The sequence below is a fragment of the Triticum urartu genome, chromosome 6A (assembly GCF_056163025.1).
Source record: "Triticum urartu cultivar PI428250 chromosome 6A, HENAU_Tu73, whole genome shotgun sequence".
NCBI lineage: Eukaryota > Viridiplantae > Streptophyta > Magnoliopsida > Poales > Poaceae > Triticum > Triticum urartu.
In genome coordinates this window covers 397,607,405-397,678,784 of record NC_141878.1, presented here as the reverse complement: position 1 = coordinate 397,678,784, position 71,380 = coordinate 397,607,405, and the positions used below count along the sequence as shown (strand labels likewise).

The following is a 71,380-nucleotide window of genomic DNA, read 5'->3' as shown; positions in this document are numbered from 1 at the left end:
TATGTCTCGACCATTTTGAGACTCCTCGTCATGTACGTGATCATATCTGGGACTCCTAACTACCTTCAGTACATCAAAACACATAAACACATATTACCGATCGTCATCGAACATTAAGCGTGCGGACCCTATGGGTTCGAGAACTATGTAGACCTGACCGAGACTCATCTCCGGTCAATAACCAATAGCGGAACCTGGATTCTCATATTGGCTCCTACATATTCTACGAAGATCTTTATTGGTCAAACCGCATAACAATATACGTTGTTCCCTTTGTCATCGGTATGTTACTTGCCCGAGATTCGATCGTCAGTATCTCAATACCTAGTTCAATCTCGTTACCGGCAAGTCTCTTTACTCGTTTTTTAATGCATCATCCCACAACTAACTCATTAGTTACATTGCTTGCAAGGCTTATAGTGATGTGCATTACCGAGAGGGCCCAAAGATACCTCTCCGATACACAGAGTGACAAATCCTAATCTCGATCTATGCCAACTCAACAAACACCATCGGAGACACCTGTAGAGCATCTTTATAGTCACCCAGATACGTTGTGACGTTTGGTAGCACACAAAGTGTTCCTTCGGTACTTGGGAGTTGCATAATCTCATAGTCATAGGAACATGTATAAGTCATGAAGAAAGCATTAGCAACAAACTAAACGATCATCGTGCTAAGCTAACGGATGAGTCAAGTCAATCACAGCATTCTCTAATGATGTGATCCCGTTAATCAAATGACAACTCATGTCTATGGTTAGGAAACATAACCATTATTGATTCAACGAGCTAGTTAAGTAGAGGCAAACTAGTGACACTCTGTTTGTCTATGTATTCACACATGTACTAAGTTTCCGGTTAATACAATTCTAGCATGAATAATAAACATTTATCATGATATAAGGAAATATAAATAACAACTTTATTATTGCCTCTAGGGCATATCTCCTTTAGTTTGTCACCTAGCGGTGCTTCCAGGACGTAATTCTTCAGCACAGCAATGAGGATAATCCTCAAGTTACGGACCCAGTCCGTGTAATTGCTACCATCATCTTTCAACTGAGCTTTCTCTAGGAACGCATTAAAATTCAACGGACCAACAGCACGGGCCATCCATCTGTAACAACATAGGCATGCAAAATACTACCAAGTACTAAGTTCATGATAAATTAAAGTCCAATTAATCATATTACTTAAGAACTCCCACTTAGATAGACATCCCTCTAATCATCTAAGTGATCACGTGATCCACATCAACTAAACCATGTCCGATCATCATGTGAGATGGAGTAGTTTTCAATGGTGAACATCACTATGTTGATTATATCTACTATATAATTCACGCTCGACCTTTCGGTCTTAGTGTTCCGAGGCCATATCTGCATATTCTAGGCTCATCAAGTTTAACCCGAGTATTCTGTGTGTGCAAAACTGGCTTGCACCCGTTGTATGTGAACGTAGAGCTTATCACACCCGATCATCACGTGGTGTCTCGGCACGATGAACTGTAGCAACGGTGCATACTCAGGGAGAACACTTGTACCTTGAAATTTAGTGAGAGATCATCTTATAATGCTATCGCCGAACTAAGCAAAATAAGATGCATAAAGGATAAACATCACATGCAATCAAATATAAGTGATATGATATGGCCATCATCATCTTGTGCCTTTGATCTCTATCTCCAAAGCACCATCATGATCACCATCAGCACCGGCTTGACATCTTGATCTCCATCGAAGCATCGTTGTCGTCTCGCCAACTATTGCTTCTACGACTATCGCTACTGCTTACTGATAAAGTAAAGCAATTACATGGCGATTGCACTTCATACAATAAAGCGACAACCATGTGGCTCCTGCCAGTTGCCGATAACTCTATTACAAAAATGATCATCTACTACGATAAAATTTAGCATCATGTCTTGACCATATCACATCACAACATGCCCTGCAAAAACAAGTTAGACATCCTCTACTTTGTTGTTGCAAGTTTTACGTGGCTGCTACGGGATGAGCAAGAACCGTTCTTACCTACGCATCAAAAACCACAACGCGGTATAGTGATTGCTTTTTGATCTTCAGAAAGAACCTTGTTCATTGAATCCGATTCAACTAAAGTTGGAGAAACTGACACCCACTAGCCACCTATGTGCGAATCACGTCGGTAGAACCAGTCTCGCGTAAGCGTACACGTAATGTCGGTCTGAGCCGCTTCAACCAACAATACCGCTGAATCAAGAATCAACTAGTGATGGCAACCAATATGTATATACCCACGCCCACAACTCCTTTGTGTTTTACTCGTGCATATAACATCGACGCATAAACCTGGCTCGGATGCCAATGTTTGGGGAATGCAGCAATTTCAAAAAAATTCCTACGCACATGCAAGATCCATCTAGGTGATGCATAGCAACAAGAGGGGATAGAGTTTTCTGCGTACCCTTGTAGATCGTAAGCGGAAGCGTTATGACAATGCAGTTGATGTAGTCATACGTCTTCACGATCCAACCGATCCTAGCACCGAAGGTACGGCACCTCCGCGATCTGCACACATTCAGCTCGGTGATGTCCCATGAACTCTAGATCCAGTTGAGGTCGAGGGAGAGTTTCATCAACACGATGGTGTGATGACGGTGATGATGAAGTTACCGACGTAGGGCTTCACCTAAGCTCTACAATGATATGACCGAGGTGGAAATCTGTGGAGGGGGCACCGCACATGGCTAAACAATCAACTTGTGTGTCTATGGGGTGCCCCCTCCCCGTATATAAAGGAGTGGAGGAGGGGAGGGTCGGACCTCACATGGCATGCCCAAGGGGGGAGTCCTACTCCCGGTGGGAGTAGGATTCCCCCTTCCCTAGTTGGAGTAGGAGAGGAAGGAAGGGGGAGAGGGAGAAGGAAAGGGGGGCCGGCCCCCCACCCCGATTCGGATTGGGCTTGGGGGGCACGCCCCCACCTATGTCGCCTCCTCCTCTCTCCCATTAAGGCCCATACACTCCCCGGGGGGTTCCGGTAACCCCCCAGTACTCCGGTAAATGCCCGAACTCATCCGGAACCATTCCGATGTCCAAACATAGCCTTCCAATATATCAATCTTTATGTCTCAACCATTTCGAGACTCCTCATCATGTCCGTGATCATATCCGGGACTCCGAACTACCTTCGGTACATCAAAACACGTAAACTCATAATACTGATCGTTACTGAACATTAAGCATGCGGACCCTATGGGTTCGAGAATTATGTAGACATGACCGAGACTCGTGTCCGGTCAATAACTAATGGCGGAACCTGGATGCTCATATTGGTTCCTACATATTCTACGAAGATCTTTATCGGTCAAACCGCATAACAACATGCGTTGTTCCCTTTGTCATCGGTATGTTACTTGCCCGAGATTCGATCGTTGGTATCTCAATACCTAGTTCAATCTCGTTACCGGCAAGTCTCTTTACTCATTCCATAATGCAACATCCCATAACTAACGCATTAGTCACATTGCTTGCAAGGCTTACAGTGATGTGCATTATCGAGAGGGCCTAGAGATACCTCTCCGATACACAGAGTGACAAATCCTAATCTCGATCTATGCCAAATCAACAAACACCATCGGAGACACCTGTAGAGCATCTTTATAGTCACCCAGTTATATTGTGACGTTTGATATCACACTAAGTGTTCCTCCGGTATTTGGGAGTTGCATAATCTCATAGTCATAGGAACATGTATAAGTTATGAAGAAAGCAATAGCAGTAAACTAAATGATCAAAGTGCTAAGCTAACGAATGAGTCAAGTCAATCACATCATTCTCTAATGATGTGATTCCGTTCATCAAATGACTACTCTTTGTCCATGGCTAGGAAACTTAACCATCTTTAATTAACGAGCTAGTCAAGTAGAGGCATACTAGCACTACAAGAAATATGTCAACTTGCGACCATCACTATTGGTCACTGAAAGGTCATTGTTTTTCATTTGCGACCTTTTTGTGACCAAAAACAGAAAGTCAAAAGCTGGCGGTCGTAAACTGAAATTAACGACCTTTTCTGTGAGAAGGTCGTGGAATTCCACGACCAAAACGAAAGGTCGCTGAACCCATGACCTTCTGTTTTGGTCGCTAGCTCTCTGCCCAGGCCACGTCGAATCCGACGTGGCAATCTGACGTGAAAAAATTGCGACCAATTGAAAATGTCGTTGATAAAATTCAACCCGGTCCAATTGGGGGTTTTACATGGGCCAAGCCCATTTATTATTATTTTCCTGTCAATTTATGTCAACTACATGGGCCGAGCCCAAGAATTCAGCTTTTTATTTTCTAGGACATGGCCTTCTATAGTCCATTTCGTTTTTGGGCCTCAGCCATTTCATAGTCCATTTCAATTTTGGGCCTCCATAACAAACTTTAAGAAACTTGCTCGTAGGACACAAGCTTATTCCTGCGATAGTGAAACAGAGAGGAAATTCGAACAAGTATTGAGAGCATTTTATTTCTTTCAACATGGAAGGACTTTTGAAACAGCCACGAGCACACAGTAGGTACATTCAACGGAGACTAAATTGACATCAAAATGAAGCAACAAAGGGCAGTCTGAGAACATGAACTGCATGGGACACAGTAGCTACCATTTCTACCAGCTACAGCCGCTTGAAAGAGGGACTACCAAGGAGCTAAACTAACAATGACCATCCATCATAAATTGGTGACTTCAGCAATAAGCGGCAACAGCGACATTCCAGAGACCCCCTTCCCCCATTTCTGCTTGGTGTGCCGCATCATTAGCCACCCTGCACACAGCAAGTTTTCATATATTTAGAGCAGATCAACATGTTGAGCAGTTAGGGAATCACATGGAGGAAGTGGGCGGGTGGATCAGGATGGTCTCACCTCGTTGACGTCGTCCTTGTCGCTCACCTCAGACTTGGACTTGTCAGATTTGCTCGACGCCTCTCCTGCCTGAAACGGGGATAGGCTCAAAAGAGCATGGATCAGTACCACAAATGTTGTGTTAATCTCGCGGGGCTACGATTCTGATGGAGGTGTTTGGCATGAATGTTATACCTATGGGTAGTTGTAAGCATCGATCTTCTTGGTGTACTCGGCCTTGAGCATCTCAACCTTCGCAACATAGGGAGACTTCTCCTTCTATTCATTCAAATAGAGGGAAAAACAGCAGACATGTTAGTGTGGTTCAAGGCAATAGATTCCTGGATAACAATTAACATAAGAATAGTTGAATAAATCATGCGAAATGGCATGGTGAATTTGGAAACTAAAATTTGAGCAGTAGTTTGAATCGATGAGTAGAGACTGTATAAATTCTAACTAGGCTACAAGCATTTGAACACTACAGACCATAAATTTAAACAACCAAATTGAGAATAGGCAGTAGATCAACAATTGAATAGCAACCGAATTCTAAATATAATTGACCATCTGGGTCGAACAATACCCAAATGACACGGTGCAGTGAGACAGAAACATGTAAACCAATACACGGACGGCCAAAATTCCATCGCATCACCGAGCAAACACTGAGATCAAGCGGAAGAGACCAACACTGAATAGATCACTAATAAAGAGGGTATGGGGGAGCGGGTAACTTACAGCATCACTCAAGACACTTCCACTTCTCACCACCGGCCTTGCCAACCTGTGATTTGAACACAAATCAGGAAACATGATTCCCAAGGAGAATTATCACAACACCAGTTTGGATGAGAGCAAGGAGACAGGGGAGGGAGCAAAGGGAACCAAGATGCTTACCATGGAGACCTGCTTGATGTTGGAGTCCTTCCTGAAGCTGTCCCTGCGAAAACAGAACCAAAACGGGCCCATGTGAGGACACATCACCACACCACGGAAACAATGTGAATCGAACCACAACAGGGAATCAAATCCGGGGCTCACATGAAGACTAAGAAGGCACTCAGGGGCACCTAAGCTTGTTGGAGTCCTTCTCGGCTTTCTCTTCTTCACCGCGAGTCTGCATCGCACAAAAACAATAGAAACAAAGCGAATTAGAACCCGATGCGAAACAACAATAGGAAAACCTAGATAGAATGTAGTAAACATAGATAGAAAGTAATAAATGTGTACCCCTGATACAGACCAGGAATCAGCCCAAACAATCAGTTTGTAGACAAATAAGTACACCAGGTTGGAGGAAATGGAAATGTAACCTTACACAAACACATACGCATCGACATTTTCAAACGAAACCGATCGACCTCTTCTTGAAATATACCACTATACCAGCACCACCAGTTACTACTCTTAATAATGATAAACTTACGTAAGTAGACAGTAGACCAAAGTTACTCGTCACATCCCCCCCCCCCCCCCCCCCAAACTGATTGATTAACAAAAGGAAAACACAAATAATAATTGAGAAGAAAACCACACAACGCTAGACTGAGTTGAGCTACACTATTGTTGTCGTCATGCATGTAACAGTCGGTCGGCCGTAGTTGTTAAGGTCGATCATGGGAAGGTGCCATTGAGAGTGGGCAAGTCCGGCCATGCCATCATCGAGGCCGGATCACGGTCTGACAGAGTTATCACAAGCAAACTTACACGTACGCACGCAGTTTTAATTAATTAAATGAGTAGGCAGCGAAGGCAATTGGAAATCTAGGAGTTGACTGAAGTGATCTAGTACTGAATATGCCTAGTGATTCAAGTTAACCTGTTGAAATTCTTCAGTTCCTATCACAATCGGCATGTACACCCAGCCCATTGAATGTTCAGAAAACTGAAGTGATCTACTACTCTTTGCTCATGCTATCAATCATAACAGGAAGACTGCACCGAACTATTACTGACAAAGCTGCAATCTCATGTCCCCCGGCCCTGAAGTTTATGCGAAGGCGAAATGTTTCATCATAAGATAAAAGCCGTCCCATTCAAAATGGTTCTAATCAACATACTTGTCACTCGATTGCCTCTGCGCTGAGCTGCAGCGTGGGCAGAAAAAGCCATGGCCTCGCCATCAATGGCGAAAGTCTCCTCATCGTCCGTCAAGCACTTGGTGGCGAACTTGACGTTGCCCAACAGATATAGCATTACTATTAGTTCTCAGCAGGCACAATGCTAGAAAGAAGAGGAGATAAAAAATGGCGCTATGTAGTAGTGGTAGTAGTACATGTGCCTTGCGCCGGTTGCCTTGATGTGCAGCGCCTGCACCTGCGCGACCACCTCGTCTCTGACGTGCACGGGCGCCGCGAACTTGAGGGACTGGCTCGCGTACATGGCAACAGGCTGCACGAAGACGAGAAGCAGCCGTCAGATCATGGTGGGATCCCATCGATCGGGCGCCATGCCTGCCAGCCGTTCGGCGGAATGGCAGAGAGGAGGAGGAAAGGAGCGTACGGCGTGGGAGGTGATGAGGGCGGGGAAGAGGGAGGCGACGAGCATGCCGTGCACCACGCGGCCGCGCTGGAACCCACCCGTCCCGCGCGCGAAGGCGTCGTTCGGATCACCGGAACAGCGCCGGAGCAACACACCCATCAGATCCCGTCGACGTCGTTGTGTCCTGGTTGCCGGAGAGACGTGGCGAGCGTGGGGCAAAGCCACCGCAAACCCTAGCGGCGAAGATGAGTCCCAGGGGAGAGAGAGGGGTCGCTGGAGAGAGATGGATAGGTGGGGGGCTCCGCCTGAGGTGGGGGAGAGGAGAGGAGGGGGAGAGGCCGCCGGCGGCAAGGTTTGGGAGGGAGACAAGGGGAGGGGTGGGATCGGCGTGGGTGGCGGCGGCGATGTGGGAGACGAGGGTGAGAGCGGCGGGGTGCGGATCTGGAGCGCTAGGGTTCGTGGGGTGAGAGGGTGACGGAGTTTTCTTTTTATTTTCTTTTTTTTAAGACAAAGAGGGGGGTTTGAGGGAGAAAGGGCTACCGTCGGATCTGGAAGCATCCGACGGCGTTTGAGGGATGATCCGTGTGACATGTCCATGGACCAATCAGAACTGAGTACACGTTATGACTTTCTAAATTGGTCGTAATCGACTAAAAATAAGGTGTTGAATCATATTGTTTTAAAAAAAGGTGTTGAATCATATAAACAGTTTTATGTTTTATGATATGAGAAATTCAAAAAAAAACATTCTCATTGTGTCACCAAATGTGACATAGTTTTTAGGAAAACTAACAAACTTGGAATTCGAATAAGACAAATATCTCCTAAAAATTGTTATGAGAAATGAGTTTTTAGGGGGAAAAACATTCGCTATTTTCGAAGTGCCAAAAATGTGTACAGCACCACTCCATTTTCCCAAACTATAAGACAACATTTTATGTACAGTTGACCAAATCTTTAGATGTAAAATGCTTTCGATCCATCTCTCATCAAAAAGACAAATTATGTTTCAAAAAAGAATCTACCTCACCATTCCTTTGTTTTTTTTCTACTTTTTCACATGAAAAATTCAAAGAAATAATCTCATATTGTGCACAAGGGTGCATATTGGAATGGCAAACAATATTGCCTAAGAAAGTTTTCATTTTCTTTGGACGAAAAAATCATTTTCCATTTTCCGAGTGCCCGAAATGAGGTTTTTTGTGAATGGTCTATCAAATAATTGTTGCAAAATTGGCCCAGAACATTTTTCTAAAACAATAGAACATATTTAATTCACAATTGACCAAATGGTTAGGTGTCAAAGCTTTGATCCACCTCTCGTGAAAAAGACAAATTTTCGCCGATTCAGTTGGAAGTGGGTCAAATTTGAACTGCAGCTGCCTCATAGTTTGCTCTTTATTTTTCCAAAAATCATTTCTAGGTACATAAGTATCTATTTAATCAGAGAAACATCAAAAGTTTTCTAATATTCAACCACTAGCTAGGAACGGTCAAGCCCGCCGTTTTGACCACATTTTGAAATGGGCATAAAAAATTTCAAAAAAATCAAAAAATTGGAAAACCTTCACATTGTGTCATTATATGTGACCAAATTTCCAGGAAAAATAATAAACTTGTAATACGACAATTATTTTAAAAAAATGTTCTCAGAAATGAGCTATTATGCGTGAAGATTCATGACTTTCAAGCCAAATGATCAATCTTATGGCCACATTTATGGCATGTTTGTTTAAATGATCTCATATTGTGCACAAGGGTGCATATTGGAATGACAAACAATGTTTCCTAAGAAAGTTTTCATTTTCTTTGCATGAAAAAATCATTTTTCATTTTTTGAGTGCCCGAAATGAGCTTTTTGTGAAGAACCTACCAAATGATTGTTGCAAAAATGGACCAAATCAATTTTATAAAATATTAGGCCATGTTTAATGCACAATTGACAAAAATGATTGGGTGTAAAAAGTTTTTATCCACCTCTGGTGAAAAAGACAAATTTTCGCCAATTTAGTAGGAAGCGGGTCAAATTTGAACTGCAGCTGCCTCATAGTTTGCTCTTTATTTTTTCCAAAAATCATTTCTAGGTACATAAGTATCTATTTAATTAGAGAAACATCAAAAAAATTCCTAGATTAAACCACTAGCTAGGAACGGTCAAGCCCGCCGTTTTGACCGCATTTTGAAACGGGCATAAAAATTCAAAAAAAAATTAAAACATTGGAAAACCTTCGCATTGTGTCATCATATGTGACCAAGTTTTCAGGAAAAATAATAAACTTGTAATACGGAAATTATTTAAAAAAAGAGTTCTCACAAATGAGCTATCATGCGTGAAGATTCATGGCTTTCAAGCCAAATGATCAATCTTATGTCCACATCCATGGCATAGTTTGTTCAAATGATCTCATATTGTGCACAAGGATGCATCTTGGAATTCCAAACAATGTTTCCTAAGAGAGTTTTCATTTTCTTTGCACAAAAAAATCATTTTCCATTTTTCGAGTTCCCGAAATGAAATTTTTTTGTGAAGGAACTACCAAATAATTATTGCAAAAATGGACCAAATCAATTTTATAAAATATTAGGCCATGTTTAATGCACAATTGACAAAATGGTTGGGTGTAAAAAGTTTTTATCCACCTCTGGTGAAAAAGACAAATTTCCGTCGATTTAGGAGGAAGCGGGTCAAATTTGAACTGCAGTTGCCTTATAGTTTGCTCTTTATTTTTTCCAAAAATCATTTCTAGGTGCATAAGTATATATTTAAGCATAAGTATATGGTTTGGTGGTGATACGTTGAGGTTTGGACGGTGGCCCAGGGCCCCAACTCCAAAGTGCGTAGACTCGCATGCCCGCCGCGTGGTCACCGCGTGACCGTGGCGTTGCTGTGCGTTCTGGGAAGCCTAGGCATGTCTAGTAGGTTTGGCACTCCCCAGGTAGATGCTTGGAAGAAAATAACAACAGAAGAATCTCACGAGGAGACCGAACTATGCTCAAACATGAATTAGCAGCCAAGTGTTTGATTAACGGTACGGGAAATTCACAAGGCCAATGGGCCTGAGTTTTGGCTGAGGATGATCATATACTAGGGAGACTGCCTTGGCAAATTTTCAGCTCAAATGGAGGAGTTTGGATGGCACTTGCTTTGCAAAGTACCACATTGGGCAGAAATATGGATGTTGAAGCTGGGCTCAAATGGATAAGTCGATTGAGATCAAATTTTGTGGAGTATGGTAATTTTGGCATAGTAAATCACTGTAAAAAGTTTATACCATTTGGATAATCCTAGCTTGTACTTCCTTCACAAAGCTTCTCTCTAGATAGAAACTTTAGAATTTTTTTGAGGAAGATTTAATAGGCAAATGGAGCTGAATATTGGAATGTGGCAATGATTTGTATATGTAAGATGGCACAAAAAGTTTGAGGAAAATAGGAGGTGTCTAGATAGCACTTTCTTTGCAATGTGCCAATTTGGACAGAAAAAGGAAATTGAAGTTGGGCTTACATAGATGATTGGATTATGCTGAAATTTGGTGTAGGGGGTTTCTATAGTCAGGGTAGTGTCCTGGTAAATTTTCAGCAATTATAAAGCAACATAAAATGTAGTTGCTTCACAAACTGAAAATATTACCAGAAACAAAGATTCGATGGTGAGCTCACATGTATTGTTAGATAGTGCTAAACTTTTGTGTAGAGCTATGACTTCGGCATATAGAACATGTGGCAAAAATTTAACTCATTACGATATTCCTATCTTGTATTTCCTTCACAAAGCTTCTGGGTGAATAGAAACTTTGGAAATTTGCCGAGGAAGATTTACTAGGAAAATAGAGCTGAATATTGGCATGTGGAAATGATTTGGGTATGGAAGATTGACCAAAAAGTTTTAGGGCAATAGGAGTGGTACAGATAGCACTTGATTTGCATTGTGCCAATCTGGACAGAAAATGAAAATTGAAGCTGGGCTCACATAGATGATTTGATTGAGCTGCAATTTGGAGGAGGGTGATAATTTGGTAATATGAAGACACGGTATAAATTTCATGCCATTTGGATGTGCATAGATAGTACTTCCTTCACAATGCTTCTAGGTGGACAAAAACTTTAAAAATTTGCCGAGGAAGATTTACTAGGCAAACGGAGCTGAATTTTGTCATGAGGAAATGGTTTGGATAGGAAAGAGTGCCCAAATTTTTCGAGGGCAATCAAGAATATAAAAATAGCACTTCCTTCACAAAGTGCTGTTCTGAACAGAATAGGAAAATGAATATTGTTGAATTATATTTTAACTAGGAGAGGAAGGTTTTTGACATGTTTGACGAAGATATGATCCAAAGAATTTATGAGATTTTTTTTCGGAATTTCGGGACTAACAGAAATATAGGTTGCTTCACAACGTAGGGCAAAAATTGACACATGGACATGACACGTAGGCAAAACTGATGAGGTGGCGCCTAGTCATAGCAATCAACCACAATTTACAAGGTTATGACCATCTATATTGGTCATGACCAGTTAGAAATAAGGCAACGGATCAGTGCTATCTGCTTTGTGACCATTTTGTGTAAGGAAATTACGACCTTTCTAACCAAAATGGTCGATATAGTTTAGTGTTTGGAGCCCCCCGAACAGTTTTTGACCAATTGGTCTCAAATGGTCATAGATCTATGACCAATTCTTCCAGGGTCACTGACAGAAGGTCACTAGTTGACACATTTCTTGTAGTGTAGTGACATTCAGTTTGCCTATGTATTCACACATGTACTAAGTTTCCGGTTAATACAATTCTAGCATGAATAATAAACATTTATCATGATATAAGGAAATATAAATAACAACTTTATTATTGCCTCTAGGGCATATTTCCTTCAATCCCATTGTTCAAGAAGAAGAAGTGGTTGTACCAGACCCTCCAGTCCATGAAGCCATTGAAGCTGAGGCGAATGCGGCTGTCACCACCACCACTACTGAAGCTAATGACGTTGTCATGGCTGAAGACAATGTGCAGCCCGAGGTCAATGATGCCACGGAAGACAATGCACAGCCATCCACCTCGGATGTGGCCATTCCTTCCCCTGTGCCTCACACCTTGGAACGTGTGTACAATCAGGGCGAGCTCATTACTGTCTGTTGGCCTATCTTGATACCACCTACTGCTCCTGGTCCCCAATATGACTATCACATGGAGCAAAGTTCTCACGCGCAGAAGCCAAAGCCCAGGCTGCCAAGGCTTCGAACTGCTGCCACTACAAGAGGCTCCTTCAGTGTGCTAAGCTTCAGAGAGCACATCACTTTCTTCGACAAGGCCAAGAACCCCTTCCGGAAGCCCAAGATTTCCTCGGATAGGTTCTGGAGCCATCAGCAACACAGCTACTACTCATGCATACTATACAATCAAGACATGATTTTCCTCACAAGTCTTGACTGTGATGCCATTGCTGGGCTGCCATGTCTTGAAGAGGTTCTTGATTGCTTCCATGAAGTTGGGCTCCTCCAATTTGTAACTGACAAGGAGCATTGGAATGAAGAGCTTCTGTTGCAGTTCTACGCCACACTACACATATCAGGCTACAATAGGGATCCGAAGACATGGGTCCTTGAGTGGATGACAGGAGATGCCCATCATGAAGCCAAAGCTTAGGATATCATCGAGCTAACTTCCCTGCCCACTCCTGGTGATCTATATGAACCAGGTTGTCAACGCCATGTGCAAGAGCTGCAGAGTGTCTTCTAGAAGCCTGAGCCCAATATGAGTCAGATGCTCGGTATGATGAAGCCATTGCCCATTGATGTTGAATATCCCAAGGAGTTCTACATCAAAGACCTTGAGTACCTGCCCGCACCGTCTATCACATTCTGAGGCGTACTCTGTGGCCTATCAAAGGGAATTATCTTGATGCCAAGCTTGAAGGCACCATGAAGACATTAGTCTTCTACATCATCAATGGCGTCAGGTTCAACACTCAAGATTTCTTCATTTGTCAGTTGGAGAAACTGACACCCACTAGCCACCTGTGTGCGAATCATGTCGGTAGAACCAGTCTCGCGTAAGCGTACACGTAATGTCGGTCTGAGCCGCTTCATCCAACAATACCGCTGAATCAAGAATCAACTAGTGATGGCAACCAATATGTATATACCCACGCCCACAACTCCTTTGTGTTCTACTCGTGCATATAACATCCACGCATAAACCTGGCTCAGATGCCACTGTTTGGGGAACGCAGTAATTTCAAAAAAAATCTACGTACACGAAAGATCCATCTAGGTGATGCATAGCAACGAGAGGGAATAGAGTTGTCTACGTACCCTCGTAGACCGTAAGCGGAAGCGTTATGACAACGTGGTTGATGTAGTCGTACGTCTTCATGACCCGACCGATCCTAGCACCGAAGGTACGGCACCTCTACGATCTGCACACGTTCAGCTCGGTGATGTCCCACGAACTCTAGATCCAGCTGAGGTCAAGGGAGAGTTTCATCAGCACGATGGCGTGATGACGGTGATGATGAAGTTACCGACGCAGAGCTTCGCCTAAGCTCTACAACGATATGACTGAGGTGGAAATCTGTGGAGGGGGGCACCGCACACGGCTAAACAATCAACTTGTGTGTCTATGGGGTGCCCCCTCCCCCGTATATAAAGGAGTGGAGGAGGGGGAGGGTCGGCCCTCACATGGCGCGCCCACGGGGGGAGTCCTACTCCCGGTGGGAGTGGGATTCCCCCTTCCCTAGTTGGAGTAGGAGAGGAAGGAAGGGGGGAGAGGGAGAAGGAAAGGGGGGCCGGCCCCCACCCCAATTCGGATTGGGCTTGGGGGGCACGCCCCCACCTTGGCCGCCTCCTCCTCTCTCCCACTAAGGCCCATTAAGGCCCATACACTCCTCGGGGGGTTTCGGTAACCCCCCCCCCGGTACTCCGATAAATGCCCGAACTCATCAGGAACCATTCCGATGTCCAAACATAGCCTTCCAATATATTGATCTTTATGTCTCAACCATTTCGAGACTCCTCGTCATGTCTGTGATCATATTCGGGACTCCATACTGCCTTCGGTACATCAAAAGACATAAACTCATAATACCGAACGTTAAGCGTGCGGACCCTACGGGTTCGAGAACTATGTAGACATGACCGAGACTCGTCTCCGGTCAATAACCAATATCGGAACCTGGATGCTCATATTGGTTCCTACATATTCTACGAAGATCTTTATCGGTCAAACCGCATAACAACATACGTTGTTCCCTTTGTCATCGGTATGTTACTTGCCCGCGATTCGATCATCGGTATCTCAATACCTAGTTCAATCTCGTTACCGGCAAGTCTCTTTACTCATTCCGTAATGCAACATCCCATAACTAACTCATTAGTCACATTGCTTGCAAGGCTTACAGTGATGTGCATTACCGAGAGGGCCCAGAGATACCTCTTCGATACACAGAGTGAGAAATCCTAATCTCGATCCATGCCAATTCAACAAACACCATCGGAGATACCTGTAGAGCATCTTTATAGTCACCCAGTTACGTTGTGACATTTGATATCACACTAAGTGTTCCTCCGGCATTCGGGAGTTACATAATCTCCTAGTCATAGGAACATGTATAAGTCAAAGAAAGCATTAGCAACAAACTAAACGATCATCGTGCTAAGCTACCAGATGGGTTAAGTCAATCACATCATTCTCTAATGATGTGATCCCGTTCATCAAATGACAACTCTTTGTCCATGGTTAGGAAACTTAACCATCTTTGGTTAACGAGCTAGTCAAGTAGAGGCATACTAGTGACACTCAGTTTGTCTATGTATTCACACATGTACTAAGTTTCCGGTTAATACAATTCTAGCATGAATAATAAACATTTATAATGATATAAGGAAATATAAATAACAACTCTATTATTGCCTCTAGGGCATATTTCCTTCAACCCCATTGTTCAAGAAGAAGAAGTGGTTGTCCCAGACCCTCCAGTCCATGAAGCCATTGAAGCTAAGGCGAATGCGGCTGTCACCACCACTGAAGCTAATGACGTTGTCATGCCTGGAGACAATGTGCAACCCGAGGTCAATGATGCCACAGAAGACAATGCACAGCCATCCACCTCGGTTGTGACAGTTCCTTCCCCTGCGCCTCACACCATGGAACGTGCGTACAATCGGGGCGAGCTCATTACTATCTGTTGGCCTATCTTGATACCACCTACCGCTCCTGGTCCCCAATATGACTATCACGTGGAGCAAAGTTCTCAGGCGCAGAAGCCAAAGCCCAGGCTGCCAAGGCTTCCAACTGCTGCCACTACAAGAGGCTCCTTTAGTGTGCTAAGCTTCAGAGAGCACATCACTTTCTTCGACAAGGCCAAGAACCCCTTCCGGAAGCCCAAGATTTCCTCGGATAGGTTCTGGAGCCATCAGCAACACAACTACTACTCATGCATACTATACAATCAAGACATGATTTTTCATCACAAGTCTTGACTGTGATGCCATTGCTGGGCTGCCATGCCTTGAAGAGGTTCTTGATTGCTTCCGTGAAGTTGGGCTGCTCTAATTTGTAACTGACAAGGAGCATTGGAATGAAGAGCTTCTGTTGCAGTTCTACGCCACACTACACATATCAGGCTACAACAGGGATCCGAAGACAAGGGTCCTTGAGTGGATGACAGGAGATGTCCATCATGAAGCCAAAACTTAGGATATCATCGAGCTAACTTCCCTGCCCACTCCTGGTGATCTGTATGCACCAGGTTGTCAACGCCATGTGCAAGAGCTGCAGAGTGTCTTTCAGAAGCCTAAGCCCAATATGAGTCAGATGCTCGGTATGATGAAGCCATTGCCCATTGATGTTGAATATCCAAAGGAGTTATACATCAAAGACCTTGAGTACCTGCCCGCACCGTCGATCACATATGAGGCGTACTCTGTGGCCTATCAAAGAGAATTCTCTTGATGCCAAGCTTGAAGGCACCATGAAGACATTAGTCTTCTACATCATCAATGGCATTGGGTTCAACACTCAAGATTTGTCATTTGTCAGTTGGAGAAACAGACACCCACTAGCCACCTGTGTGCGAAGCACGTCGGTAGAACTAGTCTCGCGTAAGCGTACACGTAATGTCGGTCTGGCCCACTTCATCCAACAATGCCGTTGAATCAAGAATCAACTAGTGACGACAAGCAATATGTATATACCCACGCCCACAACTCCTTTGTGTTCTACTCGTGCATATAACATCTACGCATAAACCTGGCTCAGATGCCACTGTTTGGGGAACACAGTAATTTCAAAAAAAATCTACGCACACGCAAGATCCATCTAGGTGATGCATAGCAACGAGAGGGGATAGAGTTGTCTACGTACCCTCATAGACCGTAACCGAAAGCGTTATGACAACGCGGTTGATGTAGTCGTATGTCTTCACGATCCGACCGATCCTAGCACCGAAGGTACGGCACCTCCGCGATCTGCACACGTTCAGCTCGGTGATGTCCCACGAACTCTAGATCCAGCTGAGGTCGAGGGAGAGTTTCGTTTGCACGATGGCGTGATGACGGTGGTGATGAAGTTACCGATGCAGGGCTTCGCCTAAGCTCTACAACGATATGACCGAGGTGGAAATCTGTAGAGGGAGGCACCACACACGGCTAAACAATCAACTTATGTGTCTATGGGGTGCCCCCCTCCCCCGTATATAAAGGAGTGGAGGAGGGGGAGGGCCGGCCCTCGCATGGCGCGCCCGAGGGGGGAGTCCTACCCCCGGTGGGTGTAGGATTCCCCCTTCCCTAGTTGGAGTAGGAGAGGAAGGAAGGGGAGAGAGGGAGAAGGAAAGGGGGGGCCACCCTAATTCGGATTGGGCTTGGGGGGCACGCCCCCACCTATGCCTCCTCCTCCTCTCTCCCACTAAGGCCCATTAAGGCCCATACACTCCCCGGGGGGTTCCGGTAACCCCTGGTACTCTGATAAATGCCCGAGCTCACCCGGAACCATTCCGATGTCCAAACATGGCCTTCCAATATATCGATCTTTATGTCTCCACCATTTCAAGACTCCTCGTCATGTCCGTGATCATATCCGGGACTCCGAACTACCTTCGGTACATCACAACACATAAACTCATAATATTGATCGTTACCGAACATTAAGCGTGCGGACCCTATGGGTTCGAGAACTATGTAGACATGACCGAGACTCGTCTCTGGTCAATAACCAATAGCGGAACCTGGATGCTCATATTGGTTCATACATATTCTACGAAGATCTTTATCGGTCAAACCGCATAACAACATACATTGTTCCCTTTGTCATCGGTATGTTACTTGCCCGAGATTCGATCGTCGGTATCTCAATACCTAGTTCAATCTCGTTATCGGCAAGTCTCTTTACTCATTCCGTAATGCAACATCCCATAACTAACTCATTAGTCACATTGCTTGCAAGTCTTAAAGTGATGTGCATTATCGAGAGGGCCCAGACATACCTCTCCGATACACGGAGTGGCAAATCCTAATCTCGATCTATGCCAACTCAACAAACACCATCGGAGACACCTGTAGAGCATCTTTATGGTCACCCAGTTATGTTGTGACGTTTGATAGCACACTAAGTGTTCCTTCGATATTCGGGAGTTGCATAATCTCATAGTCATAGGAACATGTATAAGTTATGGAGAAAGCAATAACAGTAAACTAAATGATCAAAGTGATAAGCTAACGGATGGGTCAAGTCAATCACATCATTATCTAATGATGTGACCCCGTTCACTAAATGACAACTATTTGTCCATGGCTAGGAAACTTATCCATCTTTGATTAACGAGCTAGTCAAGTAGAGGCATACTAGTGACACTCAGTTTGTCTATGTATTCACACATGTACTAAGTTTCCGGTTAATACAATTCTAGCATGAATAATAAACATTTATCGTGATATAAGGAAATATAAATAACAACTTTATTATTGCCTCTAGGGCATATTTCCTTCAATCCCATTGTTCAAGAAGAAGAAGTGATTGTCCTAGACCCTCCAGTCCATGAAGCCACTGAAGCTGAGACGAATGCGGCTGTCACCACCACCACTACTGAAGCTAATGACGTTGTCATGGCTGAAGACAATGTGCAGCTCGAGGTCAATGATGCCACGGAAGACAATGCATAGCCATCCACCTCGGATGTGGCCGTTCCTTCCCCTGCGCCTCACACCATGGAACGTGCGTACAATCAGGGCGAGCTCATTACTGTCTGTTGGCCTATCTTGATACCACCTACTGCTCCTGGTCCCCAATATGACTATCACATGGAGCAAAGTTCTCACGCGCAGAAGCCAAAGCCCAGGCTGCCAAGGCTTCGAACTGCTGCCACTACAAGAGGCTCCTTCAGTGTGCTAAGATTCAGAGAGTACATCACTTTCTTCGACAAGGCAAAGAACCCCTTCCGGAAGCCCAAGATTTCCTCGGATAGGTTCTGGAGACATCAGCAACATAGCTACTACTCATGCATACTATACAACCAAGACATGATTTTTCCTCACAAGTCTTGACTATGATGCCATTGCTGGGCTGCCATGCCTTGAAGAGGTTCTTGATTGCTTTCGTGAAGTTGGGCTGCTCCAATTTGTAACTGACAAGGAGCATTGGAATGAAGAGCTTCTGTTGCAGTTCTACGCCACACTACACATATCAGGCTACAACAGGGATCCGAAGACATGGGTTCTTGAGTGGATGACAGGAGATGTCCATCATGAAGCCAAAGCTCAGGATATCATCGAGCTAACTTCCCTGCCCACTCCTGGTGATCTGTATGAACCAGGTTGTCAACGCCATGTGCAAGAGCTGCAGAGTGTCTTTCAGAAGCATGAGCCCAATATGAGTCAGATGCTCAGTATGATGAAGCCATTGCCCATTGATGCTGAATATCCAAAGGAGTTCTACATCAAAGACCTTGAGTACCTGCCCACACCGTCTATCACATTCCGAGGCGTACTCTGTGGCCTATCAAAGGGAATTCTCTTAATGCCAAGCTTGAAGGCACCATGAAGACATTAGTCTTCTACATCATCAATGGCATCAGGGTCAACACTCAAGATTTCTTCATTTGTTAGTTGGCCTCTTCTGAAATTGATCTATTTGGCCTCAAGTTCTACGCTCCATGGGTCATGCGGCTCATTAAGCTTCACTCCTCCATCGACTATCAAGCTTCAGCACGCAACCATGTTGTGTTTTTGCCTGATGTTGATACGTCATATGAAGCCATCTACCCTGAGCCTGCCAAGAAGCCACTCCATGAATACAATGTTGCATTTCAAAGCTTCACTCGACCAATTGAAGGTGTTCATGTGCCAAATCCTTCTGCTCCTGCTGGTCCCCTTGCTGGTCAACTTCGTCTGCCGCATCGTGCCAACACTGATGCCACAGCCAGCATGGTAGCTCAAAGGCCTCGAAGCATGCTCGTGTCCTGAATGACAGAGAGCTTCTTGTATCACTTCACCAGAAGCAGGATAGGCATCATGATTGGCTGAAGCGTCAAATGCAGAGTCTTCTTGTTGATGTCAATCATATACGCAACTTAGCAACCAAGAACTCATTTGTTGTGCATGAAGCCTATCGGCGGTCCTAGAAGAGCCTCACACTACTCTGTTGTGAAGACGATCTTCGAGAAGATGTCTTCACTGAACATTTCAAGTTTGACTCCAGGCCTCCACAATCTGCAAGCTGGCGTCCAAATCCTTCCATTGGAAGATTCAGAGTATTCATCTTTGCTCCAACTGTTGTTGCGAGAGTCGTTGATGAAGAGGACGACGCCACTTCACCAGCGATGGCTTCACTGCATCACGGTTCTGCGTCAGGACCCTCTGCACTTCCCAACTCCAATGTCGACCCTGCTGCCCCAACATCTTCACTGACTGGGAACGAGTAGTTACTCTATGTCTTCAAACCTTTTTGGTCCTTACTGACAAAAGGGGGAGACGCATATGAGTTGATAGTCTTTAAACGGCTCCATATGGTTTGGGTGCTTATTTTTTCTAAGTTCTTACAACGCTCGTTCTTGAAAATGTTGGTTTTTGAGTTGTAACACTTAAAATTGATGGTCGTCTGCCACTTTTGCTACTACCTTATGATGCGGTGATAAATCCCGCATGAAGTCATTCTGCAAACACCCATTTCTCATTATGCATTTCATTATCTTCATTACTCTTATGTATGCATGATGAATTGTCTTCATGTGTTGAAGAAGATCTCCACAAAGCAAAACCTGCCATGTGCATTTGCATTCAAAGGCAAACTACTTATATGCACATCTTCAGGGGGAGCCTCTCACAACCTATGAAGACAATGCCTATGAACTTTAACTTTCACATACTTTTATCCCTGTTGAAAACTTCAACCAGTTTGTCATCAATCACCAAAAAGGGGGAGATTGTAAGTGCATCTAGTGCCACCCCTGGTTGGTTTTGGAGTATTGACGACAAACATGGTTGAGGGACTAATGTGTTTGTGAGAATTGCAGGACAATACAGGTAGTAGTCCCTCATTGATTCGGTTTACCTACCAGAGATGACCCCTAAAAATGTATGAAGATATTGAAGACAATGGTGGTTTGTGAAGACATTCACGTTGAAGATAATGACATGTGAATACATTCACTTGAAGACTATGGAGTGCGAAGACATTGTTTCTTCCGTAGTTTACTTTTCTTCTTTATTGAGTCATAGGAACCACCGTACTGTTAAGTGGGGTCCAAGTGAACAAAGTCAGATGACTGAAGTGATACTCAACAAAAATCATATGTCTTCGAGCGAAGACAATGAAAGCAAATCTTATCCAGAGTTGGATAAGTCAGCTTGGCTTGTAGCCCAAGCCAAGCTGTCGCGTGTGTTTGAAATCCGACCGTTGGACGCGTGTTGGTTCCTTAGTGACCGAGGGGCATTGTAGACATATCATGTCAGGTTGCCTCCTGGCTATAAATAGCCCACCCCCTACACCATAAATTGGTGGCTGCTCAGAGTTAGTGTACGACTTTTGTCGTTTGAGAGCAACCCACCTCCGAAGCCTTTGAGAGAGAGATCCTTGCGAGGATAAAGCCCCAAACACCCAAAGACAAAGAGTGTTAGGCATCCTTTCTGTCCGCGTGACATGAAGACTTGTTACACTTGAGGATTGTGCATCCTCCAGCCGGTTAGGCGTCACGTTCTGAGCATCCAAGAGTCATTGTGGATCGCCAGTGAATGGAGTCTATGAAGGTTGGGAAGTCTACCTTGAAGACTTATGTAAACGCCCTCGATGCGGCTATATCTCCTACGTGTCGAAGCACAACTTAGAGGCATAACTGCATTGAAAGCAATGTCGCAAACGAGGTAATCTTCACACAACCCAAGTAATACATAAGGGAAAGAGATACATAGTTGGCTTACAATCGCCACTTCACACAATTACATGACTAAAGCATTACATCAACCAAATACAATCAAGGTCCGACTACGGAACCAAAATAAAAGAAGAACCCCAAATGCGACAAGGGCCCCGATCGACCCCAACTGGGCTCCACTACTGATCAATTAGAACGAAACAACACAAAGGACAAGATCTTCAACGAGCTCCTCCTGAGCTGGGTTGCGTCATCTGCACGGACTCATCAGCACCTGCAAGCTGGTTTGGAAGTATCTGTGAGCCACGGGGACTCAACAATCTCACACCCTCGCGATCAAGACTATTTAAGCTTATGGGTAAGGTAAAGGTATGAGGTGGAGCTGCGGCAAGCGACTAGCATATATGGTGGCTAACATACGCAAATGAGAGCGAGAAGAGAAGGCAAAGCACGGTCGATAAACGTATGATCAAGAAGTGATCCTATAGCAACCTACGTCAAGCATAACTCCAACACCGTGTTCACTTCCCGGACTCCGTCGGAAAGAGACCATCATGGTTACACACGCGGTTGATGTATTTTAATTAAGGTCAACTTCAGGTTTTCTACAACCGGACATTAACAAATTCCCATCTGCTTCTAATCGCAGGCACGGCTTTCGAAAGTTCAAATCCCTGCAGGGGGTGTCCCAACTTAGCCCATGACAAGCTCTCACGGTCAACGAAGGAATAGACCTCCTCCCGAGACGTTCCGATCAGACTCGGTATCCCGGTTCTACAAGACATCCTCAACAATGGTAAAACAAGTCCAGCAAGACCACCCGATGCGCCGACATCCCGATAGGAGCTGCACATATCTCGTTCTCAGGGCACACCGGATAAGCTAAGCGTATGGGAGCCAACATAACCCAAGTTGCCAAGGGACGGCCCCGCACGGTGCTCTGGGTTGGACCAACACTTAGACAAGCACTGGCCCGGGGGGGTTAAAATAAGATGACCCTCGGGATGCGCGACTCCCAAGGGAAAAAGGCTAGGTGGCGAATGGTAAAACCAAGGTTGGGCCTTGCTGGAGGAGTTTTATTCAAGGCGAACTGTCAAGGGGTTCCCATTATAACCCAACCGCATAAGGAACGCAAAATCCGGAAACATAACGCCGATATGACGGAAACTAGGGCGGCAAGAGTGGAACAAAACACCAGGCATAAGGCCGAGCCTTCCACCCTATACCAAGTATATAGATGCATTAATTAAATAAGATATATTGTGATATCCCAACAAGTAAACATGTTCCAACAAGGAACAACATCTCCATGTTCCAACAAGGAACAAACTTCAATCTTCACCTGCAACTAACAACGCTATAAGAAGGGCTGAGCAAAGCGGTAACATAGCCAAACAACGGTTTGCTAGGACAAGGTGGGTTAGAGGCTTGGTTCAACAATATGGGAGGCATGATAAGCAAGTGGTAGGTATCGCAGCATAGGCATAGCAAAAGAGCAAGCAACTAGCAAGCAAAGATAGAAGTGATTTCGAGGGTATGGTCATCTTGCCTGAAATCCCGCAAGGAAGAAGAACGAGTCCATGAAGAAGACAAACGGACGTAGTTGAACGAATCCTCACAACACGATGTTAACGGAACCAACCCGAAGAAGCAACACCGGAAAAGAAACACACAACATAGTAAACAACCAACACATGAACATGGTATGATATGCGGGATGCAGTATGCGATGCATATGCATGATTTGCAAAGTAATGAATGAACCTGGCCTCAACTTGGAAATCCAAGTGTTTCACTGGAAATATGAGATGAAATCGCTTGAAAACGATATAAAGAACGCCGGAATCGGAGTTACGGTTTGGAAATGGCAAGCAATTCAAATATGACCACGATCTGCGATTTACAGCAAGTAGCCATCTAAACGCAACAAAGTGAACATGCTACAGCACTCAAACATGACAACAAAATACATGGCAGGGATCCATTCATGATGCTTAACAAAAGACTAGCACTGAGCTACGGCCAATTCATCCATTAACAGGTTCAAACAAGCATGGCAAAAATGCATTTGGTAAACAGATCTCAGACTTAGTGAAATTAACACTTGTCTGGAATTTCAGATCAGATAGCACTCTTTGGATCAACAAAACTACATGCTACAGGACCTGAACATGGCAAAGTAAAGCATGGCATGGAGCTACTCAAAGATCTTAACAAAAGTCCCTTAGTGACCTTGAGCCAAAAGGGATCAGAAAATACATTTGCAAGCATGTGACACATGGCAAAAACATAATCAGATCACAGACTTAGTGAAAACTGGAGCATGCTGAAAACATATATCAAGTAGGAATGTTTACGAGCTCGATGCACTCACTACAGAGCATGTCATGACAAGCGAAGCATACACCCATCAAGAATACACAAAATACAAGCTAGACATGGCAAGAACAATAACATAGTATGCACGGATCAACTACAACATCCTCGGCAAAATCGCTAACAAGTAGACAATCTGCCCAGATTCACGAAATAGCAAAAGTAGAGCTCGATTGACTCAAGCTAGGGGGCTCCATAATTGCAAACAAAGACATGGATGGATAGAGCACTACAAGATTAACAAAACATCCTTACTGATCGTCCTCAAAAGAGGCACGGATCACTAGGAAACAACATGAACATATGGCATAATGAGATAAACAGGTCAAGGACTTAGTGGGAATGCTAAGTCCCTGAAATCAGCATTACCAAGTGCCTCACTTTGCAAGCTTGTGCTAGTCACCACACACATCACAAAAATACATGGGTTGCACCTCTGGATAGATGGAAAAACATATAACAAAACACATGTAGGGCTCATGGGCATATCATGCACACAATAATCATGGCAAAAATGACAAATATCTAAATGGAGCAGCAGATCTGACAGTTATCCCAAATAGCACTCTTCTAACAGCATTTCGGGCATCAAGATGAACTCAAATGAAAATGATGCAATGAGATGAAATGTTGTGCTCTCTGAGACAAACATTTTGATATGCTATATGCCCAAAACGGAGCTACGGATGCAAAGTTACGGCACGATGAATATGGGCATATGAATCTGGGAATTTCGGGGACTTAGTGGAAAAAAAACATGGGCGCAGGATAGCTATCGTGCGCACGAGCGGGGAATAGTGGTGGCTCACCATGGGCTTCGACCCAGACGTGGAGAGGAGGCAAGCGGGCCGACGGAGATGGGCCTCAGCGAGATCGCGGCCTGCGAGGCCCACACGGAGGGTCAACGGGGGCGCGCTCGTCTCCCTCGATCCCGATTGGATCCCAGGAGGAAAGGGCGGCGGTGCCCGATGGCGATGCCGACGAGGGACGGCGGAGACCTGCCAGATCCGGGCACGGGGAGCGGAGGCCGAGGCTGCGGGACCCGTTCTCGAGGTCAGCGGGGCTCGGTGACGCCGGCGTCGAAGATCGGGAGCTCGGCTCCATGGATTTTCATGGCGGCGAGGGTTGGTGCAGCAGAAGCGAAGGCGCGAGGAACGGAGGCCGGCGAGGGGGACGGACTCCGACGAGGCACGGGTAGCCGGCGGGAGCTTGAGCGGCGGCGGCGGAGCGCTCGGGCTCCTAGTGCGCGGCGGCGAACCCGGTTCGGCCCGGTGAGGGCCGGATCTGGGCATGGCGGGCCCGCGCGGTGGGGAAGTGGGCGCGGGGACGCGTGGCGGCGCCCGGTTGGGCGAGGGCGGTGGCCGGCTGATTGGTCCGGGCGACGTGGCGGCGGCGGCGGACACGTCCAGCGGCGGGACGGACAAGTCCGGCGGCGCGGGGAGGAGTGGATCTAGGGTTCATCCGCGAAATGATCTGAAATTTTGGGGAGGGGTGCTCTTTTATAGATAGAGGGAGCTAGGAGAGTCCAAATGAGGTGTGATTTTCGGCTACGCGATCGTGATCGAACGACCAAGATGATGGAGGAGGTTTAGGTGGGTTTTGGGCCACTTTGGAGGGGTGTTGGGCTGCAACACACACGAGGCCTTTACGGTCCCTCGGTTAACCGTTGGAGCATCAAACGAAGTCCAAATGGCACGAAACTTGACAGGCGGTCTACTAGTAGTAAACCAAGGCCGCTTGGCAAGTCTCGGTCCAATCCGGAAATGTTTAACACCCGCACACGAAAGAAAGGTAGAAATGACCACCAGAGGAGAATGGAGCGCCGCAATGCAAAACAGACAACGGGGAAAAAGCTCGGATGCATGAGACCAACACGTATGCAAATGAAATGCACATGATGACATGATATGCAATGCATGACACACAAGCAATGACAAGGCAACAACAACGAATAACAGGAAGACACGTGGCACATCGGTCTCGGGGCGTTACAACTTACCAGAGTGATTGGGCGAGGACTGGGTTTCCTTAGCTCAAGGGGAATAAGGTGAAGACACAGTCTTCTGAGTTCAATCTCAGCCTCCCTAACCAGACATACAGTTGTCACAGCAACTAGACTAGTCTACCAAATCCTTATCTTCACCAAGCCACTGGTTCTATCCCCTACCTTTTTTACATTTCAGTTTGTCTTCATGAAGTCATTGCCTGCTTGCCTGATCTGTTTGACTTTACTGTGCGAAGACTATTGCATGTTTGGCTTCATACTTTCTTCCATTCCGATCCATACTACCTAGTTGCTGTTAGTCTTCGTGCTTTCACTATATTGCTTACTTGACTATGGCTTGTCTAGTGTAGTTCATCTTCCGCTGGATATCATATAGGCTCATACTAACAGTTTGTCTTCAAAACCTCGTGTTTTGAAGACTTCCATAAAAGTCGCCTATTCACCCCCTCTAGTCGACAATAAGCACTTTCAGGTACGGTCGTGATGGGTTGTACCATGCACCATCTTTCGCCATAGATGCCTGAATTGAATTTTTCTTCGGGGTTTCTCTTCTTAAGCCTGAGAGGTTAGTTCCAACATATTCAAAAGGCAAAAATTCCAGACTTTTTAATATAAGCACATTACCTGGTAATTTTTAAATGTCAGTAACAACCATCTTCTTCTATAAACTAAACTTCAGCACCCTTTAAACAAACAAAATAAAATCAAAACAAACTTACTCACTCTACCTTATTTGCATGGGTGCCATGAAGCGCTTTGTTTTTGGTTGGTTAGCTTGACCGAAGTGACAATTACTTCTCTTTGAGTGCAAGAACGTCTAGCCCGTTGCTCCTAGCGTTCGGGGTGATACCGTCTCATGTGTACATCTTCACCTTCTTTTTCCTAGGGAAATACTTCATAAATGGATTCTTTGATGGAAGGTCAAATCTCACATTTTTGTCAAAAATGTTAATGGTAGCTTTGATGGTCTTAAGAACGGTGTACCTAGTATAATTGGTGCCTGGTGCAGCAAAGTAAATCGGATCGCCCCGAAATATCAAATCACCCTCGGGTCTCTCGACTGGGCGACACTGGCGGCCCCCATCCAATCTCCAGCGCCCCCTCCTCCAGTATTCCTCTCTGCCACCGTCACGACAGCGGCGGCCGCGACGACGGCAGGCCTTGCACCTTTCTGCTTCTTCTCCTTCTTTGACTCTGCCTGGCGGTGACATCTCTGTCCAAGCGGCTAGTCATATCACCATATGTTGACATTAGATGGCCGCGACGCGCTTGTTGCGTCCTCTCCCCGTTGTCTCCCATTGGAGCCAGCCATGGGGCGTTCACCATCTCCAAGTGGTGTAAGGTGAGGCGGACATGATGTCTTCAATTCCAGCATGAGACGCCATCATCCAACGGCGCATCGGTCTGATCTATGGCTTCCTTGTAGAGGATTCCTGTGATGGCTTGCGTGTGATGCTGTCATCGGGGTCCATGATTTAGCCTACTGGCTTTGTGTTCCCTGATAGCACGACTTTGATGGTGTGCTGGACTATTCGGCTAATCCGGTGGTGGTAGTGGTGCAGTGATTAATGGCAGATCTAGCGACTTCATCATCTACGCCACTCCGGCTAGCGGTGGCGGACTTGCCGCGAATTGCGATGACCACCGAGAGGTCTTCACGAGGGATGCTCTCTCCAGACCCGGTGGTTGTGTTCAGCAGGGAGATGCAAACTATGACGACGATTTGACTCAGAGGGATGGTTGTGCAACGGTGGCGGTCTGGCATGTAGCTGCTGGGATCGCGGGAAAGTGGCAGCGACAACACATAAGTGACGTCGATGGTGGTGCTACTCGAGCATCTGGTCTCGAGCTCCGAGGTGAAAGCCAATGTTTGACATGTGTCAGTTATACCTGGCAATGGCGATGTTTTTCCATCGTTACCTTGTTGAAGGCATTGCTCGGATATGTTCGGACTGATTTTTCAGGGTGAAAACTTAGATTCTGACCTTGGCTGGTTGTATCCGGTGACGGCGGCGATTGAGCGTCGCTCCCTTCCTGAAGGTGTTGTTGTTGAAGAACTTCGATGTCTGTATGATGTCATAAGATGGTTGGTGGAATATGGTCATTGTTGTAGTTTGCGGATCGCGGATCCAAGCTAGGGTTTCATCTTCTTTTTTTCCTTATTTATATATAACTTTGGTCTTACATGACTTTGTTATTTGTCAGCGTGTTTTTGTGTGTGTTGATCTTGGCTATACAGAAGATTATATATTTGTATAATTGGTGCAATGAGATCTTCAGGCATATATCAACCATAAACAAAATCAATCATAACAGAGCAATCATCAATTTGAAGGACTACAAGTTGTTTTAAGACTCGGTTGAACTTGTAAACACACTTTATGTTTTTGAAAACAAAAAAGTATCGAGCTGAGAACCGAAAGTATATTTACCACAGCTGACACCGCTACAGTTCGTTGGAGGGGGTGAGATCTTCACTCAATTTGCCGCGTAACGAATTTCGGACGAGTCTCTCCGACCGCCACACAGCAACTTTTCCCAGTCACAGAAATCACACCAACTTCTTCCCCAGTTCAGCTCACATCTCCTTCAGTCCATTCTGAGGGGCGTCTCTACCCAACTCCAATGCCTTCCAAACCCTAGCCCTCACCCCTCGGCCCCTCGCTGCCATGCCAGATCTGAGCACCGTCTGCCCCGAACTGTCTGCCGACGCCGCCGTGGACCTACTGGGCGGGGATGCGGCCGCTGACCCCGCGACGGCAGCGGCGGCGGCGGCGGCGACGGAATCCTCCTCCGGCGGCGATGGCGCTCCCATTATCCCTGTGGAGTGCCGTTGGAGCGGCCGCGTGCGCGCCTTTGACGTCCAAGGCGCGGTCCCTGTGACCGCCTGCCCCGAGGCGCGCCGCGGCGGCGAGAGGAAGTCGTCCTTTGTTCCGCCCCCTTCGTCCGCGGCGGCCTCACTTGCCCCGGTATCGGGTCGGGTGCTCGAGGACTATGTGAACGAGGGCGTGATCGCTGTCACTGCCGGCGCAGTGGCGCGCAGAGGAGGCGGCCGGAAGAACTCGTTCTCTGCCCCGCTGCCTCCGTCCGCAGCGGCACCAGCGCCGGCATCGGGTCGGGCGCTCGAGGGGTATGTGGACGCCGACTTGGCCTCTCTCACCGCCTCTCCTGAAGCGCAGCACGGCGGCGGTAAGGAGTCCTCTGCCCCGTTGCATTCTGCCGCCACGGCGGCACATGCGCCGGCACCTGGTGTGAAGCTTGAAGATTATGTGAACGAGTGTGCGGTCTCTGTCACTGCATACCCCGAGGCGCGCCGCGGTGGCGGAAAGAAGCCGTCCTCTGCCCTGCTACCTTCGGCCGTGGCGCTGCTGCCAGCACCAGCGCCGGCACCGGATCTGATGCTAGAGGACTATGTGAGCAAGGGCGTGGTTTCTGTCACCGCCCACCCTGAGGTGCGCCGCGGCAGCGGGAAGAGGTCGTCTTCGGCTCGTTCGCCTTTATCCCCGGCAGCAACGGTGCTGGCGCTGGCATCGGGTCGGTCACTCAAGGACTATGTGAAGGAGTGGGTGGCGAGGAAGGTGGCGTCAGGTGCCTCCCCGCAGCATTGTGTGCTGCCATTCCTCAATGGTGCGCCCAAGGCGGTAAGGGTTTCTGCTCCTAATGACCGAATCACCAGTGGCTGATTCAGCATTACCTAGAATTGCTGTTCGACCGAAATTTATGTTTAAGGTGATTTACTCTGTGCATCATCAAACTTAACTATAAAATATCTCCACAACTGCATATTGTACCAAAATGCAACACATACATCTCAATTGGTAATACACCGTCGCAGCTAAGATCAACCAATGCTCGAGCAGTTTGTCAACAGATGTAAAGAAGCAAAGCCTTGATTATAAAACCATCACATTTGTCCTTGTGATACACAGATTTACTTTCTCTATCCACAGCTCACATATTTTCAACAGCATGCTGTCATAATTCCTAGTAGAGAACTTAGATTGATCACAGGTAGGCAGAGACATATATAAAGTTTACAATCGGCTGGCCAGCAAGCCGTCCGATCTGTTCTCAGGATCAGCCGACTGATGCTGTAACGCCCCGGTCAAACCCACAGGTTCCTCGCTGTTGCGCCTGGCTACCACCTAGGATCTAGACTGGCCCCACAGACCGACACTTCTTTTTTGTGCACATTATCCTCACTCGTGCGCACCCGGGATCAACTTCCTAGTCTCTCATCCTCAAATTGCTCCAAGCCAAGCATTCTTAACTTTGTAGTTCTGGGAGCCGGAAAAGAAGGTGCACCTTGTTGATATGAATAGTTTATCATTTGACGTCGGCCCAGCAGGAACTTTCCCTCCTGGCACACGTCTGTGCGTCCAGCCCGGCACATGTGCCATGCCTTGTGCCATGACAGGCCACACGCGCCATGCGCCACATGCCCGCACACCTGACCCACACACACTAACCGCAAGGGTTGCCTCTGATACCAATTGTAACGCCCCGGCCAAAATCCACCAGTTCCTGGCCGTTGCACCTGGCTACCACCTAGGATCTAGACTGGTCTTTCCTGCGCACTTTGTCCTCACTCGTGCGCACCCGGGGTCAACTTCCTAGTCGGTTACCCATCCTCAAATTGCTCCAAGCCAAGCACACTTAACTTTGAGGTTCCTTTTGGATGGGCTCCTGGAAAAGAAGGTGCACCTTGTTGATACGAGTAGTATATCATTCCAATTAAGCCAGGATGTCACTGATGCCTAACGTGCCTCAACATTGTTTGGGGTCAAAGTTACAACCCATCTTCCAGTTGCGTGACTCAAGGCGCCATCTCGTCTTGGCACCTAGGTGGCGGCCTAGGTGGTCATTAGATTATCACAGATATTAGTCAAATCATAACAAACGACACTCATACAACAGAGAGAAAAATCAGAATAAACGACACTCATACGACACACATCCCACAACATCTCTCAAGCAAAAACACATTAAATCATCCAGTCCTTTCTCCCAGTGTTCTAATACCACCAGGCTGTCAGGTCCACTGCTTGCCAACTCAATCCTTGTCCTCCTATTTCTAACTCTTATACTTGTACAATTCTATGTGAGTAGAGGAGAGCAAGCAGAATCCAGCACCGCTAGCCGCAGAGCTGACAGCTGAGAGGCAAGCAGCGGGGCAGAGGATGGATATGGGCAACAAGCTGCAAAGTAGAGTGGGGAGGGGGAGGAACAAAGAAGAAAGGGAATGAAAAAAGAGTGCCTGTGAGACGACGACGGAAGACAGGGAGGCGACAACATGCTCTGGACGGTGGCAACAGATGTCGGCTGGAGACGGTCAACAACTGGCATCAGCGGCTATGGTTCCTTCCCAGTTCCGAACCCTCTCTCCTAGCAAGCTGAAGACAAGATCTGAGCTCCCCTTTCCCTCCTAGATATCAGTCAGTTTAAGCGAGCAGCCACACTAGCCAACTGGTCAACATGTTAATATGTTACCGACTACACTGCACAGTGGTGAGCTGGCATGAACAATGTGTTTTTTCTTTGATCAATGTGGGCTCTGAGAAAAGTTGTTTTATGCAGTATTAGTTCCAGTGCCGCCTTTGACCCCCTCTCCACTTTCACTCTATGAGTAGACCAAAGACCAGATCTGATCCTCCCTTCCGTCCTAGATGTCTGCCAGTTCAGGCGAGCAGCCACACTGTTTGTTGCTTGCCAAGAGGAGATCATGTTATTGACTACACATCACAGTGGCGAGCTGCCATGAACAATGTAAGGTTGTTCTTTGATTAACGTGAGAACTGAGAGATTTTTGTTTCCTTAGTTCCACTGCCACCTTTCGAATTGCTTGATGCTTAATTACATATTTCCAGTGGCGGAGCCACCTCCCAGCGACCCCGTGCAGCTGCCCGGGTTAGTCCAGAAAATCACGCCTAAGCAATGGGATTATGTATGGGTCAGAAGCAATATTTCCACGGGCAAATGGCAGCTCACAGTGCGTCACAGGTAGTCTTGCCCAGGCTCCACTCACGGGCTGGCTCCGCCACTGCATACACCTCATCAAACTTCATATACGCCTCTGCCTACCTGTTGAAAGTTAAAACTGCAGCTCATACATGATAACGTGACAAGTTTTCATAATTAAATCAACATTCGGACCAAGTTTCAGTTTTGATCAATTTTTATTGGCTTTGTATCTGATGATTCTTCGGATGTGCACAGGTTGAATGTCGTGTGTGCTATAAGATTATCCATCCCTTGGAAGAAATAAAATGTTCAGTTAGCCGTTGTGAACAAATGTTCCATCTGACCTGTGTGGTGGAATATATTGCAAATTTCACTCCTGAAAGCTTCAGGTGCCCTCAGCATGTAAGTTTAAATGTTATGAAATGGGATATGTTTAATATTGCATGTGCTGGACATTGGCAAAAACATAAGATTTTCCTAAAAATGCAAGTTATTTAGCTTAAAGAACTTTTGTTGTGAAGTTGTTGGACTTGTCTAGTTGTCATACTTGAGTATGCCAACCCTGTTTTGATATGCAGTATTCTGTCCACATGGATAATTGTTGCATTCAACATACAATTATGCTATACTAGATGGTTTGGAAACTAGGATGCAGTGTGCACTATAAATAGACACACTTATGGGTTATGTTAATACAATGTATTTGCAAATGACTCAAATATATTTTGTCTTTGACAGGCTGATAATTCATAGTTATGGTTGTCGATGTATGTCCTATTCACGACCACCACATGGCTTACTATTTGTGAAGGAATAAGTAAATGAAATAACACAGTAGTCCCTCCATATCATCCTTTTGGACATGTCTTAAATTTTGACTACGAATATTGTTCTAAATATTTAGATTGAAAACTTGTAAATCATTTGTTTAGATTTGTGTCGAAAAGTATATTCATAATATTATAATTTTGTATTTTTTTGTGTATACTGCCGTAAGAATTAATGGTCAAAGGTAAATCGTGAAGACTGGGTCAGTATCCAAAACGACATGTATTTATGATATGAAGTACATTTTTTTTTTGCATTTTGTACAGAGAATATTTTTTTAAAGGTATTTAAAAGGCCAATTCCTGTAGTTCCGATTTTTTTTGTAAGGTCATACTTAATTTTGATACACATTAATTGGACTTTCTTTCTCCATAATTAGGGTTGCATGGTTTGTAAGCAAAAAATGTTTTTTTGGCGCTGTGGACGTTGTACAGTTGCAGCACATACAAAATGTGCACCATGGCCTCTAATTCATCTAAAAGATGACCAAGGAAGTGCTATTTGCTGGAGGCACCCTTCCAATTGGCTCCTTCAAAATGAGGTCTATCCTTTATCCCTTACAATTCCTCAATTCATATTGTTATGCATGAACAGGGTAACTACTTTGCCCTCTAATTTACTAGTCCCTCTTTCATGAATAGATGAGGTTTTGGACATGAACACTCTCACGCAACTTTGACCATTACTTTTCATATGAACATGTTAGTAAAAAATGTTACAATCATAATATTTTCATGAAAATCTGGTGATACTAATCTCACTTGACCGATCTAAATGTTCTTTCATGTTTCTGGTAAAAGTTAGAGGTGTTTGAATGCAAACTTTCTAGGGCGTCATTTATTTACAGCCGGAGGTTGAATCGTTAAGTATTTCCAGAAGAAGAAAAACCCAGCACAAGTATTTTTAAGCATTTTTTCTAGGAATATGGTTTTCGGTTCCCTTGCGTCTGACTTGCATCTTTGTATTCTATTTGTGCAACTATGCTGAAAGCTGCAAATCTTCTAATGCATTTCATTTAAATTAAGCCACTTCTTCCTTGAATATCAAATCGGTGTTATAGTCTTTTGTTCTCAGTTTGGCCATAGCAAACAGGATACCTACTTTTTCAAGTTTCTTTTTTGAGCTTCCGTCCCTTTTAAGTTTTAGCCCAGTTTTTCCCTCTAATATAAGTTTCTTTGATCATACCAGAAGTTCATCACTGGAAAAATTGTTTTTGTTTTTCATATATGTTCACAGAAGAGTCTTTGTTCCAGATCTTGCTTCATAATTGCTCTATTCGGATGCATGAACAATACCAATCTCTATGCCATACCTTGCATACATGGTACTCCCTCCATAAAGAAATATAAGAGCGTTTAGATAACTAAAGTAGTGATCTAAATGCTCTTATATTTCTTTACGGAGGGAGTAGTTGATACAAGTATCCATGAATGCGTAAACATAACAAATATTATCAATGCACCTCCAGAATTTGCCCATACTCCATGTGGTCTTAAGAGTTCTCTTAATGTTTCACCGTTTGTATGTCTGTAAAATGACCATTGCTCTGTGATTCTTCTTTTATCTGTTAATAACAGATCACAAACTCATGTTTTCCAAGTCCCAATGAAAAATGATTAATTTTATGGAGTTCATTCTTTATAAAACCAGAACTCTCTGCCACGAGGAGCATTTAGTTTTCTGCTGGTTCTGTTCCAACTATAGATAAGCTTGATTCATGGTTTTGTGCACTGCTGATCCTTACATTACTTTCTTTTACCTCTAGATTATTAATTTATAGGGTTTTTATCACTTATGCTATTTTATATTACCAGAAAAAGTTGACTGCATTCCATACCTTTTTGTTAATATTTGTAATGCTTGAGGTGTCTGACAGGAGTACTTTGTTTGATGGTGACAGAATGCTGACCTGACAAACAACATAGAGGTTAGTGCTGGCATAATATAACTGTATGTTGCTACCTCCCTTTTTATATTTGCTTCTTTTAGGTTGTGTTGCGCTATTTTCTTAAATAGTTCATTTTCAAGGATTTCTTACTTGTTCTTGGAGTGTTAATGCTCTGTAGGCTTTAGGATGCTTTTATCCGGTACTCCAGTCTTTAAGCAGACCAATATTGTCGTCTTGTGCTCCCTCTGCATGATAAAATAGCTGATGTTTTGGGATGTGTTTGATCAGTTGTTTTAGAATCGCCACATGCAAACATTATTTTCATATACTTTTTTTGGTTTAATTATACATACTACTATGGCTGAAAATGTACAATGGAGACTGAAAATAAGTGAAAATCATCACTTAAGAATGGGAGGGTTACAGTCTTTGGAATACATGAAGATTTGGGAGGAACCTATTTAGTTTATTAATGCTGGAATGCTGCAGAAACAAGTTAAATGATTGTCTTGTTCCAAAAAAATAATATTTTTTCAAGAAGATTATCTGTCTTGCCTACCAGGCTTTTGTGCATAACTAATGATAACAATGCTTGTTTGACAGGAAGTCTTCTGCCGACTACCTCTTCCATATGTCAATGAAGAATTCAATATTGATTCAACCATTAGGAATTTCACGGCGATTGTTTGTAAACCGCCCTCGTACACACATATCAGGCGCAGTATCCTAAAGTAATACTTGCTGTAGTTATTCAATCAAGATATCTGGAGCTATTTACTTCCATTTGACTTCTTTATTGTGGAATGAGTTTCGTGTTCGTCTGCCTTACACCTCTACATGTCATCATTGTTTTCTTAATCTTGTAAAAGATGTATATTTAGTCAAGAAGAAACGCGCCGATTCAAGTGCCGAGACTGGGTGCACAAATTGCAAATCTGATTCTGTTTGCAAAGATGATTGCGAATGCAGGTATTCTTTCTAACTCTACTAATACATTTTAGATGCATACATTAATAATGAAATTTTGGCAAAACTATCTCTAGTTTGATATATGTGAAATGTTACCGTGTTCTTAAGATGGAACCTCTGACATGGCATTCTGGCAAAAGAGCAAGCATATGCATTTGTGGGTACTTATAAAATTGTTTCGATACCCAACTATTGTACTGAACATTCTAAGTTTCTAACCGAGATTGCGGGTCAGGAACGATACAATGAGATAGCGCAGGGAGAAGAGAGGAGATTTGGACTGCCAGATGGGCCTGACTATACATTGTAATTTGTTTCTGTTTAGTAAATGTACTGCTAACTGGATACCGCATCATCCATGTTAGTTCACATTTGCTGATTAGGAGTCCATGTCGCTTACCAGGCAAAACCACCACGATCACCAGCATCAAGATTGATTTGATCTGGTTTAGATAGGAAAATAAATTGATGTTGGAGTTGTGAAAATTACTTGGACTAAAATAGAACTTCACCATCAGTTTAAACAATTGATTATTTAGTTTTTGTATATTACTGTTTTGCATCATGTATAGCTAGCTCGGGAAAGTATAAAATAATTATTTTGACAATATTGACAAAAGATCAATGTGTTTCAAATCCAGATTTGATCAATACAAAGAGAAACAAAAAAGAGGTGAATTCTGTCTATTGTCAATCCAGATTTGATCAATACAAAGATGAACAACAGCTTTATGTTAAAATAGAGAAAAGTAAAATATGAGCTCCTATTCACAATCACCACAGAATATGGATTTGAATGCGCACTATAGATTCATCTATTGTCAAATCCTGTCAACTATGGGAGTACGGTAGCACCAAAATGCGCAGTAGTATTGGATTCTTTCTTTCTACTATAGCAAATGGAGTAATGTATTTTCTTGTTATTTGAACATTAATGCTAGATTACTGTCACGCGTGCATATTACTAATCGCCGAATAAGTTAGCTTGATTGTACAGGTTTTGTACATGTGTACGATGTAGATATTTACCTAGCAACCATACTTGTATTTATTTGACATACTGAAATTTGGCTGTCTTTTATCAGGGGTCTTTCTATGAGTTGTTCCAAGAGTTGCCACTGCTCAGATCTGTGTAGCAACAAACCATTCCGCAAGGATAAGAAAATTAAAATTGTCAAGGTAGTCCTGTCTTTCAAATGATGTGCTTGTATATATTTGGACTTTGCTTGCCAATTTATTCACAAACCTGTGTAGCAACAAGCCAGTCCACAAGGATATGTTTAAACTACTCTTCTAATTTTTCAAGGTCCACTCTTTTCCCCTTCGAGAGTTTTTGTGTGCCATGAGTTGTACTGCTGGGAAACAGCTAAATGAAGGGGCATATTGTTTATACATGGACCACTTGCATAAGCACTTCACCTAATTGCTAGACAATGCAAATGAATACACTAGTTCTGTTTTCCTCGGTGGCTGCCAAAGTGCCCACTGCAGTACTTCCTTCACAAATCCCCTCTCTTGTACTATTGGATGCAAAATGACATGTGGAAATGATAGGGGTGCGTTTTTGAGAATCGGTTGTGGTGTTATGCTTAATGAAAGATGTTTATTCTACTTCTTTGACTACAATAAACAACAGCCTTTTCCCTTTACAGTCAGAAGGCTGTGGATGGGGTGCTGTTGCATTGGAGCCATTGGAGAAAGGTGATTTCATAATTGAGTATGTGGGTGAAGGTACAAATTATTCTGCTACATTAAATATTTGTCTAATAGAAATAGCAAATAGTTTCTAGATGACTGCACGTATGCAATGGGGGAAATGACATTTTGCTTGTGCCCTCATTTTCACTGGCTTTAATTCATCTAATTTCATTTTAAACCTTATTTCAGTCATCAATGACGCAACATGTGAACAACGGCTTTGGGACATGAAGCGGCGCGGGGACAAAAATTTCTACATGTGTGAAATCAGCAAAGATTTTACAATAGATGCAACTTTTAAAGGAAACACTTCACGTTTTCTAAACCATAGCTGTGATCCCAACTGTAAACTAGAAAAGTGGTAATGATTTCTGGAACAAAAAGCTTGTTTTGCATTCAGTGATGGTAATTTTTGTTTTAAATGATGATGTACCTCATTGTCTATAACTCTATATGGTTCATCAGGCAAGTTGAGGGTGAGACAAGAGTCGGTGTTTTTGCCTCTCGTTTCATTGAAGTTGGAGAGCCCTTAACTTATGATTACAGGTATTTACGTCATTTTTTTCTTCAAAAGAGTACATATATTAATCTAATTAGGCAAAAATGAGTACTTCCTCCGTCTCAAAATAAGTGTCTCAAGCTTAGTAGTACAACTTTGTACTAGAGTTAGTATGAAGTTGAGACACTTATTTTGGGACGGAGGGAGTACATTATAGCAATATGGAGGGGCAATGAATATATTGCATTAAGTGGCCTGCTGCAATCAGCTCTAGCTGCTGATGAGTTTGTGACATTTGTAGTCAAGCTTGTAACATTCTGATCCGGGTATGTACCACCAAAGTGACCAAATTAGCATTTAACTACAAATATTGTTATAGTGAGCCAGCAACTTGTCCATCTGAGCTTGGGGTCTTAGATCAGTAGGTCACTTGCCTTGGATTGTGATCTTCCAGAGAATACACCTGTAGTAGCATTCCTGGGTTCCTGTTTGCCAATTTGCGTACAGTACTATAAGCCAGAATATGCTGTTTAACTTCCCTTTAGTAGAAACGAGGTTCAGTTGTTCCTGGTGTTCTCTGGTCTCAATTAGTTGTTCAAACCTAGGTCATATGGTCAGGCCCAAACACTTCTCTACCAAACTTGGGTTATATTATCTGGCCCAAACCACTCTGTGCAGTATAGACTGAAATGGGACATGCCTGCGATGAAGTACAGCGTGCTTCCATACCTATTTCAGATGGGCTAACAAAACCCTTTTTGAACAGCCCAAGTCCTAGCTATCCTGATTGCAGGGCATTTCGCTGGTTTTGATAGATTTATTCTTCACGCAGAGAGGATATAGTAATTCTGCATGGTTTAATGTATGCTAATCAGGGGGGCAAATGAAATGAGATTCTTTCCACCTTTACATCCATATTTCCCAAGACTGGTTATTTCTTTGAACAATTACAGTTTACTCCTTTCTTCCAGGTTTGTGCATTTTGGAGAGAAGGTTAAGTGCCATTGCGGAGCAAAGAGTTGCCAAGGATACTTGGGCAGCCAACTAAAGAATCCAACACAGAACGCTCTTGCGGCTGCGGCGCTTGAGAATAATAAGTTGCTCGTGCAACAGGGCGGCTGCTCTCCTTCAAGGGTCAAAACAGAGACTCGCCTGTTACCCTGGACCAACTGTATAGAGGTTCCCTTTAACTTGAGGAGCAAAACGAAGATAGACCGGATATGTTGGGGACACAAACGGCAGCGGACGTCCCTTTTAGATCCATCGTCATCTTCAGCTAGCGTGCAGCCATCAGATATTGAAGCTGGTGCATTCATTCTATAGAGAGCTTTTGGGCTAAGCTGAAGTCCTGAGTCGATTCTGTATAAATATATCATGATGATACACTCGTATATGAGTTCATTTGAAACGATTCTTTCACATTTGCTGATTCAGGACTTTTACGATGTTGTAAGTTGTAACATTTTCTTCATCCCATAGTCAATTTTATAGTTGAAGTTGGAGAGAACACTCTGAATCTTTTGCAAGTTGTAAGCAGGTTTGAGCTGATTGTGTTTATTAACCTCCCGTTCATGCAAATGACCTGGTGTCGGCCGTGTTGAGCTTGTTTTCCCAAAGTTGCATGCAACCCATGACAGGTGGTTGCATCCTCTTAGGCCTCTTTTGGTTTAGAGGATAGAAGTATCATGGGAATAGAAAAAACATAGGAAGTGAAATGACACGTATCTCAGATACCATTTGATTCATAGGATTTATTGAGTCTAGATTAATGTAATTTTCCTTTAAAATGTTAAGGATTTGTTCTTATTCTGCATAGGAACAGGAGTCCATTTCTACAAGTCAAAGAGCTTCAAAGAATTCTTTCTCACAGATTCATATCCTTTAGAATTCCTACAAAACTCCTGTAAATTCCTACAAAATTCCTACAAAATTCCTATCAAAGGAGGCCTAAAATTCTACACAACGACATGACATGACATGCAGTTCTGATATGGTCGTTGAGGTTTGCGGACAATTCAGCAGGGAGAGAATAGAGAGAAAAAGAGGATTTGATATACATGCCTAATTCTTGCTCCGTGGAGCATTCTGAAAGAGCGGAACAACAGTGGTCGACGACCCTAGTACCTTCTTTTGAGAAGATCAAGAGGGCCTTTCTTTGGGCAGGTTCAGACAAGATTTCTGATGGCTCGAGGGTTCTCAACCTCCAAACTATGCCAGAGCTTTGGTTAACTTGGGCAAGTCTTGCAATAACACTGGCATGGATCTCTTATATGCAGCCACCACCATCAACTGCATGGCTTTCTTATCGAGCATCGACATCTCCAAGAGATAGATTCTTATCGAATAATCACCACAAGCAGCATTAGTACCCGAACCTCCGCACCATCAGAACTGAATCAGATTCGCCAGAGTTCAATAGGTCCATGACAGACAAGAATGGCTTCTAACAAAACTTTCAGGAAATAACAAAATAACATTTGCTCAATACAAGGCTTATTCTTATATTCATAAACCATGCAGCCAGAGACAGGCATTTCCATACATTCGCTCACACTGGCAGAAAACGCTAACCATTTTCACGTCACTTGTCCATAACAAAAGTAATAGGACAGGAACAGGAAATCTCTAAGAACAAACTGACGCAACACAAGCTCGTTCAGACCAGCTAGCATCACCATCAGCAGCTCTTCATCCTCTTAACAGCCCCCCTCTCATCCTTCTCCTGCGCAGCATCGTCTTCCCAGCAAAGGAAAGCATCCATCTTGGAGCCGCTCTCTAAATTGCCATGAACGTTGCAGTTCAGGACAGATCTTGGTGACCCGGTGGAGTCTTCGCCGACAGCAGTGAAGCTCTGGTAGATGAGAGCGCCCCCGTCAGGCAGCTCCTGGACGACCATGTTGGTACTATCATAGACCCCAACATTCAGCCTCTCCCCCCAGGTGCCAGCAAGGTTGCGACCGCCAAAGATGGTCACAGCAACAGAGAATTCAGACGGGCCAAAGGATCTCAGCACCCTCTTGACCAGGTCACCATAGGCCATGGAGGCAGGGTCCAACCCCATGACCTCATAGCTAGCATAGCTGAAGCCGTCCTCAGGAGTGACATGAATGGTGGAGAAAGCAGAGCCATGGATGGCGTTCATGGAGTAGCCACATGGCTCGAAATCAAAGTCACAGATCTCCATCTCCGGGATTATTTCAGAGATGCCAGAGAGCTTGGTCATCTCCTTGGCACAAGATGTGTGGCCATCAGCAGAGGTCTTGAAGAAGACAGAAGCTTTCTTCTTGTCCAGACCAGTCATGCACATCTCAAGGTTGACCATGGGCTGCTCAGGCTGCTGGGTGGCATAGTAGACATGCCACTTCTGGCCTGGCTTTGCAGGATCACCAATGACATAGGCATTGCCGCCAGACTTGAGTCCACCAAAGTAGCCATTCAGGAAGGCAACCTCATCAGAGAAGTTCTTGTGTGGAGAAGGCTGTGCCTCAGGGAATATGAATGTCCCACGGGAGTACTTCACAGCAGCAAGTGGCAGGGACAACTCCTCAGCAAGCTCAAGAATCCTTGGAATGGCCAGCAGGAGCTTGGTGGTACCGCAGGTCTTGATCACAACCTTGTACGGGTAGATGAAGAGGCTTGATTCAGAGAGGACATACGAGTCAAACTTGTCATTAGAGAGCTCAGATACAATGGTGCACTTGGCAAGATCAAGAACCGAGTCGATCTGGGCACGAGAGAGAGCACGCAATCCCCTGCCATTGGGGTCAGTGAAGACTGGCGCTTCAGAGAAGGTGATCTCCAGGCGCTTCTCATATCCCTCAAACCCAATCGCAGAGACGGCCATTGTTTGAGAAGGTTGGTAGAGGAGGAAAGGCTTTGCTGGTCAGAGAAAAGCAGCTAGCCAGAGAAATTTTAGGAAGATGAATTGAAAGCAGAAGGGAATTCTAAGCAATTAGGATGGGGGCGCGAGAGGGATTATCAGGATGGCTTCCTGGAGCACTGCAAAACAGAAGCAATTGGAAGTAGAAACTGTGAGCATCTAATCATCAACAAGATATAAAAAGAAAAGAAAGGAGGAACTCAATTGATTGGATACATACGTTTGAGTAGGCAGCGGAGCGGAACTTCTCAATGCCTCCTGCAGGGCGGACGTCCTCGATGCTGTAGCCGAGGGGAGCTTCGTACATGAGGGAGGAACGACTACTGCTGGACTTTTTACCACCCTTGGATTCCATAGCACATCAAATTCTGCAGTGGGTTGGTATGGGTTAGAAACGATGAAGCACATAACATATTGCGAGGTAGAAAGTAGCACTAACATCCTTCTGGGGTTCCAGTTTCACTAGGCACATAAAGTAGAGGAATATTTCACTAATCTCTACTGAATTATTAGTGTAGGTGATATTCGACCTGATTTGAAGATGAAGATTCCAGGCATAACAGAAAGGGAGGAAAACATCATGAGATAGAAACGAATTGACATAAAGCAATATTCAGGTCAGCCAAAATCTACCACAAATTGATGTACCGAACAGCATATTCGTACAGTAACACGGATAATTCCTGACTGTGTTGCATATATTTCACAAAGTCTGTGAAATTACAGATAATCTAGACGACGGCGTTTATTTACTTTTCCTATCCAGCCTAATTAACGGGACGAAAAGGAATATGATCCCTACTAGGCACAGTAAACAAATTTCTACCACGGATCAAAGACGCCTACCGAATAGAAACAACATGAGCTGATGGAGAGAAATCTTACAGTTCCAGGAAGAACCTCGGAGGCGCGCGTCGAATCTGCTGCTCGTCCTCGTCACAAACCTCGAACAGGGAGCAAGCGACGGATCTGTCTCTCCCCCCTCCTCACAGATCTCGAAGAAACGAAAGCGAACGGACGAACACAATCTCACTCCGAATTTCTAGGTTTTCGACGAGATGGTGGTGGGGAACGAACGGAGTTTGCGTTTGTGCTAAAACTGATAAACAAATGAGGCGACTTGCAAGATGGGAAAGTCACCCCTCCCTGGGCAGCGTATTTATAAGGGGCCGAGCGAGCCCTGAGAAAGGACCCGGTCCACTGGACCGATCGGATAGAGGCTCACGGGCGGGGGTGCCGAGTCACGGTGGACCGCGTTCTGGCGCTTTTGCGTGCGGACCTCGCGGCGCGGCGCGGATATGCTTGGCTGGGAGGGCTCCTCGCGTTTGCTTGGCCCAGGAGGCTTCGGACGCCTGGGAATATTTGGGAGGCGTCCAGCTGTCCCGGAAGGGTCTCGGCTCGACGCGTGAGCCCGCTGCATGCACTGTACGTGTGTGTGTGATGTGTGGATCGTCTTTCCTTTTGAAAAGGAGGTGGGGTTTTTGTTTCGTGTGGAGGAGTGGCTCCGTTGCGCTTTTTTTGATTCGGTGGCGTGATGGTGGGATCGTTTGCCTCTACGGATACCGTCGCACGTCGCTGTCGTGGACAAGTGGTGATTGAGGTTTCCACCATCTCAGGATGTGGCACACGAAATTAGTAGAAAACTTGGCCCGTGGATAGAATCGTTTTTGATAATTTTTTTTGCTTATTAATTGATCTTTTTACACTTTTCCGCCTCCTTTAACTAAAGTCATCGAAGAGAACATGCAGTCTACACCACACGCTGTTATGTCTATTCAAGTGTTGGTAGCTAATTACGTGCGTGCTTTGTTCAAAAAATCTATGCCAAAAAAGAGTGTCTGGTGTAAAGCTCCAGAGAATTTTGTGACAGTTGATGTTGATGCAGCTTTTGATGCGTCATCAGGGAGAGGCGCTACTGATGCTTGTTTGAGAAACGACATGGGGCAATTCTTGGCAGCAAGTTGTCATTCGATTACAACAATTGATGCATCAATGGCCGAAGCCCAAGCTTGCCTGAATGGGATTCACCTCGCTAACCAAATGGGTGTCAGAAAGTGGTGATACAGTCTGATTGTGCCGATGTCATTGCCACACTACAGGAAGGTGGATTCTCGGCGTCTACAGCAGCACCTATCTACAAGGATATATGTGTTCAGACTAAGTTCTTTTGTTAAAGTAGTTTTCCCTCGTTGTCCTAGAGAAGCAAATTTAGTAACTCATACTCTTGCAAAGGAGTGTAGTAGAGAGAGTAGCTTATGGGTTGATGACCATTGATTTTATCCTTGTTGATTGATGATGTAAGCACTATTCGAGCAATAAAGCATCCATGATGGCAGGATCAAAAAAAAGTCATGATAAGATTTCTCGAACGGACGGGGTAGTCTATAAAAGCCATCGAAGAAGCTGGAACTCACCCTGTTTTCCGTTTGATTTGTCAGGCCAACTCCATCGCGCGACCCTATTTTGTTCGGTCCTATTCGTTTGGTGTAAAAGGGACAAACGAGGCGGCCCAGCGCGCGACGGCCCGAACCCATCTGGTCCGTTTTGTGTCCAGACCGACCCATTTCAAGCGTAAACTTGCGCCAGGTTTGGGTCACGGCGGACACCAAACGGATGCGTGCCTCGTCCGTGTTGGGGCCGCGTGGCAGGCGGCTACCTACCTCCCACACGCTCACATCAATGCGCACACGCGGGCAGCCCCACCTGTCATCCGCCCAGGCGAACGGTCCGGTCCTTCTTAAACGGGAACCCGTGGACCCGTCGTCGTCCACACTGCCCCACTCCACCTCGCGGCCTCCTTGAAACCGGACAACCCCAAACCCCCAAAACCTAGCCTCGAACTCGCTGCCCGGCCGCCCACAGCCATGGGGCTATGGAACTACGACCGCAAAGGCAAGTACGACCGCGAGGCTGGCTCCTTGTCGGGACGCCGCTGCGGCTCCGTGAAGGAGGAGCCCGCATCGCCACCGCGTCGGGCCCCCGCGTCGCCCGTGTTCTCCATCGCGCCCACAGCCGCCGGCGAGCGCGACCGGCACTACATCGAGGCGGTCGTATGCCGCCGTTATTGCGAGACGAGGACGCCGCTACCCTGGAGCGACGTCCACCTCCCCAACAACTGGCACTTGTCGGCCGACCACGTGCCGATCCCGCCGGTCCCGCTGAGCGACCGTGCGCGCCGCTAGGAGATCGAGCACCGCCGCCGCCTCCTCCCAGACGACCTCTACTATGACGAGAGGTACGCCCCCGACTCGCCCCTGCGGGACACTTGGTTCCGGGATGAGCACGACATGCGGCGGGCGTCCTTCTTCGCTGGCACATCGACGGGGCCGCGACGGTCACGTGAGCACCTAGTGGCTGCTCCCCAGGCACGTGGGCGTACGCGGGTGCGCGGCCTCACGCCCACGCCGTCGCCGTTGCCATCTCCATCGCCACCACCACCTCCTCGCATGACAGTGGAGGAGGAGGCCCGTCTCATGGCGCGTGTCATGGAGGACTCCATGCGCACGCATGACGAGCGCCAATGCGAGGGCCTCGAGAAGATGATGGCCCTCTCTGCGGCCGGCGACGTCGCCATCCCCGAGCTGGAGATGGTGGCGAAGAAGGAGATGATAGAGGAGCTGCCGGTGGCCGTGTTCCACCCGGGCCTGGTGGGCCAGGGGTGGAGCTGGCCGTGCACGGCAGAGCAGATGGCAATCGCCGTGGGGGGCGTGAACTGGTGCCCCACGCCGTCGTGGTCACCGGAGCGGGATGCCTTGCGGCGGGAGGAGGTGGTGCAGGCACCTGCCACCTTCCACCACGCCGCCCCCATGCACCAAGGACCATCGGCCCACCTGTGGACGCCGCCGGACTACGTCGACCTCGTTAGTGACGACGACAACACCGGCGGCCACTGAAGATGGCGACGGCCACGACATCGACGGGCGCGACACGAGCGCGCGGGCGACGTTTTTTTATTTTGTTTTTATGTTAATTATGGAACTGGGCCGTTTAAGTGGGCCGTGAAACTGGGCCATTTTGTGGCCGTGACCTCTAAATATGTTTTAAGTTTTTTAACTGCGTTCATTTACTTTTTAGGCATTTTATTTAAGTTTTTTTGTTTTCTTAATCACGTCCACCTCAGACATGATTTGGGGTGCGGTCGCGCGTTGGGCGCACCCACGACCCAATGGACAAACACGGACATGGGCGAACCCATTGCCGCCCCAAAGGGACAAAATCCGGCCAAACCAGATGTCCGTCTGGGGTCGTGCGGTGGAGTTGGCCTCACATCATGTGGAATCGCTAGCCTCTCCGGGAACAGTTCCATTGATTGGGTTTCACACTAAAATCAAAATTTTGAATGAACATATAATTGCTTTGCTAAAGTTGTTCCTTTCTAGGAATGCTTTCATTTCTTCAGAACACTAGAATAGTGTATGATCACTTTAGTTAGGGCATCTTCACTGGCAACCTGTAAATTTCTTTCCGCATCCATGGAGGCGAATGTGGAATGATGCCATCCAAGATCCAACCGTAGCTGCATATATTATCAAACAACTCGAACCAACGGGACGAAATTTGATCAAACCGAACAAATTTTGATATAAACAAGGTGGATTTCATTGAAAGTAGAATAATTTCTACATAAAACCGGATGATATTTCGTCCGGTGAATGCAAAACCCAAAACTATCCTATACTTGACGGCGCCCTCGTAGGTCATGCCGGGCTGGCGGGCGGCTCCTCCTCCGTCATTGTTGCCCGACCCGACGCCGGAGTCATCATCGTCGGGCCTGCAGCGGAAAAATGTGGAGACGTCGCGACAGGGCTTCCCGGCGGCCGCCTGATGCTCGCGGATGATTCTCTCCGCCTCCTCCTGTGTCGTGGCAGTGCGGCCGCGGCCATCAAGGACGTGGGCTGGGGGAGAGGGCGACAGTCGTTGGCGGGGGTGGCGATCTTGGCAAGGGACCATTCCTCGCCGTACCTGGCCATCTCCCCGTCGAGGCGGCACAAACGATGCTTGGTCGTTTTCGACGTCGTCACTGAGTGGTCCAGGGCCCAGGCGTACGCCAGGTCCGGGTCCGCCGCGATGTCTGGTGGTGAGACGTCCGAGCCCGCGAACTTGGATCAGCGCGTGTTCCGCCGGCACTGCTTCCGGTCGGCATACTCCTGCGTCGTCATGCCGCTCCGGGGCGACAACGAGGAGCCGCCGCTACGGAGGTAGTTGATATGTCTCCAACGTATCTATATTTTTTTATTGTTCCATGCTATTATAATATATTAATCTTGGATGTTTTATATGCTATTTTATATATTTTTGGGGACTAACCTATTGACCTAGTGCCCAGTGCCAGTTTGCTGTTTTTTGCTTGTTTTTGGCTTTTCAGAAAATCAATATCAAACAGAGTCCAAACGTGATGAAACTTTATGGTGTTTTTCTATGGACCAGAAGGGACCCATGAAGGTTCAGGAGAAGACCGGAAAAGTCACGAGGGAGCGACAAGCTGACCAGGCACGCCCCAGGGCGGGCGTCCCCTGAACTTGTGGGCCCCTCGTGGCACCTCTTGACCTAATTCGGCCTCTATAAGTTTCCAAATATTCCCAATATACTAGAGAGCCACCCGAAACACTTTTTCCACCGTCGCATGCTTCAGTTCCTCCGTGATCCCATCTAGAGGCCTTTTCTGGTACTCTGCCGGAGGGGGAATCGATCACGAAGGGCTTCTACATCATCCTTGCTACCTTCCGATGATGCGTGAGTAGTTCACCACACACCTACGGGTCCATAGCTAGTATCTAGATGGCTTCTTCTCTCTCTCTCTCTCTCCCTCTCTCCCTCTCTCCCTCTCTCTCTCTCTCTTTATCTTCAATACAATGTTCTCGTCAATTTTCTTGGAGTTCTATTCGATGTAATCTTCTTTTGCGGTGTTGGGATCCGATGAATTGTGGGTTTATGATATGAATATTTATGAATATTAATGGAGTATTTTCTGAACTTTATTATGCATGATTGTTATAGCTTTGTATTTCTCTCCGATCTATCCATTTGGTTTGGCCAACTAGATTGATTTATGTTCCATGGGAGAGGTGCTTTGTAATGGGTTCAATCTTGCGGTGCTCCATCTCAGTGACAGAAAGGGACAAGACACATATTTGTATTGTTGCCATTAAGGATAAAATGATGTGGTTTATTCATATTGATTGGGCTTACTTTGTCTTCATCATGTTATCTTGCTTAAGGCGTTACTCTGTTTTATACTTAATACCCTAGAGCATGCTGGATATCGGTCGATGGGTGGAGTAATAGTAGTAGATACAGGCAGGAGTCGGCCTACTTGTCTCGGACGTGATGCCTATATACATGATCATTGCCTTGAATATCGTCATAACTATGTGCTTTTCTATCAATTGCCCAACGGTAATTTGTCTACCCACCGTATCCTATGTGTTCGAGAGAGAAGCCTCTAGTGAAAACTACAGGCCCGGATCAACTTTTATCATATATAAAACACCAAAATACCTTGCTGCAATTTTCTATTTTCTTTTATGTTATCTTTGCAATTTATCTATCTACCACTACAAGATTTAACCCTTGCAAGTAACCACCGAGGGGATTGACAACCCCCTTGTTTGCGTTGGGTGCAAGTATTTACTTTTGTGTGTGCATGTGCTGTTCACGAGGCTTTGCGTGATTCTCCTACTGGATTGATAACCTTGGTTCTTAACCGAGGTAAATACTTATCTCCACTTACTACAAAAAGAAACACATCCATGACATTATGCCCCGAACAGAAAAAATTGTCATGCTTATGACACTTCTATGATGGTAATTGTGGCAAAAACACGTATCATCATAGATGTGGTGGGCTCCTACTTCTATGACCAAAAATCATGACAGAAAAATAGGCTTTTCGTCCTGGGCGGGCCGAAGCCGCACCTGCATGACATTCTTTGGGTCGTCCATGACGGAAAAAATAATGGTAGAAGCGAGGGTGAGGAAAATATCAGGGAGTTCCCAGTTACAGTGGGTGGTCGGGGCCGAACGATGCACTGTGGTTTGCACATTTCTCTCGTACGCGTGTGTGTGCGAGGCGTTGGCGTGATGGTGGAATCGTTTGCCTCTCCGGATACCGTGGCATGTCACTGCTGTGGACAAGTGGTGATTTAGCAGCTGAGGTTTCCACCATCTAAGGATGCAGCACACAAAATTAGAAAACTTTGGCCCGGGGATAGAATCGGTTTGATAATTTTTTTGCTTTATTATTTGACATTTTTACACTTTTCCTCCTTTTTAACTAAGGCCATGACAAGATTTCTGGAATGGATGTGGTAGTCTATAAGAGCAATGTGCATGCAAAAATAACTAACTTTTGCATCTTTGAGTTTCAAAAATCCTTCTTCAACAAATGATGTAGATGCAAAAAGAATTACATCTCCGCTTCCCAGAGATGTAAAATACAACACCTCGCGATGCAAATATACATCTTCATCTACAAGAGATGTAAAACAGGCGGCTGCGTGCCAACTGCTCAAGTGCTTTTGTTTTCCTTCCTTCCTTCCGCCCGCCGCCCGCCAACTACCGCCCGAGCCATGGTCGACTCCGACGACCCCGCCGCTTCCTCCGCCACAGCCGCCCACCCCGTCGGGGCCTTCGCCGCAGCGACCGCCGTCCCCCATCCCGCCTCCGTCTTCATGCTGCCACCGCCATGTCGTCGCCCCGGTTTTGCGCCACCCTAGCCGGTCGCCGTCGTAGCTGCCGCGCCACTGTCAAATCCGCCTTCTCCATTGCCCCCGCCTCCGGTTCCGCTCCTGCTCCGTCGTTGCCCGCCTCCAAATCGACCTAATTGGCCGCCGCTCCGCCTATGGTTTGAGCTCCCCATGCCGCCCCGCCGCCGCGGCTTAGCACACCCGCCGCCATGCCGCCGCCACTTTTCCACTGCCGGACTCGACCTTCTCGTGCCGCACGGCCGTTACCCCGTCATCCCGCCGCGACCAATTCATCGCTCGATTCACAACTGCGTTGTCCACCATTTGAGCTCTCGCCGCCGCATTCGAACTCCCCGCTCTCGTTGCTCAGGTGCCGGCGCACATGCTGCCGCCGCTCGGTTGACCAGCGCTCCTCTTGGCTCTCGTCGCTCAGCCGCCGACGCTCATCCCGACTAGCTTTACATCTCCATTTGCACCATCTATTGAAGTTGCACTTTTAGAGCATCTAAAGTCGGACTTGGCAAATCCGACCCCTCAAACGCTCGCGGACGTGCCCGGGCGCGTCCATGGACAGTGATCGGTCATGCCTCAAAAAATGCATTCCACATTCGAATACCTCAAGTTAGAAACCTCAAATCCATATTATTACATGCAACACAACGATCTTTGAGCGGAGCTTCGTCCGGTTTCGCTCCCCGCCCGCCCGGCTCCGCGGTGACCATGTCCGGCAGCTGGCTGCGCCCCTCGGAGTGTTGGCCCGGTCGCCGGTAAGGTAGAGTAGGGCATGGGACATGAGCCGGCTCACGGGGCTGAAGGCGCCGCCGTCTCCCATGCCTTACTCTTCCTTGTCGGAGTCCGGAATCCATTGGGTGCCAGTGGACGTCAGATCAATGATGGATCCTTCTGGGGATGAGCCATCAACGTCCACTGTGATGCGGTTGCGGCGCCCGGACTGATGCACCATACGGGGCGCCAGAGAATGCGACTCTGCCTCGCCGACGTCCACAACCGCGAGGGCTGCTGCTGCCTCCTGCGCCCGGTGCCTTGCACGATGGGCACGTCGTGCCATGTTCTTGTCAGACGAGGCCCATGGTGCGTCCAATGCCCGCGCGCCAACAGAGGGATTGCGCGTCCGCCAGCACGTTCGAACGCCAAACAGGCCCTACGGCCTCCGGTGAGGCAACTATGGCTTGGCCTAGCGCTGGATCCATGCGCCATTTGGGCAGACGCAATGGATTCCCGATGGAATGAGTTCGAGCGCAGCCGTGCACGAGCCTCCTCCCGGGCGCGATGGAGCGCAAGTCGGACGACCATCTCCTCCTTGGGGCCGCGTGGGATGAGCTCGGGATCGACAGATCTGGAGGTGAAGGACTCGGATCCGCTACCCGCCATGACGGAGATGGCCGAAAGGAGTTGGAGACGAGCTTGGGCGGCGGAGGGGAGGGAAGCGAAGTGGCTAGGGTTTGGTCTGGTGAGCGGATGGGGAGGAATTTATGTGGGGTTTGGTGGGCCAGCGTGGGTTGGGTCCGACGTGGTGGGCGTGCTCGGGCGCCCCCATATCCACCCCATATTTGGGCTGGATATGAGGGGTGCCGGTCAGCCCGGGCATTTGAGAGCCGTTTGAGGGGGCTGTTTGGGTCAAAAATTTGTGACCGGACAGTGACCGGGCAGCCTGCTTGGGCGTATGTGGCCGGTTTGAGGCAACCGGTTGTAGATGCTCTTACATCATCTATTGGAGTTGTCTCTTTTTTAAAGATGTAAAATACATTTTTTGGATATATAAATTTTTACATCTCCTATTTTACATCTCCAAATTTGCATAATCTATTGGTGGTGCTCTAAAGGCCACTGATGAAGCTGAAACTCGCCCTATTTGCCGTTTGATTTGTCGCGTCATGTAACACCCCTGATGTCATGCTACAGTAAACCCATGCTAATGGTGCCTTGTCATCAAGTTTAACTAAGCCAAATTGCCACTTGATAAAAATCAAAGCCATTTTCAAATTTAAGATAAGGTCAAATAAATTATTTCTTCAATCAGTAAAACAAAAATGTCCATAATATTGAAAATATTCACTAGCTAATTTTCATGTAAGAACCAATCTCATTTTAATATTTAAAATGGCCTAAACATATTTAAATCAGGCCAACAACATTTAAATTAACCATTTCTATTTAAACAAAAGTCAAATGAAATCCTTTAATCCTCAACCTTTTTGTGGCAGTGCTAAATTTTGCAAACTAATTGATGTGACCACTTGCATAATTTAAAAAAGTCATTTGATGCTAAATAGAAATGCAAGGCAGAGACTGAAAAGGAATCAGTAAAGAAAAAGGAAAAAGAACAGAAGAGTACTGTGCTGCTGGGCCTATGTCAAACAATGGGCGGCCCAGCCCGTCAAGTCACTTTCTCCCCCCGCCTCGCTGTCGTGGGCATGCACACCCGTGGCCGCCGATGGCCATGCTCTAGCCATCCCGCGGTCCCCTTGGGGGATAAGGACCTTCCCTCGACGCCTCTTTCTTCCCCAAAAACCCTAGTGGCCTTAGTCCTCTCTCTCTCTCTCTCTCTCTCTGTTCTTTGCCTGAGCGCGGTCGCCGACGCGCCGCCGTCGATCCCGCGGCCACCAGCCACCCCGGCACACGCCAAGTTGTCCAGAAGCTCTTTAGTGCACCTCCAGCGACCACCAGCCACTCCGGTGTCCCTGTCACCGTTGCCCTAGCTCCAGCACCACCTGCCCTCCCTCTGGCCCGCCCCGTCGCTGGCGTTCCTGCTGTCGCGGCCGCTCCATCGCCGCCTCTGACCACCGTCTCGCCGGCGGTCTTGCAGACCATCGACATCCGCCGTCCTGTTCCCGTCACCCTCGATCTGCTCACCAACAACTACGTGCAGTGGCGCCGCCACTTCGACACGGTGATCGGCATGTTCGGCCTTCGTGATCACGTGGACGCCGAGGCCGTTCCACGCTTCGACGACCCTGACTGGGCGATGGCGGACCACGCCGTCGTTCACTGGCTGAACACCACCGTCGCCCCCGACCTCCTGGACGCCGTGATGGCGGACGAGGACAGCGCCCTCATCGTCTGGACGGTGATCGACGGCATCTTTCGCGAAAACCAGCTCGCCCGCACCGTCTACGTCGACGCCGAATACCATGCCGTGGTGCAGGGTGATCTGATGATCATGTAGTACTGTACTAAACTGAAGACGTACGCTGATCAGCTCCGCGACCTTGGCCAGCCAGTGTCCGAGCTGCGCCAGGTCTTCCACCTCCTCCGCGGGCTCAACCGCCAGTTCCATGGTGCCATTCCTCACATCACGTCGCAGTCGCCGTTGCCCTCGCTCCTCCAGACACGCTCCTTCCTGCTTCTTGAGGAGCATCGTGCCGAGCAGACTGCCCACCTCCAGGGCGCCCACATGCTCTTCGCCGGGCGTGGCGCCGCTCCGCCTTCTTCCTCGCTACCCGCTGCACCCCCTGCCGCTTCGCCTGACACCACCGGCAGCGGGCGTGCACGGTGGCCGCGGGCGGCGCCCCGTCCGAGATAGCGCCTCCTCGCGCACCTGGCCTGCCCGCTCCCGCACCTGGCACCAACTCCTGGACCGGCCTCATCCAGGCCTGGCCATGGCGCGCACTGGGCTCTGGCATTCTCGGCCCCTATCCAGGGATGCCGCCTCAGCAAGCCATGTACGTTGCGCCGTTCCCTGCTGCACCTGGAGCTTACGGCTATGGCCTGTCGCCCGGCCAGGCGCCGCAGTACGGATACGACCCACCCCCTGGAGCGCCTCAGCAGCACCACCCGCAACCCCTAGACATGGCTTCTCTCTAGGCGGCCCTCCACAGCGCCACAGCTGGTCCCTCGTCGTCGGGCAGTACCTCTGACTGGTACTTGGACTCCGGCGCGGCCTCGCTGAAAGATCGAGGATGTCGCCTAGAGGGGGGGTGAATAGGCGTTTTAAAATAATTACGGTTTAGGCTTGAACAAATGCGGAATAAACCTAGCGGTTAATTTGCCAAGCACAAAACCTAAAACAACTAGGCTCACCTATGTGCACCAACAACTTATGCTAAGAAAGATAAGCAACTATGTGATAGCAAGATATATGACAAGAAACAATATGGCTATCACAAAGTAAAGTGCATAAGTAAAGGGCTCGGGTAAGAGATAACCGAGGCACGAGGAGACGACGATGTATCCCGAAGTTCACACCCTTGCGGATGCTAATCTCCGTTTGGAGCGGTGTGGAGGCACAATGCTCCCCAAGAAGCCACTAGGGCCACCGTAATCTCCTCACGCTCTCGCACAATGCAAGATGCCGTGATTCCACTAAGGGACCCTTGAGGGCGGTCACCGAACCCGTACAAATGGCAACCCTTGGGGGTGGTCACCGAACCCGTACACTTTGGCAACCCTTGGGGGCGGTCACCGGTACCCGTCAAATTGCTCGGGGCGATCTCCACAACCTAATTGGAGACCCCGATGCTTACCCGGAGCTTTGCACCATAATGATTGAGCTCCGAACACCAACAACCGTCTAGGGCGCCCAAGCACCCAAGAGGAACAAGCTCAAGGGTACCAAGCACCCAAGAGTAATAAGCTTCTCAACTTGTAACTTCCACGTATCACGTGGAGAACTCAAACCGATGCACCAAATGCAATGGCAAGGGCACACGGAGTGCCCAAGTCCTTCTCTCTCAAATCCCACCGAAGAAACTAATGCTAGGGAGGAAAATGAGAGGAAGAACAAGAAAGAGAACACCAAGAACTCCAAGATCTAGATCCAAGGGGTTCCCCTCACATAGAGGAGAAAGTGATTGGTGGAAATGTGGATCTAGATCCATGGAGGTATTGAGAGTTAGCAAGCTCGAAGAAGGTCAACAATGGGGGAAGAACACGAGCTCAAAAGATAAGGTTCAATGGGAAGAAGACCCCCTTTTTATAGGAGGGGGAAAATCCAGCCGTTATCCCCCACTCAGCCTCGCAGAGAGCGGTACTACCGCGGAGGCAGGGCGGTACTACCGCTCATAAGCGGTACTACCGCTCCCCCTTAGCGGTACTGCCGCGCCAGAAGAAACGGGGCTGGGGCTGGGACCCAGAGCGGTACTACTGTGGAGGCAGGGCGGTACTACCGCTAATAAGCGGTACTACCGCCACTACTACCGCAGCAAGTGCCGCAAAACCCGACATGAGAAAAAGCGCACTCGAGTCGAGGCGGTAGGAGCACGGAGCCGCAACGGTACTACTGCTGAGACCATCAAGCGGTACTACCGCTCCGAGGAGCGGTACTGCCGCTGTGGCCCGCGGTACTACCGCTGTGGAGCGGTACTGCCGCTTGTGACTCCTCAGCGGTACTACCGCTGGGACCCTGACAAAAACCACACCCAAGAAAATCAGAACTGCCATAACTTTTGCATATGAGCTCCGAATTGAGCAAACTCAAGCTTGTTGGAAACAAGACGACGACTAGCATCAAAACAACGACTGGTTATAGTAAGAAGAGGCAGGGGAGGTATGCCAACAAATAGAGGAGAGAAACCTCCAACCGAGAAGAACCGGCAAAACCTCCAACATCGAAAACATCATAGAAGATGCATGCGAACTCCGTTTTCGATGAACTCAAGCTTGTCATCAAGATGACCATAAGCTCTAAGACTCACAAAGAGAACCAAACAAGAACCAAGAAAGATTATGCAAGGATGCAATGGTTTGAGCTCTCTACGAACGATACGATCAAGCTACTCATCGAGAGCCCCCCTTGATAGTACGGCAATCGATCCTATAACCCGGTCTCCCAACTACCATCATGAGACCGGTAAAATAGAAAACCTATCAAGGGCAAACCTTTGCCTTGCACATGGTCCACTTGAGCTAGATGATGACGATCTTGACTCCCTCAAGTTGGACCACCTTTCTTGATTGGGTTGACTTGATGAAGACTAGTTGATTGCTCCCCCATACTCCACTATGGGTGAGCCACTCTTCCGCACATCTTCACAAGTCCATTGTCACCACAAAGGACGACAAGCTTCAAGCATTTGATCTCTTCGTGATGCTCCACTTGAACTCGCACACGGCAATCTTGATGATGATCACCACTTGATGTCATCCTCTCCATGGGTTGAGAGATATCTTCCTCTTGACACAAGCCCATGAACATGTACCTAACCCCACGTAGAACTCTCACATAGACCATGGGTTAGTACACAAAGCACAATGGACAATGCTTACCAAACCATGGGATCACTTGATCCCTCTCGGTACATCTTCTATGCTTTGTGAGTTGATCAACTTGATTCACTCTTGACTTAGTCTTGATCAACCTTGAATCTTTCCAACTCTCTGCGTTTGGATGATGTCTTGAAGGTAAACATGAATGATCACACAATCTTCTTCTTCAAGACATGCTTGCAATAAGCTCAACTCTCAAATGACCAATCTTTGGATAATTCCTTGAATAGCACCTTGGTCGACACAAACTCTTCTTGAAACCAACACATGTACTCCAAGAAAAGCCTATGGACAAAACCTTCAAATATAACTCAAGACAACCATTAGTCCATAGAGATTGTCATCAATTTCCAAAACCAAACATGGGGGCACCGCATGTTCTTTCACTCGCATATGGCAAACAACCCTGGTAACCTCCACTCCGTTCACCCCCTACCTCTCCTTCACACATCATCGTTGGTAGTGGTGAACATCTCCCAATCACTCATGTTGGTGCTGGCTCTTTAATTTCTTGCACTTCTCCTATTCAGCTTCGCAATGTTCTTGTTTCTCCCTCTTTGATCAAAAATCTCCTCTCCGTTCGTCAACTTTGCCGTGGCAATCCTATCTCCGTAGAGTTTGACTTATTTGGTTTCTCTGTTAAGAACCTCCGGACTCGCACTGTGATTCTCCGATGTAATTCCACGGGCGATCTGTATCGGGTGGCGTCTGCACCGTTGCTGTCCTCTCTCCTGTTCGCTGGCGTGGTCACCACCGAGCTTCTGCACCAGCGTCTTGGGCATCCGAGGGAGGCGTCGCTCCGTCTGCTAGCTTCACAGCTGCCCTTTGCCTTCACCAAATCTGCACCTCACCACTGTCATGGGTGCCGAGTGGGCAAGCACACTCATTTATCTTTTTCTTCTTCTGTCAGTAGCACATATTTTCCTTTCCAGCTCTTGCATTTGGATGTATGGACGTCGCCGGTCACTAGTATTTCCGGCTATCAATTCTACTTGGTTATACTCGATGATTATACACACTATGTCTGGACGTTCCCACTAAAAAACAAGTCTGATGTTCCACCAATCCTGCGTGATTTCTTTGCTTATGCTCATACGCAGTTTCAGCTCTCCGTTTTCTCTCTTCAGACTGACAACGAGCGGGAATTCGACAGTGCTTCAGTTTGCACGCTCCTCTTTGTGCATGGCTCTGTCCTTATACGAGCCAACAGAATGGCAAGGCAGAGCGCGTGCTCCGTACCCTGAATGACAGTGTGGGCGCGCTCCTCTTCCACGCATCGATGCCGCCGCAGTTCTGGGCTGAAGTCCCGAACACCGCCACCTACCTACAGAACAGGCGTCCTTGTCATGCCACTGCCCCTCACTCTCCCCACGAGCTTCTTTTGGGCATCGCTCCTGACTATAGTCTGCTGCGTGTTTTTGGTTGCTTATGCTCCCCTAACACTGTTGCTACCGCACGCCACAAGCTTGCCGCTCGCTCCATAGCCTGTGTGTTCCTTGGGTATCCTTCAAATCACCGTGGCTATTGTTGTTTTGATCCCCAAACTCGCCGCGTCCTCACCTCGCGCCATGTCGTGTTCCACGAAGACGTTTTCCCCTTCGCTCGATGCATCGCCTCTCCACCTGAGCCGCCCTGCCCTTGCCTACTGCTGTGCCACTAATTCTGCAGGTGCCCGCATCGAGCTCTGTGGCCGCGCCTCCCTCTGCTCCACAGCAGGGATCGCTGGCTCCCGTGCCTTCTTCATCGGACGGCTCCAGTTCCGTCGCGCCCTCCTCGGGTTCGAACAGGGCCATTGGATCTGGCGCGATCGACTCTCGCATCAGCATGCAGGCCGCGCGTTCAACTCCACCGCTCCTTCCTCATCGGACGACCGCGGCTCCTCGGCGCCCACTGCTTACCTGGTGCCTCACCCCCACCGGTGGGGCCTGCTCCACCGCGTCAGATGGCCACGCGTGCGCAAACGAGGGTCTTCCGTCCCAATCCACGCTACTATGACGCCGCCACCGCCTCAACTACTGCTGTTCTCTCTCCGCTTCCCAGCTCTGTTCGTGTTGCCGTGCGTGACATGAACTGGCTGGCCGCAATGCGCAAAGAGTACATCACTCTCGTCCACAACCGCACCTGGGATCTGGTGCCTTGTCCTCCCGGCGGCAACTTGATCACTGGTAAATGGGTGTTCAAGCATAAGTTGCATGCTGACGGGGCGCTCGAACGCTACAAGGCCAGGTGGGTGGTGTGCAGTTTCCGTCAGCGCGCCGGCGTAGACTGCGGCGAGACCTTCTTGCCGGTCGTCAAGCCTGCCACAATCCGCACTATGCTCACCATTGCTGCATCGCGCCGCTGGCCTGTGAACCAGCTTGACTTGAAGAATGCTTTCCTGCATGGCATGCTTGAGGAGGAGGTGTACTGCCATCAGCCCGCCGGCTTCGTCGATGCCGATCGTCCCCACCACGTCTGTCGCCTGGCCAAGTATCTCTATGGCTTGAAGCAGGCCCCACGCGCCTGGTTCTTACGCTTCGCCGGCTTCCTCAAGACGATCGGCTTCGCCAACACACGCTCCAACTCATCCCTGTTCGTCTACGCGCACGGTGACGACACGACCTTCCTCCTCCTGTACATCAACGATATCATGCTCACTGCCTCCACGGCGGGCCTCCTTGAGCGCGTCTTCGTCCGCCTCACCAGCGAGTTCGCCATGAAGGATCTCGGCCCGCTCCACTTCTTCCTCGGCATCCGTGTCCAGCACACCGTTGCCGGCTTCTTCCGTTGTCAGCGCCAGTACGCTAAGGACGTACTCGACCATGCTGGCACGGACACCTGCAAGCCATCTCCGACGCCCATCGACACCAAGGGAAGCTACCGCAGGCTGATGGGCCACGGGTCGATGATCCCTCTGCCTACCGCAGCATCGCCGGTGCGCTGTAGTACCTCACCATGACTTGGCCCGAGCTGGTTTACGCGGTGCAACATATCTGCCTTCATATGCATGATCCCCGCGTTTGCCACCAGAATCTGATCAAGCGCGTGCTTAGGTATGTGCGTGGCACCCCATAGCTCGGCTTGCACCTGCGTGCCTCAGCGCGTCTGGACTTGCGCGCCTTCACTAATGCCGACTGGGCCGGCTGCCCCGACACCCATCGCTCGACCTCCGGTTTCTGCGTCTACCTCGGGGATGCCCTCGTCTCCTGGTCTTCCAAACGACAAGCCATCGTCTCTTGCTCCAGCGCCGAGGTGGAGTACCGCGGCGTCGCCAACGCCGTTGCCGAATGCGTTTGGCTCCGCCAACTTCTCGGTGAACTCTGTGCTCCGGTGACCACGGCGACCCTCGTCTTCTGCGATAATGTTTCCTCTGTCTACCTCTCGGTGAATCCAGTGCATCACCGACGTACCAAGCATGGAGCTGGACATCCACTTTGTCCGCGAGCGCGTCGCGCTCGGTGAGTTTCGTGTCCTTCACATCCCCACCAAGCAGCAGCTAGCTGATGTCATGACCAAAGGCCTGCCCAAGGACATCTTCCTCCAGTTCAGGTCTAGTCTTTGTGTCGACACGGCCGACGCCACGACTGTGAGGGGTGGGGGGTGTTAGACCACATGTGTGTGTACGTAGTGTACCTGTGGATGTATACGAGTAGAGTACCCGTGATCGTGTGCGTGTGTTAGTGGCGCACGATCACCAGTAGTGGCACACGATCCCTCTCCCTGGAGGTTCCTGTAAACTGTATATATGCCCGAGCCAAAGAGCTAATGAAGTGCGTTGAATCTCATAGCTAATCTCCTCTTATCAGTGGGCATCCCGTAGAGCTTAACCGCGGGTCCGGAGGCCCTCTGTAGGCAAATCTCGGCACCCTCTCGTGTGCGCCGCCATGAAATTTTGGTCGCCGGAGTTGCTCTGGCGACGACGCTGAGGTGGCTGGTCAAGTGACCCCCTCTGGGTCACCAGCAAAGGGCCCCACTGGCCCAGTTAACCCCAGTCAATAGCTGATTGGGCAGCGCCTAGTCGTTGCAGTGGGTCCCTCATGGGTCTAGTTGACTAGGTCCACCCTGCTAATTAGGCAGCCTGGGTGACTGACATGTGCCCCCCACGCTGTTTAAACATTCTTATAAATAATTAATCTGCTATTTTTTCTGTTAGTTAAAATTGTTATTTAAATAGTCACTAACAGTGGGGTCCCACCTAGCTAATTAACCTAGTTAATTAAATTAATGCACTGTTGAGCCCACTGAGTATGGCATGTGGGTCCCAGCCGTCAGGTTTGACATGAACCAGCTTGGTTAACTGCTGATGTCATGCAGACGTAAATGCTGACGCAATTAATGTATTGTTGAATTAATAATAATTTTAGAAAATGTTTAAAACTTTTAAAAATCATATAAAATAATCTATAAGTCCGATGAAAATAATTTATATATGGAAGTTGCTCAAAAAATTATAACGAATCCAAATGTGCAATCCATTCATCTGTCACATGCCTCTAACATCATGAACATGGATCCTTCCCCTCCGATTCATATGTCAGGAAATTGCCAAACACTGGGAAAACATCCCTAGATGTTTTCCCTCTTCATTTGTATCGTGTAGCACTGTGATAGGTCACCCCTAGCACTGCATATTGCCATTTCATGCATCATGATGCATTTGTTTGCTTTATATTTATTGTTTCTTCCCCCTCTTCTCTCCGGTAAACACCGAGACTGGCGCATGGAAGTGCAACTAATCCCCGGGTGGTTTTGGTAATTCATAACAACATATAGCTCATTGAACTAATATCCATTCAAGTTAAATATTTCAAAAAGTTGAATGATCGGCATGGCATGGACTAGATGTGTGGACCCCTCAAAATGCTAAGGACAAAGATTGGCTAAAGCTCAAGACTCTTCATTTCTATTTTAGTGATCTAAGATCACATTGAGTCCATAGGAAAGCCAATACTATTAAAAGGGGATGAGATGTTGCTTAATGGTCTACTTGCTCAAAGTGTTTAGTGATATGCTCCAAAGCCCTCAACCACTTTCTCATTTCCAAATATGTCCAAAACCTAAAGTCAAACTCGGACCCACCGATTTGATCTATCCGGCGCCACTGAGTTCTTTTGACATAGCCACTGCCAGAAACCCTAGACAATTCGGTCTGACCGATATGGATCTCGGTCTCACCAAGATGGCGTTGCAAACTCTCTGTTTCCCTTCGTAATGTTTTGGTCTTACCGAAATGAGCGATCGGTCCCACCGAGTTAGCAATGCAAACTCTCTGTTTCCCTTCGTAAGTTTCGATCTTACCGAAATGAGCGATCGGTCCCACCGAGTTTGCCTAACCAACTCTCTGTTAACTCATTGCTGAAATTGGTCTCACCGAGTTCAGGCAATCGTCACACCGAGATGGCGTTTTTCCCTAGCAGTAGCACATCGGCCCCATCGAGTTGATCATGTCGATCCCATCAAGATTCCTAATGTTCACATTTTGAACTGAATCGGTCTCACAGAGTTCTCCTATTCAGTCTGACCGAGTTGGGTCAAATGTGTGTAACGGTTGGATTTTGTGTGGAGGCTATATGTACCCCTCCACCCCTTCTCTATTCAAGAGAGAGCCATGAGAAAGTGCCTACACTTCCACTACTCATTTTCTGAGAGAGAACCACCTACTCATGTGTTGAGACGAAGACATTCCAATCCAACCACAAGAATCTTGATCTCTAGCCTTCCCCATGTTGCTTTCCACTCAAATCATCTTTCCAACATAGCCAAATTTGTGTGAGAGAGTTGAGTGTTGGGGATGCTATCATTTGAAGCACAAGAGCAAGGAGTTCATCATCAACACACCATCTATTACCTTTTGGAGAGTGGTGTCTCCTAGATTGGTTAGGTGTCACTTGGGAGCCTCCGACAAGATTGTGGAGTTGAACCAAGGAGTTTGTAAGGGCAAGGAGATCGCCTACTTCATGAAGATCTACTCGAGTGAGGCAAGTCCTTCATGGGCGATGGCCATGGTGGGATAGACAAGGTTGCTTCTTCGTGGACCCTTCGTGGGTGGAGCCCTCCGTGGACTTGCGCAACCGTTACCCTTCATGTGTTGAAGTCTCCATCAACGTGGACGTACGATAGCACCACCTATCGGAACCACGCCAAAAATCTCTGTGTCTACATTGCGTTTGCCTCATTCAAACCCTTCCCTTTACCTTCATATGCAATGTTTTACTTTTCGCTATTACACTGTTAGAATTGCATGTGTAGGTTGATTGCTTGACTTGTGCTAAGTTGCTAAAATCTGCCAAGACTTCAAATTGGGAAAAGGCTAGATTTTTATTTGGTCAAGTAGTCTAATCACCCCCCTCTAGACCTACTTTCGATCCTACAACATAGCTACCGTGTATGACTATGCCCCTGACGTCCAGCCATTCTCAGCAGAGTTTCCAGGCAAGCAAAACCCCCTTGATCATTCCTGTATCGCTCATTTCTTCTCTCTCATGCTTGCATTATATTTTGCTACCATTGTTTGTTTATACCTATTCGGATGCATAGCCTGATATTGTAACCTGCTATTGTTACCTACCTGCTTATCCTATATGCTTAGTATAGGTTGGTTAGTGATCCACCAGTGACCCCTCACCTTGTCCCTGTTGGCCCCGTTTTATCACCGATGAGTCGATCAACGTCCTGAGCCCAACACATCACCTCACACCCCCTTAGTTGTACGACTCTGTCGGCGTTCTGGGAACGGGAGTCCCCAGACTTGCCTACCTGCGGCCCACGGCGTGGCTAAGCCAGCAGGCTGTACGACCCATCTTCATCAACAAGGCATCCAAGACCCTCGCGAGGGGCCAAGCCTCGCGATGCGGACGACACAAGACCTCCTCTGGAGTGGCCTAGTCGGGCAGGCTCACGAGGGGCGGAGATAACAAGGCGAGGCAAACCTGAGGAGGCTCTCGTGACGTGAGCCATGACGATCGACACCAGGCGGGCGCCAGACGGGCGCCAGCGCACGCAACATCCTTGTTTCCTCTTTGGTGCTAAGGAGGCCAATGCAGGCGAGGAGTACCGAGGCATCAGGAAAAGGTTGCCATATCGGTGCAACAAGACCAAGACCAGAAGGACGACAAGACAAAGGTCATTGTGGAGCCCAAGACGGCGTCACCACCAGAGCCTTTCGCAGGCAGAGACCACCTTTGTCATGATAGCTTGTACTAGCTGTCCCCCTTCAAATTTGCCCGCCGTTGTTGGCTCCCTTCTCGCTCAATATTTGGGAAGAGGACCAGGGCCTCTATAAATAGGACTAGCCACCACCATAGGCAAAGGACGGATCGTCAAGATCATCCCCACACACACAAGTTAGCCAAAGACGAGAACACCTCACCCAGGGGGCTGTTCTTCCCATTGTATCGTTCATCAGCCCAAGAGGCAATCCACCACCACACTGGAGTAGGGTATTACACCACAACGGTGGCCCGAACCAGTATAAATCTTGTGTCTTTCTGTGTTGCGAGTTCGTTGAGTTCGTCTGTGAGATCTTAGCGAGCTAGGGCGTAGATCGGTGGGAGGAAAAGACTTCGCGTGCACCCCAGTGTTCGAACCTTAACGGTTTGCCAGAACCCCACATCTGACATTTGGCGCGCCAGGTAGGGGTGCGCCAGAGCTTCTTCTTCGCCAATTGACTTGCAGACGCTCTGCGACCGTGATGTCCCACGACCCAAGAGCTGACTCTGACCGCTGGGCAGCCTGGCCAGCCCGGTCAGCGCCGCCCGCCTATGAAGACCTCAACTCCGCGCTCCAGGTGGCACGAGCGCCACACAATCCTGCGGGGCGCGGGTGACGCGGCTAGGCGTCATCTACCCTTACTCCGCAACAAGTGCGAGCAGCTGCCAGAGCCGCAAGCCATGCCGCGGCGACGGCGCCGCACTCACGACGGGAATAGGCAAACATCTGGGCCGCACTCACTGTGGCAAGGGAGCTGCTGCGGTGCCGGCTGATGGAAAGCGCCCGGGACGCGCTACTGGAACGCGTTGCCGAGCTACTGGACGCGGTAGCCTCGGGAGCCCCGCCCTTCTGCCATCAACTCCCTCCTCAGGCCGCTGCGGGGATTCACGGCGGACCACGCCGCCACCATGCACCGTCAGGTACACCAGGGGGCTTCGTCAACATCAGCATGGTCGGCGGCACCGGGGGCTCTGCCGCCCCCATACCGCCCGCAACAAGCATGAGCACAGGCGTCGCCTTCCATGGCCCAAGTGGGACGCCGCACTATCACCCCCAAGACGTCACGCTGGACCGGGCGACATGGAGTGTGGGGCATCACGGCGAGTTGTTCGTGGCAACAACCCCGGAAGCCTACGTGCCCCGCATGACGGACCAGGAGTACACACTGGAGGATGACCCCGGCTCGTTCGTTGGAGAAGATTGGGAAGAAGGGACGTTAGGAGTCGAAGCCTTCCAGTAGCTGCCGAGGAACCACCACGACCGCGTGTGTGACGACCACTACAGGGTACCCCTAATCCCTCAGGAGCAAACTTACGCTAACCATGAGTAGCAGGAGGAACAGATCGCCATAACGGCCGACGGCCCCAGCTCGACGGCCTCCCTAACGACGGGCGGATCGCGCTGGGGGCAGCAGGAGAGGGGTCGGGAGCCAGGCCCCTCCCCAAAGCATGCAAGGCTAGGGGATACCCGGAGGTAGGCCCTCTGCCGGGGAGGCTTCAACGACCCTTCCCCCGGCAGAGGACCTGTGGTCGCCGAGGGAACCGCTGGCGTCCCCTTTCCCTCTTTTGTGTCATCCTGGTGACCGGTCGGCACAGAGGAGGTTAAGGGCGGCACAAGGCGGGGCCCTCGTCTGGTGATATGAAGCAAGGCCGGTTCCTGTTAAGAAGGCCGAGTGCCTGTGAAGCTCGCCGCCCGTGACACTCTCACGTAATAATGAGTTGGGGCTGTACACGCGCCAGAGTCTCAGGAGTGTCGGCCTCAGGCCCCGGGGCTCCCTACCACGCCTAGTGGCAGCACTTAGCTCCGCGCTGGTGAGAATACTTGAAGACCGGAAGACTAGACTAGGTGCCGGACGCGGCCTTTTGCTTTGGATCTCTCTTTCTGTGGTTTTGCTTTCTGGATCCAGATTTAAGTTGAAGCCGAATTTTTATCGATGGGGTGCCTTTTCTCGTTCGAGCCATTTCTTGCCTTCTGGATCTCGCTTGGTTTGGGACTCAAGTCCATCGCCTTTCCCTCACAACTCCTCGCAAGCTGGACCACGCGAACTACATGCTCGTCAAGCATGCGCCAGCACTGTGGCTGGTGCTCACCTCTTGGCCCCCAGACGGGGTGATAAGCTCCATAGGATTCTCAGAAACTCGTCGCTGCACGACCCAGCCCGAAGCTGACGCTGACTAAGGTAAACCACGACGGAAAACTCGCCCCCGGCTCCACGAGTTCACGAGGGCACATACCCGCATCGCATAGGAAAGTAAAAACTACAAGTTGCTTACATGAGGGGCTCCCCCTCTCAAAATGCTCTTACGAGTCTTCCAAGGGCCACGCCCGAGTTTTGCGTGCAGGATGAAACGACAGGAGAACATCGGATCAGCCAGAAATATCACTCGCTACATCACCCGCGGACGCGTCGCTCGCGTCGTCATCGTCTTCGTCGGTATCGTCGCCGCCATCGGCGACGCCCCCACCGCCATCGTCGACCACGCCGCCTTCGTCTACGATGACCACCACTGCGTCATCCTCCGAGGTGAAGGCCCTGACCAACGCGTCCACATTGTCCTCTATCCAACGCGCCAGATCACCCCGGACGGCCGCGGGTACGGGGGCAATGGCGGCATCGAAATCAAAGTTGGGGTCGGCATTCAGAAGGTGGCTGAAGACACGGGAGAAAGCACGCTCAAGCAGGCCACGACCCCTTTCTTCTATAAGCTGGTGAGCTCTGGCAGATCGAGCCTCTAGGCGCGTCACCACCTCGGTAAAGAAGGTCAGGTGGCTGGCATAGTCATTCGAGTGAGGGGCCGGAGCATTCTCGTCGCAGATGTAACCCAGGGCGGTGTTGGCCCTGTTCCGGAGGTCTTGAAGCATAGGAGCATGCTCACGCTCCAGAGTCCGGCGCTGGAGCACTTCCTTCCTATTTCGCCGTGCGATGGCCTCGGCATCATCAACTCGGTTCCGAAGAGAAAGCAGCTCGGCGCGGGCGGAGGCCAGGTCCGCCTGCGCCATAACCAGGGCGGCGGCCATGGCCTCCGCGCGCCTCTTGGCCTCATCCAACCTGGGCCTGAGGGCGGCGGCCCTGCCAGCATCCTCCACACCCGCGAGCTTCAGCTTCAAGTCGTACCTGCCCCCCAGATCTGCGCGAACCTCGGCCACCCGGCGATTGTCTCCTCCTCGACTCCGGCCTCGCGGGCCCCGACGGTTCTTCTACTTGAGCAACTTGACGCTCCCTCGTCTCCAGTTGCTTGAGCTCAAGGCTGCGCTCCACGGCTTCTAGGGCCAGCGCCTCCTTGCACTTCCGGACCTCCTCTTCCTCCACGGGCGTCCCCCTCAGCGATGCAAGAGCGGCCCCGCGCACCTCCACCTGCTGCTCAAGGGACGCGCTCTAGGCCTGGAGCCCCCGCGCGCGCTCCTCCGCAGCCTCACGACGGTGGTCAGTCTCGCGAGCCTCTTCCAAGGCTCGCGAGCGGGCTTCATGGGCGATCTTGAGGGACGCCTCGGCCTTCGCATTCTCGAGGTCGCGCTGATAGCGACCGAGGTTGATGGCCACCCTCAGCTTGCACCGCTCCTCCACTAGCCGGAGACCTTCAGCCTCAAGATGCGAGTCGACACCAGCGAGCACTTCACCGAGGCGGCTCATCGCGCCCATTGCTTCCTGGAAGAGCTCATGGAGGACTATGCTCCACCCGCGCTCGAGCTCGAACGCTCGACCCGCCTCGTCCTCCACCTCGGGGGCTACGGGCGGAGCGCCAAGTGGCGCGCTACCTCCCAGCAGGGGGCTGGGGGCTGACTTCGCGCCTGACGCCGGCCCGTCCTCGTGAGGAGCCCAAGCTGATCGGGGCTCGCCGCTTGAAGAGGAACCAAATATCGAAGTCAACCAGTGGCTGTCCATGAGCAAAGGAGGAGTCTTGGGCACGCCGCCCAGCTCCATGCCAGACAGTGGAGGGGCAGCCAAACCGTAGACTCAGCGCGCCACGAAGGCGGGGACACTCCCCGACCGACCCCGCTCTAGGGGCGGCAGGCAGGCAAGGAACGCTCAAGGCCGATGTGAGAGTCAATGAAGGAGGAGGCCGCCTCTCGGAAGACACAACAGCTTTAACGGAGGGAGCCCTGAAGGACAGACGTCAGGACAAGAAGACCACACGCAAGAAGCCATGACAATAAGATGCTTATGCGTCAATGGCGATGTACTTTCGCCGCTTCAACGGCCCAAAGATATTGCTGCCGCTGGGGGATCCCTTCCTCTTGCGGGGCTCCTCGAAGTGCACACAAAGACGACCGAAGTGCTGGACGTGACGGCCGGTGCGCGGCGGAGCCGAAGAAGGACTGAGGGGGATGGCTTCAGGGGAGCCCGGTCGTGGCGAGCAGCCCAACACCCTCTCGCTGCAACCTCCTGAGGCTCCTAGAGCCCCAGCCTCGGGAGCCGCACGCCGCGGCTCCTCAGCAACTGACGCCTCAGGAGGGGGGTCGCAGGCCCCCGAGGACGACGCCCCCGGATCACCACTCGGCATGTGCTCCTCAGCACCCGAGCCGCTGGCCCCCGTCGGAGCTCGCTCTCCCGCATTGTCACCTGGGGCGAGCTCGGCACCGACGGCGAGGAAGGGAACCACGACGACGGGGTTCTCGCGGGGCCCCACCAAGCCGATTGGGCACAGCCCCCACTCATCAAAGGAAGGCATGCTTGTGGCAAATGCGGCTTTGTTCTCGCAGCGGTACAACATGCAGCTGTTCTTGGGCATCTCATCCGGCAGGGGGACACCTGATAGGACCGTGAGCACTGTTTGCCACGCCGCAAGAGGAAGCCCCTTCTCCTGAAACCTCATGTTGTCCTGGCTACGGAGCAAGTCCCACATAGGGCGGGAGTGGTGCTGAAGCGGAGTGACTCGACGCCTGACGAACTCCTTCACCACCATGGGCGCAGTCACGTCGAGGTCCTTCAACCACCTCAGCCTGGCCCAGACGGGGGCAAGGCAGGGGCTCGTGAGCTTCTGATGGCCCCAGCCGGAGTTTGGAACAGCGGGCCCCGCTAGAACTTGGAGCAGAGGGTTGAGCACGTCGGCGTCAACAAACACCCATCGAATATGGAACTCGCTCGTGGATGAAGGAAGCTCGAAGTCGATCCCCGCGCCCGCCGTCACGGCCACGACCTGGAAGCTCATGCACCCCGAGCTCTGCCGGGGATCGGTGAGATGCAACGAGAAGAAGTGGCGGAGGAGTGCCATGGAAGGAGTGATGCCCACCATGGCCTCGCACAAGAAGGCGAAGATGGCAAGAAGGGTCACAGATTGAGGGTCGAGGTGGAGCATGTGGATCTGATAATGCTCGAGCACTGCATTGAAGAAGGCGGAGAAGGGAGGAATCAGGCCAGCCCAGAGGGCCTCTATGAAGATCGGAACCTCGGCGACTGCCCAAGCCATGCGAGCGCGAGACGCGGGCCAAGCCACCCTCTCTCCCCACTCATTGAAACTGGAGGCAAGCATGGGACGCACCTTGTCCGTGGCCTCGTCGTTGAGAACCCAGGGCCGGCCGAGCGCCGGCTCAAAGGATGAAGGTGCAGTTGGCGGAGACAGAGGTTTCTTCCCCTTTTCGGCTTGTTTTGACGCCATGGCGGTGAAGCAGGCAGAGCGCAGGTCAGACTGGGAGGGCAGAGCAGGGCCTCGAGGAAGCAGGGAAGTTGGAAGAGCCAGACGTGGCGAAGGAAGAATGACTATGTAAGAGGCGAGGGCCGCATATCCAGGCGGATTCAAAGGCAGCATGGGAAAGCGGAGACGCCCACGTCCAATCAACCGCCATGCGTCAACCGAGGCCGCAGGTTTTTTGGGGCCCGCAGTGCTCCGTACTTGACCCTTGGCTTCGCCGCGAAGCCAAGCTCGAGCGCACCTTGGGCCCGGGGGCTACTATTGGCGTTCTGGGAATGGGGGTCCCCAGACTTGCTTGCCTGCGGCCCGCGGCGTGGCTAAGCCAGCAGGCCGTACGGCCCATCTTCATCAACAAGGCATCCAAGACCCTCGCAAGGGGCCAAGCCTCACGAGGCGGACGACACAAGACCTCCTCTGGAGTGGCCTAGTTGGGTAGGCTCACGAGGGGCAGAGATAACAAGGCGAGGCAAACCTAACGAGGCTCTCGTGACGTGAGCCATGACGATCGACACCAGGCGGGCGCCAGGCAGTCACCAGCGCGCGCAGCGTCCTTGTTTCCTCTTTGGTGCTAAGGAAGCCAGCACAGGCGAGGAGTACCGAGGCATCAGACAAAGGTTTCCATATCAGTGCAACAAGACCAAGACCAGAAGGACGGCAAGACGGAGGTCATTGTGGATCCCAAGACGGTGTCACCACCAGAGCCTTTCGCAGGCAGAGACCACCTTTGTCAGGATAGCTTGTACTAGTTGTCCCCCTTCAAATTTGCCCGCCGTTGTTGGCTCCCTTCCCGCTCAATATTTGGGAAGAGGACCAGGGCCTCTATAAATAGGACTAGCCACCACCATAGGCAAAGGACGGATCATCAAGATCATCCCCACACACACAAGTTAGCCAAAGATGAGAACACCTCACCCATGAGGCTGTTCTTCCCGTTGTATCATTCATCAGCCCAAGAGGCAATCCACCACCACACTGGAGTAGGGTATTACACCACAATGGTGGCCCGAACCAGTATAAATCTTGTGTATTTCTGTGTTGCAAGTTCGTCGAGTTCGTCCGTGAGATCTTAGCGAGCTAGGGTGTAGATCGGTGGGAGGAAAAGACTTCGCGCGCACCCCAGTGTTCGAACCTTAAGGGTTTGCCGGAACGCCACATCCGACAGACTCTGCAGAGCTACTATTGAGTGTCGAGGGTGATACCTTAAAACGCACTCCTGATGACATCTCTATAGTGTAGCTAATTGGTCATGGATTCCGGAGGGTTATTCCTCCTTCATCACTCCCGATAACGACTCTGTTGAGCAACACCTTAAGTGTGAACCCTCGAGGGTGATTCCTCTAAGGTCACCTTGATGGTTACATCAAGTGGAATCCATCGAGGGTGATTCCTCAGATTCTCCCTTGGTGTTATGGACACACGGTTACTTTGAGTTTACCCCCCGGAACCATGTTAAAGATGGGTCGGCCCCGAGGGGTACCAGCGAGAGTTACCATTTCTGCGGGACTGGAGGGACAAGCGGTACCACCCTGAGTTCCTGATAATCCCCAAGTGCAGGGAATCATCGTAGCAATTCCCAAAGGTGGAAGTGATAAGTATGGAGTGTCGAACCCATAAGTAGCTAAAGGTAAGATCAATATTCTCTCAAGCCCTATCTGCCACTGATATGACTCTACATACATCGAACGTTTGCTTCCAACTAGAAACGAGAAATAAAAATACGTTGTGGGTATGAAGAGGATAACTTTGCATGGTATCAGAGAGATAAAATATAAAAGTTGGTGCTGTTATCATAAAGTTAGAATATATTACTAAATATTATAAATAGCGAGTGTGTAATAATGGTGGATCGGTGTGTGGAATTGTCTTAGGCAATTGTTAACAAGACCGGTATCGTCATTGCAATTTCATATGAGGGAGAGGCATAAGCTAACATACTTTCTCTTCTTGGAACATAGGCACTTATGATTGGAACTCTAGCAAGCATCCGCAACTACTAAAGATCATTAAGGTAAAACCCAACCATAGCATTAAAGCATCAAGTCCCCTTTATCCCATATGCAACAACCCTCTTACTCGGGTTTATGCTTCTGTCACTCAAGCAACCCACTATAAGCGAATCATGAATGTATTGCAACACCCTAAAGCGGGAATCCCTCACGCTTGCGCGACACAGAGGGCACAATAGGTCAGCACCAAAATAAAACAGACAACTCATACCAATCTAGATCATCAATCAACCCAAAGACAAAGGATATCTACTCAAAACATCATAGGATGGCAACACATCATTGGATCATAATATGTGGCATAAAGCACCATGTTCAAGTAGGGATTACAGCGGGGTGCGGGAGAGTGGACCGCGTAAAAGAGATGAGGATGGTGATGTTGATGAAGATGATCACCGCGGCGATGATTCCCCTCCCGATGACACTCCGGTGCCACCGAGAGAGAGAGAGAGGAGGAGAGGTTGTCCCCCTTGTGCTTCCTCCTCCATGGCCTCCCCCTTGGATGGGGAGAGGTTCTCCCTCTGGTCCTTGGCCTTCATCGTGATGATGGCCCCTCCGGGATCCTCCTCCATAGCCTCCGGTGATAATGGCCCCCTCCGGTAGGGTGCTAGAGAGGGCCTAGATTGATTTCTCATGGCTATAGAGGCTTGCGGCGGCGGAACTTCTGATTTAGGTTATTTTCTAGGGGGTTTCTGTATTTATAGGAATTTTTGGCGTCGGTTTCACGTCAGGGGGGTCTCCGAGTCGTCCACAAGATAGGGGCCCACGCCCAGGGGGTGGGGCGTGCCCCCACCCTCGTGGACGGCTCGTGACTCTTCTGGCCCAACT

At 48.5% G+C, this 71,380-nt stretch overlaps 4 protein-coding genes across 5 annotated transcripts; 2 read left to right on the top strand and 2 right to left on the bottom strand.

Moving 5' to 3' along the window:
* Positions 1–4,470: 4,470 nt before the first annotated feature.
* On the bottom strand, positions 4,471–7,817 carry LOC125513299 (uncharacterized). 2 transcript variants are annotated; one of them, XM_048678378.2, is made up of 8 exons: positions 7,379–7,817; positions 7,152–7,267; positions 5,918–5,993; positions 5,774–5,816; positions 5,615–5,660; positions 5,069–5,152; positions 4,895–4,963; positions 4,471–4,794 (listed from the first exon to the last, which is right to left on the bottom strand). In XM_048678378.2, exons 1-5 carry the CDS (start codon positions 7,514–7,516, stop codon positions 5,641–5,643), a joined length of 393 nt encoding a protein of 130 aa, XP_048534335.2. In that variant the 5' UTR covers positions 7,517–7,817; the 3' UTR covers positions 4,471–4,794; positions 4,895–4,963; positions 5,069–5,152; positions 5,615–5,640. The 2 variants fall into 2 exon arrangements, 1 of the variants encoding a protein (XP_048534335.2); XR_015608318.1 differs by lacking the exons at positions 7,152–7,267; positions 7,379–7,817 and adding an exon at positions 6,937–7,145.
* A 20,728-nt stretch (positions 7,818–28,545) lies between these two features.
* On the top strand, positions 28,546–39,516 carry LOC125528582 (histone-lysine N-methyltransferase ASHR3). The gene is made up of 11 exons (XM_048693032.2): positions 28,546–29,736; positions 32,312–32,458; positions 33,264–33,425; positions 34,785–34,811; positions 35,376–35,493; positions 35,642–35,741; positions 36,827–36,920; positions 37,394–37,472; positions 37,629–37,800; positions 37,905–37,985; positions 38,910–39,516. Exons 1-11 carry the CDS (start codon positions 28,765–28,767, stop codon positions 39,259–39,261), a joined length of 2,304 nt encoding a protein of 767 aa, XP_048548989.1. The 5' UTR covers positions 28,546–28,764; the 3' UTR covers positions 39,262–39,516.
* Positions 39,517–40,414: 898 nt separating this feature from the next.
* LOC125528583 (S-adenosylmethionine decarboxylase proenzyme) lies at positions 40,415–42,186 on the bottom strand. The gene is made up of 2 exons (XM_048693033.1): positions 42,039–42,186; positions 40,415–41,937 (listed from the first exon to the last, which is right to left on the bottom strand). The coding sequence occupies exon 2, from the start codon at positions 41,780–41,782 to the stop codon at positions 40,616–40,618; it is 1,167 nt and encodes a 388-aa protein (XP_048548990.1). The 5' UTR covers positions 41,783–41,937; positions 42,039–42,186; the 3' UTR covers positions 40,415–40,615.
* Positions 42,187–44,682: 2,496 nt separating this feature from the next.
* LOC147965382 (uncharacterized) lies at positions 44,683–45,000 on the top strand. The gene has a single exon (XM_087530436.1). The coding sequence runs from the start codon at positions 44,683–44,685 to the stop codon at positions 44,998–45,000; it is 318 nt and encodes a 105-aa protein (XP_087386562.1).
* Positions 45,001–71,380: the final 26,380 nt, after the last annotated feature.

Excerpts from the sequence above, each read along its gene's own strand:
- LOC125513299 (XM_048678378.2), bottom strand. The coding sequence starts at position 7,516 with ATGGGTGTGTTGCTCCGGCGCTGTTCCGGTGATCCGAACGACGCCTTC. Across the intron at positions 7,268-7,378 it reads CCCTCATCACCTCCCACGCC|CCTGTTGCCATGTACGCGAG; the intron begins GTACGCTCCTTT and ends GTCTTCGTGCAG. Across the intron at positions 5,994-7,151 it reads GCAACCGGCGCAAGGCACAT|ACTCGCGGTGAAGAAGAGAA; the intron begins GTACTACTACCA and ends TGTGCGATGCAG.
- LOC125528582 (XM_048693032.2), top strand. The coding sequence starts at position 28,765 with ATGCCAGATCTGAGCACCGTCTGCCCCGAACTGTCTGCCGACGCCGCC. Across the intron at positions 37,801-37,904 it reads AACTGTAAACTAGAAAAGTG|GCAAGTTGAGGGTGAGACAA; the intron begins GTAATGATTTCT and ends ATGGTTCATCAG. Across the intron at positions 37,986-38,909 it reads CCCTTAACTTATGATTACAG|GTTTGTGCATTTTGGAGAGA; the intron begins GTATTTACGTCA and ends CCTTTCTTCCAG.
- LOC125528583 (XM_048693033.1), bottom strand. The coding sequence starts at position 41,782 with ATGGCCGTCTCTGCGATTGGGTTTGAGGGATATGAGAAGCGCCTGGAG.
- LOC147965382 (XM_087530436.1), top strand. The coding sequence starts at position 44,683 with ATGGGGCTATGGAACTACGACCGCAAAGGCAAGTACGACCGCGAGGCT.